At 43.2% G+C, this 72,089-nt stretch overlaps 2 protein-coding genes across 2 annotated transcripts; both read left to right on the top strand.

The window, feature by feature from the left end:
• The first annotated feature begins 10,003 nt into the window (after positions 1-10,003).
• On the top strand, positions 10,004-11,885 carry LOC130090017 (NLR family CARD domain-containing protein 3-like). Its single transcript, XM_056257684.1, has one exon. It carries the CDS (start codon positions 10,029-10,031, stop codon positions 11,883-11,885), a length of 1,857 nt encoding a protein of 618 aa, XP_056113659.1. The 5' UTR covers positions 10,004-10,028.
• A 6,586-nt stretch (positions 11,886-18,471) lies between these two features.
• LOC130090030 (NACHT, LRR and PYD domains-containing protein 13-like) lies at positions 18,472-51,301 on the top strand. Its single transcript, XM_056257697.1, has 8 exons — positions 18,472-18,638; positions 19,330-19,505; positions 24,641-24,875; positions 24,981-25,148; positions 34,024-34,197; positions 47,612-47,785; positions 47,868-47,914; positions 50,709-51,301. The coding sequence occupies exons 1-8, from the start codon at positions 18,472-18,474 to the stop codon at positions 51,299-51,301; spliced, it is 1,734 nt and encodes a 577-aa protein (XP_056113672.1).
• Positions 51,302-72,089: the final 20,788 nt, after the last annotated feature.

Raw genomic sequence — 72,089 nt, 5'->3', positions numbered from 1 at the left:
TTGCGTCGCGTGTGAAATGTCTTCATCCCAGGTACAGTGGCATATATTTCAGCATGTCATATGAATATAATTTCATGGGTTTTATTTTTTTTCTAACGACAAATGATCGCGATGCTCACGTTTACAAGCCAGCGTCATCATAGTAGCCTAGTCTATTGGTTACCGTTTTACTGGATCTATATGATACTTCAATGCAATGTTTGAGTGGTTGATAATAACCATATCGTCAATATTATAATATCAAGCTACCATAAATGAATCTGCAAATTTTACAAATCGATTTGCATTATAGCTTGAGGCAAGACAAATAAACAAATATCACAGACATGTTAGGTATCCTAAAATATGATTTTATTAATAATCTTCCTCCTTTCTTTGTACATGTTGAGTAGACTACACTTTTTAGGTCAAACATTTGCTATTTGCATTTCATCGATTGTAAAGTTCAAATCAGAACGAGAATACTAGCGATAGCTAACCATCAAAAACTAGAATATCGTTTACTAGCTACCAGATTGATAATTCGCTACTACTCTAGCGAATTAGAGAGGTTAGAGAGAGGCATTCTTTTTTCGATGGGGGGTTCGATGCTCCCTGCACACGCAAGGTCTCTCGCTCGCTTTCTCTCTCTGCCGTCCGCGCGCGTTGGAGCACAGTCTCTGTCTCGCGTGCGCGCTCGCTCTAGATTCCGGGAGATTTGAACTAATTTGCGGTATAACTTGTCGATCACGAGTGGCTCAACAGGTAGAGATCTATAGATAAACTCATCTTTCAGGGATTTGACCGACCGGGTTGACAATTTAGCGTGAGAAACCGGGGGTGTGCCGTACGTGTGAGCGTGTGAAACCAATTAAATGCGGGTGTCTCACGGCCAATGCGTGAGAGTTGGCAGCTCTGCAATGTTGATCCTCGTTCTGCCTTTAGAAAGTCCGATCACTTTCTCTTTTTCTCTGCCTTTTTCTCTGCCTTTTTCTCTGCCTTTAGAAAGTCCGATCACTTTCTCTTTTTCTCTTTTTGCTTTGCTCCGATAAAACCTTTGCTTTCTTGTTTTTCTGTGCTGCTTCGGCCATGACTATAACATTTGGCTCGCAAGTCCGATTTTAAGGAAGTGGGGGTGGTGGTGGAAGTGACGTATATGCCGTAAAGCAGTCGAATTTTGTAGTTCTCTTTGTTCGCCGGTTACTACCCGAAACCCGAAGTTTAAAAGTACGATTAAAAACGCTACAGACCCCGCCAGGCTATGGCAGACGTGTCATTCAAACTATTGTAAGTCGATGTACCATCACAAGAGAACAGGAATTTTGTAGTTCTCTTTGTTCGCATCTCTACTCTCTTTTGTGCATCTCTACTGGAAACCTAGGAATTAACAGCAGTCCCAGACGTAGTAGCCTACTGAAGGAAAATGAAATTGAGCGGAAGTGCGTAGGAGGGCGCAGCCAGGCTAATCCTCTCATACATGAGAGCTACTCTTTCTTAGCGTCTCAAAACTTAAAGTTGAGAGCATACACACACACACACACAAACACACACACACACACACACACACACATGCGTACATATATATATATATATAAAAAAAAATTTATTTCCAATAGTTATGTTAACAGCAGTTACAGTCGCTATATGGCTCCCTTCGCCAAGAGCCTTATAGAGAGATATGCAATCGTTCAAAAGTGCGTTCCAAAGGTACAAGTTACATAATGGCACGCACATTATGTCCAAAGTCCGTCCCCACTGTTTTTAGGGAGTAGGGCACAGGGATGCTCACTTCCGTGTGGACTTGGTCCCAACGAAAGCGACGACTCGATTCTGTAAATTCGCATTTCGAGGACTTCACGGTAAGTTCAATTATCAGCTTTTGATATCATGTCATATTGTTCAGTGTTTGCTATCATATTAAACAAACTAAGATTTAACAGTCATAAGTTGTGACGCATGTAAAATTACGTGACGACAAATTCTTCAGGAATATAACGTTAATGGAATCGAGCTCCAGATATTCTGCTTTTATTTAGGATTAATTTGTGGACAATCTGAGATATATAAAGTTAGAAATGAAAACATTCTGTAGGGCTCGATTCACAGAAGTTCAGGTTAGTGATGATAAGTTTCATTATGACATAGATGTAAGTTAAGTTATACAAACTCTATACACCCCTTTTGAAGTCGTTGGTTTGAGATAATTAATGAAGCTAAGATAAATAATACGATAAATCATGTCAGATAATTTTCCACATTTAATGTGATAATGCAAAAATAAAAAAAATAAAAGTTAAGCTAAGCTATTAAGTTTGTAGTCATTTTTTTCAGCCTCCGGAAGTATTATTTCCAGGCCAGAAGTAGGCCTATTTTTTTATCTGAGAAGCCGTGTTTATGGTATGATAGAATTATGATTGCTGGACTCAAAGAAATTGAATATATTATAAACTGATTAATATAACATTCAAAGTATGGACACTTTTGCCATTTACAAAAGAATAATGAATTAGTTATAATATGATTACAGTGAAATATGAGTCAATGTAATTATTTGTAGTAGTACTTGTTTGTTTAATACATTGAAACTCAAGCATTTGAACAGTTTAACTGGCTACATGTCTAATCTTTCAGGGTTTTTTCACTAATGCTTCAACAACTATAAATCAGTGCTGAAAATAATGGTCACACATGTGATGATCAGTTAGTTGATATGATCTCTGGCGCAGAGAAGCTGTCAGTGAGTCTCTTTACAGCAGCAGACACACATCAACAGGGAGAGATTCAGGCTTTTCTCCTGCTGTTGAAGTTCAGTGTTCAATCAGACACGAGCATTAGTGAGGTCAGACAGTGACGATGGGTAATGGAGTCTGAATCACTGATCCAGTTCATCTCAAAGCGCTTCAGATCGGCCTCTTCCACAGTCAGTAAAACATTACTTTATGAACATCATAAGAAAATGATCCTCCAGAAACGGAAGCAGCAAATTCTCCAGAATGTCACTGTCTGTGTAGCATTAAGATTTGTTTTGACTGGAATTACTGGAATAGTTTTGTATAATTTGATCTCTTTGTTTTCATATGCAGGTGTGAAGTCAGTTTCTCATGATGGAGAACAGAGAGAGCAGAGAGAGATCTTCATCTCCAGACCCCAGCTGTGTGTCTTTGAAGAGTGACGCATCCATGGGTCCTCCTCTTCATTTCAGTGATGAAACAGTGACCTCTGACCTCAGCTGTGTGTCTATGAAGAGTAACATATCCATGGGTCCTCCTCCTAAATTCGGAGATGAACCAGTGACTCCTGATCAACTGTGAGTATAAACATGAAGTTGGTGATTTAACTGCTCCAGTGAAACTAGGAGACTAATAACGTGAGACTCAAAAACACAGTGAATGCACACAGAGAGATGAGTTCAGTTTTTATTTCTGATTTCACCTTAAATCTGTGGACAAACATTCAGTGATGGAAAATTTACTTTGATCTCAATGTCCAGATTAGGGGTGAACATATCAGAAATCATTATGATGATTTGATGCTCAAGAAAACAGTTGTGTACAATTTTTTTTCAGGATTGTTTGATGAATAGAAAGTTCAAAAGAACAGCATTTATCTGAAATAGAAAGCTTTTGAAACATTATCACTACCATTCAAAAGTTTGGGGTCAGTAAGAGTTTTTGCTTCTTTTGGAAATAAAATTAGGGAAATTGATCATTTTATTCAGCAAGGTGTAATTGTGGATCTTGACAAGGTGTTTGAAAAGAGCATCTTTCGTCATGCAACTGTAATTACAGTTTGGTCTTATGAAACAAAGATCGAAGAGATTGAAAGGAGGAAACCAGGCATCGCTCATCACCTGGGGCCTCATTTATAAAACTTTGCGTAGGATTTGCGTCAGAAGTGGCGTACGGATGAAACATAGGACGTGCGTACGCACAGAAATATTCGGATTTATAAAACCGAGCGCACGCACATCCTGCGCATTTTTCCCTTAATAAATCACAATCAATTCTAAATGTAGCGCAGCTTTTGCGGCTTCATGTCACGCCCATAGTTGCCCATAAATAGTCCGTGAAACGCCCATAAGTTAATATTCATCGATTGCTAAATCATGGCAAACATAGAGAGGAAATCAAAGAAACGTAACTTCACTCAATGTGAAGTAGAAGTTATCATTGGCGAGGTGGAAAAGAGGAGAAAAATGTTGTTTGGAGGGCACAGTGTGGGCATTACTAATGCCAAAAAGGCACTTGAGTGGCAAAAGGTTGCAGACGTCGTAAATGCTGTAGCCTCACAACCTCGGACTGTGGCCGAAATAAAAAAGAAATGACAAGCTACAGATGTCGGTTATAAATCTACTTGGAAATGGGAAATAGTTCAGCGCAAATGTAATTTCTTGCAGCTTTCTGAATGATTGAGACATAGGTCTACGTCATACGTTATTTTATCAAAAATAAAACAAACTAAAGGCATATGCATGAAATACCTGCATGAATACCATGATTCCGTAGCTGATGAAGACATTTTTACTATGAAAACAACTTTCCCCAGTGGACAAATAATCCATCCATCCATCCATCCATCCATCCATCCATCTAATTGCATCTATATCTGCTCCGCCTGACGGACACATTGGCGAGAATATCAGTTTTGTACATTATTTCGTTCTGTTTACCATCTTATTTATGAGGATGAATTGTATAACATGCCAATATTATTGCAGAACATATTTCACTTTTCTTTTTGCAAATATGTGTTAATTTGCATTTCTGTTGTGAAGTCTTCGTGTTATTTATGAGAGGCAGTATTGCCATTACACAACGGTCTACAGTTTCACACACTTTCACGTGTTTCTTCCATCTGCCGACGCTGTCCCATTTCTCAGTTCACCCGTTTTTGTGCGTACGCCTGGGTCAGAGCTTGCGTGAAGGACCGCACATTTTCCCGTCAAGTTTGCTTTTTATAAATACCAATTATTGCGTAGAGAGCGGCGTACGCCTTCTTTTGTGCGTACGCAACGTTTATAAATGAGGCCCCTGGCCAATACCATCCCTACAGTGAAGCATGGCGGAGACTAGTCAGGATCGAGGGAAAGATGAATGCAGCAGTGTACAGAGACAACCTTGATAAAAACCTGGACCTCAGACTGGGACGACGGTTAGATGACTAAAGCCCCGTTCACACCGCCAGCGACAAAGCGACACGATCCCATTCATTTCAATGGAGCGCTGGTGACTTCCGGCGGCACGAGCTACAGTGACCGTTGGCGACAGAATGTGGGCGTGTCAAGAGATCAGAAATTCAGTAACAGCTCAGCGCTTCTGTGTTGTACGTCACACACACACACACACACACATGACCAGCGTCAGCCAATAGTGAGCCTGTGTGTGACGTACACCAGAAGCGCTGCGCTGTTACACTACGTGAACTATCTCGAGGCCCACGGAGAAGGAAATGAAGAGTTGAATAAAGTCGTTATTTTTGTTTGTTTTTTGCGCACAGAAAGTATTCTCGTCGCTTGATAAACTTAAGGTAGAGCCACTGTAGTCACTCGGACTATTTTAACGATGTCTTTCATAACTCTTGGGCCGGCCATTTTCAATCCCTTAAGAAGCCTATGGAGGAGTGATCCAGCTCTCAGATTTAATCAAAAATATCTTAATTTGTGTTCCGAAGATGAACGAAAGTCTGACGGGGTTGGAACAACATGAGGGAGAGTCATTACTGACAGAGTTTACATTTTGGGGTGAACTATCCCTTTAACATTGTGTGCCCAGTTTTTCTATAGGCTAATTTAGAAAGGCTATGCATGTCCAGGTTATGTGTCTTCTACTTAGTGTTATTTTAATTTGTTAGTAGGCCTAGATTTATGAACTGAAACATATCAGTGAAATAAATTAAACTAAATGATTGTAAAATTAAAACCTTGCCAGGACTTTATCAAGGATGTATGTCATTGTTTTAGCATTAAGAATTAAATAGGCGTACAGTAAGTTGTTAGCATTATTTTCTTTAATAAATGATGAAAACATTTCAACATAAATCATTGCAATTCAAAAATGTCACATCAATAAGGCGTTAAGCTTTGCGTAAGCATTAGGAGGTTAAGGTCATGAGACCGTGTTCAGACGACAGCTGTGTGGTCAACGCTTCAACATGTGCCTCGCGGTGCGTCGAGCATTCTGAGATCCAATTTCAGCTCTACTATCCTCATGATTTTGTTTGTAGTTTAAAAGGCTATTTTGTCATAAAATCTTCTGAAATGTTCATTTTCGGAACACTTTTTGGAGCTTCGTTATTCATTGTCTATTGTCTGTCATTTTTATTAATAGGCGTTTAGACGATAACATTGAAGCCATGCTTGTTGGTCATGTAACCCAGTGTTTCCCAACCTGTTTTCAGTCAAGGCACCTTTTGAATTTTTTTTTTTTTTCGTGGCACCCTACACTATGTTGTCACGACACTACTTTGATACTATACCTTGAAATGTATCGATTTTCAATATCACAGGGAAGAACCGCCATATATAGGCCTGGTCATATAGATATTTTTAATATTATATATTTTTTTTGTCCATCCATTTTAAGTCTAGGAAATCATTAATTTATTCTGAAGAGATCACTTTATATGACATATTTAAGTATTTTATTCATATATAAACTTTGCTCTATTACCATTGCAAATCTCACCTAAATGTTTGCTCACTCAGTGTATTTATGTTTTTATATTGGGATAATTTAATAATTTAATGTAATAATTTCAGTTAATATCCAAATTAATGTAGACACAACATAAAGACAGTATATTTAAAAAAAAAAAATTAATTGCATCTTTTTATGAATGAAGGCCAGTACACTGATACCAATACTGCTACTGATGTCTTCAATTATTTAATTTTTTATTTTTTTTAATAATTAATTATCGCCATTCAACACTACAGTATAATTGAAAGCTATCAATTTTAAAATGTATTAGGCTTTAAAAAATATAACAACTTTTAATTTAAGTGAACTTCAAACAATCTTCACACAAATAACTGTCACATTGACCTCTGCCCACCTGTCTACAGGTATAAAATACACAAAAAATTGAATAAAGTAATCAAACACTTTACAGTCTTCACTGCATAAATGAGAGTGACGCTTAGTCATAGCGGTTAATGGAGCGGCAATAATGCTGAAATTTCTTATAAACCTCCTGTAGAAGTTGGCAAAGCCCAAGAACCATTGAAGTTCCTTGACAGTTTGGGGTAAGGGCCAATCCAGAACCCCCTTAACCTTCTCTCATCCATGGCTACCCCCTCCTGGCTGATGATGTATCCCAGGAATGATGTGCTTGTTTGGTGAAACTCGCATTTCTCGGCTTTGGCGTAGAGTTGGTGTTGAATCAGACGATCCAAGACCAACCTGACCTGTTGGATGTGCTCCTCCATGGAGCTTGAGTAAATTAGAATGTCATCGATGTATACAATCACCCATTTATCCAGCATGTCCCGAAATACGTCGTTCATGAAAGCCTGGAACACTGAAGGACTGTTTAACGGGACAGAGGAAATATTCTTCCCCGAGGAGGAGAAGCGCCGGGAAGGAGGTCTATGGCACAGTCACTTGGGCGATGTTCCGGAAGTTGAGAGGCTTTCTTCTTACTGAAGGCTTCGATGAGATCTGCATAATCGGGTGGTATTTTTGGTTTTTCTTGGTCTGACATGGGTGTATCCGGACTGTGAGAGGAAACACGAGTGACTCAGGATCGACAGCGGTTTTGGCAGGTGGAGTCCCATTGAATGATCTGACCCTCCCTCCAGGAGATTTGCGGGTTGTGGTTGCTTAACCAGGGAAGACCTAGGATGACGGAGTGATGAGGGGATTGGATGACGTAGAATCTGATATTTTCCGAGTGTAGTGATCTGATGTGCAATTTGACTTCTTCAGTGATTCGGTGAATTTTTCCCTCTCCGAGGGGTCGACCATCTAGTGCCTCCACTGCCAAAGAAGAATGACAAGGATATAATTTGAGTTTGCCCTGCACAGCGAACTTGTGAGAAATTAAGTTCCCAGCAGCTCCTGAGTATCAGAGCGGTGGTACTGATACATTCATTATGAATAACTAGACAAACTGGTAGAGTGAAACTGGATGTAGTTGTGTTAGCTTTAGTACAGATACTCACTGATGGAGTGTTAGAAGAGGGACGAGTTGGGCAGGCGAACCTCAGGTGTCCGGACTGACTGCAATACATGCATAAACGGTTCTGAATCCTGCGTTCTCGTTCTTCGGGTGTGAGGTGTGTGAATCCGATTTGCATGGGCTCGTGCACGGTGGGCGTTTCCTGATGATAGTGCAGTGGGACTCGAGTTGAATGTCTGGAACGGATTAGGTTATCAACTTGGATGGCTAGATTGATGTATTCGTTCAGGTCTCTCCCCTCATCCCGGCAGGCTAACTCAGACTGGAGTTCGGCGGTTAATCCCTTCCTGAAAAGAGTTTAAGGTATCTTCTACCCAGTTGGTTTGAGCAGCGAGTGTACGGAAGGTGAGTGCATATTCAGCCGTCGTTCTTCTTCCCTGAGAGAGTTAACAGTTGTTCTCCAGCACTTCCTCCCTCAGTGTGATGTTCGAAAACGTGACGAAACTGCTGGAGGAATTCCCCGAAGGAGGAGAATGATGACCCGTCTGGTCTCCAGACCGCAGTAGCCCATTCCAATGCTCAACCCGTGAGCAGCGAGAAGACGAACGCTATCCGGCTCGCGTGAGTGGTATGGAGTGAGGGTTGCTGATCAACAAAAAGGGTGCATTGAAGCAGGAAGCCTTTGCATTTAGCTGTGTTACTATCAAATTTCTCCGGGAAAGCAAGCCGAGGATTGACTGAAGGGCTTGATGCTGATGGAGAAACATCTTGCGGTGGTGCGGTGGGAGCTGTGGAAGCGTTCCCAATCGCCGTACGCAGTTCTTGCAGACCCTGTACAAGTTTCTCAGTGAGAGGAGTCAGATGGCTCAGTTGATGATGATGCACATCAAGACGTGAGACTTGAGTCGTTAGTTCCGTGGATAACTGCATGACCGCTGCTGGATCGGGGAGTGGCGAAGTATTCTGTAATGATGTCGCAGACGCTGAGGGATCCATTTGGAGCTTTTATTAGAATGGTCAACGGGCAGGGTAAATCAACCGCAAACAGATCAACAGAGAGAACACAGAGCAGAACGAGGTCACAGGCAGAAGTCAGGGCAGGCAGTAAAAGGCAAAGTCCAATCAACAATCCGGGTCAGGGCAGGCAGAGAACGATCAGAGGTCGGGGTACACAGTCCTAGTTCAGTAATCAAAACGCTTGGAATTGAAAGCCGGGGCAATGCAATACTTCGCAGAGAAGTGGAGTGTGGAAGTGGCTTTTATGTGTGTGTGTGTGAATGAGGTGCAGGTGTGTGTGCAATCAGTGCAGTGCATGTGTGTAGCGCAATCAGTCCCAGGTAAGAGGCATGATTGGAAATTGAGTTCATGAAGGTGTTTAATATTCCGGAGACGGATCCCTCCGGTGGCGGAGAGGGAGCGGTACGGGAGCCTGCTCCGTTACACCCAGGGGTTTAAACTAAAATATATCTGTTCTATCTCCATGCAGCATATATTCTCTGGCTCTGTAACATTGCTACTGTGAGATTGTCCTGTTTTGTTGTTGCCGGTATGCCAGAGAATGAGCTCTTGAAAGCGTGCCGTGAGCATCAGCTCATTTGCATGTAAAGGGACACACACAAATGGTGTGTTTTTGCTCACCCCAAAAAATGGTAATTTTACCATGTTATAAAAACTTTAAATGCACACTCTGGGGACATCAGAGACTTGTTTTACAAGTAAAAAGGGTATGCTCTAAAAAGGTACTTATTTACTTTTTAGGTTTTTAAATTGAAACTGAAATCTTAGACAAATATATAGATAATGCAAGATTGACATCTGTATTGATTTACTATATAATTTAAAACAATATAATTTAAACATTTAAATCTTTTACTTTTCGAAAAAATTAGCTACTGTTCTTGTTTTATTTTTGTTGTTTCAGGAGAGTGGATATGGATGATCAGACTGGAGACCTGCAGCGGTATTCTCCTCAACCAATGAATGATAAACTACAGAGAATCAAAGACCGACACAAAACCAGCATGAAGAACAAGTATGAGAGATTATTTGAGGGAATGAAACTCCAAGAGAATGAAACCCTCCTGAACAGGATCTACACACAGCTCTACATCATAGAGGGAGAGAGTGAAGGAGTGAATGAAGAACATGAGGTTTTACAGATGGAGAAATCAGCCAGAACACAACACTCACAAAATGCTTCAATCTACTGCAATGATATCTTTAAAGCATCACCTGAACCTGGATGTAAGGAGAAAGACCGAATCAAGATTGTTCTTACTAAAGGCATCGCTGGAATCGGGAAAACCATCTCTGTGCAGAAGTTCATTCTGGACTGGGCCGAGGGAAAAGACAATCAGGATGTAGATTTCATGTTTGTGCTTCCATTTCGAGAGCTGAACTTGATCCGAGATCATCAGTACAGTCTTCACAGACTTCTGCTGGACTTTCATCCTGAACTTCAAGATCTGGACTCAAAGATGTATGAGGAGTGTAAAGTTGTGTTGATCTTTGATGGTCTGGATGAAAGCAGAATCACACTGATGCTTTCAGATTCTCAGGAAGATTCTGATGTGACTGAGACTTCATCAGTGGGTGTGTTGATGTCAAAGCTCATGAAAGGAGATCTGCTTCCCTCGGCTCTCATCTGGATCACCTCCAGACCAGCAGCAGCCAATCAGATCCCCTCCAAATACATCCACCGTCTGACAGAGATTCAGGGATTCAACGAGCCTCAGAAGGAGGAATATTTCAGGAAGAGAATCAGTGACGAGCATCAAGCCAGCAGAATCATCTCTCACATCAGAAGAGCAAGAAGCCTCCACATCATGTGCCACATACCCGTCTTCTGCTGGATCTCCTCCACTGTGCTCCAGAAGCTCCTGGAAGAAGATCTCAGTGCAGAAATCCCCCAAACTCTGACTGAAATGTACATCCGCTTCCTGCTGATTCAGATCAACATCAGGAATCAGAAGTATGAAGAGAGAGATCCAGAGAAACTCCTGCAGTCCAACAGAGAAGTGATTGTGAAACTTGCTGAAGTGGCTTTCCATCAGCTGATGAAGGGCAATGTGATGTTCTATGAGGAGGACCTGAGAGATAGCGGCATAGATGTCACTTACGCCTCAGTGCATTCTGGGATTTGCACTGAGATCTTTAAGGAGGAATTTGTGATTCATCAGAGGAAAGTCTACAGCTTCATTCATCTGAGTGTTCAGGAGTTTCTCGCTGCTTTCTATGTGTTTTATTGCTATTTAAAAAAAAACAATGAACCACTGGTTTTTTTTAGATTCAGAAGTGACAAATTGTATGCAGACTCTCTGTATCAGTTGCTAACATCAGCAGTAGATGAAGCCCTTGAGAGTAAGAATGGAAAGCTGGATCTGTTCCTGCGGTTTTTGCTGGGCGTCTCACTGGAGTCTAATCAGAGACTCTTAAAGGATCTACTGAAACACACAAAGAAAAGCACAGATGACATCAGTAGAACCACACAGTACATTCAACAGAAGATCAAAGATGGATATGGACTCTCCACTGAAAGGTCCATCAATCTGTTCCTCTGTTTGCTGGAAATGGATGATCAGACTCTGTCCAGAGAGATTCAGGAGTTTGTGAAATCAGACAAACACTCAGAGAAGAAACTCTCTCCGTCTCACTGCTCAACAATCTCCTACATGCTTCAGATCTCAGAGGAGGTGCTGGATGAGCTGAACCCCATGAAATACAACACGTCAGATGAGGGTAGAAGAAGACTGGTACCAGCTGCGATCAACTGCAGAAAAGCTCTGTGAGTGTGTAAATTATTTACGAATGAAGAATAATGTTTAATAATGAATCTAGGCTCCTTTCCTAAATTAGAGATTTTCTCCTAAATAACAAACTTAGGGTCTTAAAGGGGTCATGACATGTATTTGAGTCTCTCAGATTAATAATTTAAAACTTTTTTATATGTTTAGAAAAGCATTGCTACATTTTTCAATGTTTAAATATCTGAAGCACTGCAGTAGAGCTGTCCCCTAATAGTCAAGTAGGTATCGCTGCAGCCCGGAGACCTCCAACTGGGAGGGTTTCACCTCCAAGTGGGCTGGTCTTCAAAATTGAGTGGAGCTTATGCGGAAATCCCCAAGGTCTGCGAATAAAGTAGGAAGTAGCGACTTAAATAAAAAAACACCAATTAAATCATGTTTTTTTCATTGCACATTCAGTTTAATTTATTATAGCTTTGAAATTGAATGGCACTGGACATACACAATAATGACAAAGTTGCATTTTAACATGTTTTGGTATACTTTGCCATACGGTGATGTTGTATTACAACTATTACGTGTATAAAAACTGCAAATAGAATAGTCAAGCGTATGGCTGGATAATATTGAATATTACTTTTAAAATTCAACAGTATCAAGATAAAAATAAATTTAAAACGAGATATGGCTGACTTAAAGGGTTAGTTCACCCAAAAATGAAAATGATGTCATTAATGACTCACCCTCATGTCGTTCCAATCCCGTAAGACCTCCGTTCATCTTCGGAACACAGTTTAAGATATTTTAGATTTAGTCCGAGAGCTTTCTGTCCCTCCATTGAAAATGTATACACGGTATACTGTCCTTGTCCAGAAAGGAAATAAAGACATCATCAAAGTAGACCATGTGACATCAGTGGGTTAGTTAGAATGTTTTGAAGCATCGAAAATACATTTTGGTCCAAAAATAACAAAAACTATGACTTTATTAAACATTGTATTGTCTTCCGGTTCTGTCCGCAGTGACGCTAACCAGTAACCAGAGAACACGTCAGCAGCGTCTTACGTCACCTGCGTCACTGCGGACTCGTGAACGCAGAACCGGAAGAGAATACAATGTTTAATAAAGCCGTCGTTTTTGTTATTTTTGGACCAAAATGTATTTTCGATGCTTCAAAACATTCTAACTAACCCACTAATATCAAATAGACTACTTTGATGATGTACGTCTGTACTTCTGCCACTACAGTGATAGTTGACCAAACAAAAACAAAAAATTGTCTCTTCATTTACTTCACTCATGCTATCCCAGATGTGTATGACTTTATTTCACAAGTTAAAAAAATACAAAGATTTTAAGAAGTGTACTCTTAAAATAAGACTAAGGCTGCGTCCCAATACCTCCCCTTACCCTAGATTTCTGCCCTAACCCTTGTTTTTGCGCGTTCTCGTGTAGGGGTAGGGTGTCCCAATACTCCAAAGAGCAAGGGGGAGTGCTATTCTCCCCTTAAAATCAACCCTCAAAACATAGTGCGGTCCGATGCAGGCTTAAAACGAAGTGGAAGATGAAATTACCCAGGATACCTTGCGAACTCAGCGAGCCGGTCAAATTTTTCAACTAAGATGGCGGACACCGCTGGAAAGGAACAATTTTATTTTAAGTATATTTTCGCAAATACGCATGTTAAAATGTCGAAATATGTTGGAATATGTTAGTTTGATGCACATCCAATGGACTGTTGAGTTTTCAACACTAATGTTAGAAAATATTTCACGAAGCTATCTGACGATGTTCATATGATATCTGCCGAGTGCTTCAAAAGCAAATCAAATATACATCTGATCTGGGTAAGTTAGTTAATCTAATTTTATTTTCGATTTTGGCTTCCAAGGATTATAAAAAGAAGATATGTGAGGTAAAATTATTCAAAACTAGCCGCGTTCGTCTAGCGCATCCTCTTCCCTTCTCAGCGCGCTGTCATTTCTCTCTAAACCCAAACCTAACGTCAGAATCAGCACTGAGCACAATCGGTGATTGTTGTAAAGTGCAGTGTCTGCGGTTTCTAAATTGCGGGACGTTGGTGGTAAAAACAGCTACTAAAAGCACAATGATCCGCGCAAGAGACGTTGCCCCGGTTCCCATGGCGGCGCGCGCGCGTTCGGAAACGGATTGCAACTAACGTTAGACAAGCAAACTTTGGGTTTTGTGTGCGCTTCTAAACGATCAGATACAAACAAATAGATGGCAAAATTACCGGAAATGCGTCTTCTATATTCCACATGTCTTCTCTGTTGATTCATCAGATGTAGATAAACGAAAACAGCCCACACAACAGGCAACACAACAACTGGAACCGGCAATTTTATGAATGAAAATAGTAGTAGAAGTAGTAGACACTTTGACGCTGCGCGTGACGTATTGAGGATTGCCGCGCTAATTTGCATATAGTGGTGTCCCATTTCATAGGGAAAGATCTTCAACTCCACTTCCCTCGTTGAGGGGACTTTACTTTCGAGGGCACTCAAAACCAAGTGGAAGTTTTAAGGGGGGAGAAATGGGACAGGGCCTAAGAGAATTGTGACCTGAAATGTCGTTTACCTGAATGGTGACCATTTTCTTCTAGAAATCTGTGTTTGCATTCTGCAGAAGGGATAGAAAAAAAAAGAAAAAGGCCAAGCCCAAAATGGCAACGTTTATTTAAATATTATATTTTGGATGAACTATTCCTGTACTCAGTGTTTTTCTTTTTCCAACATGCAACACCCGAAGAAGAATAAACAAAGAAAATGATTGTTAGAAGTATTATTTGTGTTTTGGTAATTAAACCAAATGTTTAAACTAAATTACATTATGTGGAAATAAAACATGGATAACCATAATGAAGACATAATTGTTTTGCTACAATTAAGCATAATTCAGAGTTTTGTACTAAGGCATTTGAAAATTTACCAAAGCTATCTACAAAATGTTTAAGCAATGCTTTTGGAATACAAATATCGGTGCATTCCTAAATCATTAAACAAATAAACATAGCTATAATACATTACCTGCTTTGGGAGGATTGTGGAAACGAATTGCAAATAGAACTTGTAACACACTGCGGGTGTCCTGCTGAGAACACACTAACTGTTGTTACGAACCCCTGTTGTTAAAAATGCTCGTTGCGTAAGGGTTCAGCAACACAAAAGGAGATGCAAGGCAAAGAGCAGTTTAAAGCATTTATTATTAGACTAATGAATGACTGCACAAACTCACGTCTCTCAAGTTCTCTCTCTCCACAGGTAACACACATTTACTCTACACCAGTGGTTCTCAACCCTGTCCTGGTGTACCCCCAACACTACACGTTTTCCTTGTCTCCCTAATCAAACACACCTGATTCAACTCATCAGCTGCTCCTGCACACTCCACTTATATGCTCAGCACGAGCCATCAGAGCATTGAACCACAGGTGCGCAGGGGAGGAGCCTACACTCAGAAAGAAACACCAATTAGAAGACAAAACAAACATACACACAAAAATACACAGGCAACACCCATAAGGCTGAGGCCGTAACACTTCTCCCCCTAAAGGAAGAATCCGATTTTTTTTCTCTTTTCTTTCCTTCCTTAGAAGGGAAAAGAAAACTGATTCTGCATAAAATTACACAGAAAACTTAACCTAATCCGCGAGACAACGCATCAGCCACTACGTTGTCAGATCCTTTTTTATGACGGATCTCTAAATTATATGGCTGAACCATTAAGGCCCAACGCATCAATCGTTGGTTATGGTTGTACATTTTGCTCAGAAAAACCAGCGGATTGTGATCCGTATAAACAACGATAGGAGAAGAACTAGACCACACATAAACGTTAAAATGTTCTAAGGCTAACAACATAGCTAAAGTTTCTTTTTCAATCGTTGAATAATTCAACTGATGACGGTTAAACTTAGCTGAAAAGTACGATACTGGGTGGCCTATTTCATCAGCACCCTCCTGCAGCAAGACAGCTCCTACTCCATCCACACTAGCGTCGACCTCAAGCTGGAATGGACGAGTCACATCTGGAGCAGACAGCACAGGTGCACTGCAAAGCAGAGATTTTGCAGAACGAAATGCCTGCTGGCACTCATTAGTCCAATCAAAACAAACTTTAGGACTACACAACTTTGTTAAAGAGGTAACCATACTCGAGAAATTTTTACAAAAGCACCGGTAGTACCCAACCATCCCCAGGAATCTACGTAGTTCTCTCCTCGTAGTAGGTACTGGGTAACTGAGGACAGCAGCCACCTTTCCGTCCAATGGCCGTACCTGACCGTTTCCCACCTGCTTCCCTAAATAGGTGACAGAAGCCTTAACAAATTCACACTTTTTTAGGTTTAACGTTAAGGAAGCAGCTTCTAATCGGCGAAACACGTCATGTAAGGTCAACATGCGTTCAGCCCATGTAGACGAATAAATAACTACATCATCTAAGTAGATATTACAGTTAGGAACCTCGCCTAAGACTATGGACATTAAACGTTGAAACGTTGCTGGTGCGTTTTGCAGACCGAATGCCATACGTTTGTATTGCAGAAAAGCATCAAGGGTTACGAATGCGGAGATCTTAGAAGCGCACTCGGTTAAAGGCACCTGCCAATAACCTTTCAGAAGATCTAACTTAGTGATGTATTTCGCACCCCCAAGACTGTCAATGCAATCGTCCATCCGCGGTAACGGAAAAGCATCAGCCACAGTGACGGAATTTACCTTTCTAAAGTCAGTACAAAAACGTAAAGACCCATCAGCCTTTGGTACCAGATGGCACGGAGAGCTCCATGGACTATTACTCGGAACAGCGAAACCATTCTGCGATAAATACTTAACCTCACTTTTCATTGCTTCTCTCAGACTTATTGGGCCACGATAAGCATGTTGCTTGATTGGTAATGCACTACCGTCCTCCATGTCATGCTGGATGACATTAGTACCGGGAGGAACGTCATTGAACAAACTCGGAAAACTGTCTATCAGCTTCATTACGTCCTCTCGCTGTTCAGGCGATAGATAGGATAGTTGATCGGGAAGCGAAGATAAAACCTTAGAGTTTTCAAAACATCCTCCTCTTAAAGCTTCCATAGATACATTCAACCCATCGTCCGCAGTATCGGTAGGCAAAGCATAAGCTAGCAATGAAACACGCTCAGTTTTTAATTTAGTCACCGGTTCACAAACCAAATTCTCAGTGTTCTCTTTTGGTTCGACACGACAAAAATATGGTTTCAACATATTCACGCGACATAAACGAGTTTTTCGCCTCCGTTCTGGAGTGTGTAAGATATAATCAGTTTCATTCAACTTACTTTTTATCACGTAAGGACCGGAGAAACGCGCAGAGAGAGAAGATCCAAGAATAGGAAACAACACTAGAACTTTCTCGCCTGGCAGAAAATTACACACAACTGCTTTCCTATCGAAATGTTTTTTTAATTTTCTTTAGAAAGTGCTTCCTTCGCCACAGTACAAGCATTGTGCTTTCACGTGTACGTGATACAAAATCAAGGACGTTGGTCTTCGCAGACGAACCGTTACAGAGAAATTCCTCCTTTAACATTTTCAAAGGACCACGGACATTATGCCCGCACACAAGCTCTGACGGGCTAAACCCAAGCGAGTCCTGTCGCGCCTCACGCACCGCAAATAAAACTAATGGAACTCCATCGTCCCACTCATTCCCAGTCTCTACACAATACTTCCTCAGCACAGATTCTAATGTTTGGTGCCACCTCTCCAAAGCTCCTTGCGACTCAGGGTGATAGGCACTTGATACCACGTGAGACACCCCAAGAGCCTTTAACGAAGTACGGAAGACACGAGACACAAAATTTGAACCCTGATCGGTTTGGACAGTTTTCGGCAACCCAAAAGTTGTAAAAAAAAAAATTGTTAAAGCTTTAGTTACCGTCTTAGCCGTTATGTTCCGTAACGGGATGGCTTCTGGAAAATGTGTAGCCACGCACATGATTGTCAACAAATATTGACAACCAGACTTAGCCCGAGGAACTGGACCCACACAGTCAACTAGAACGCGCTCGAATGGTTCGCCAACTGCAGGAATAGGACAGAGAGGAGCAGGCGGTACAACCTGATTAGGTTTTCCACTGACCTGACAAATATGACATGTCTTACAGTATGTCACAACATCAGATTTTAACCCTGGCCAGAAAAAATGCTGGAGCACCCGGTTATAGGTCTTAGTTATCCCTAGGTGTCCAGACCAAGGATGGTCATGAGCCAGACTTAAAACATGTGTTCGAAATTTCTAAGGCACCACAATTTGATGCACCGCATTCCAATCTTCCCGCTGCTCAGGGTTTAACGATCTACTCCATTTACGCATGAGCAAATTATCGTTCCCGTAAAACTGGTGGTTACGCAGCGGCATTTTGTCATTTTCAACACTCGCACGACATTTTTCTAATGATAAATACTTTCGCTGAGCTTCGATCAGAATTCCGCGCAAGACGGACAAATCAGCGATAAGATCAAAGCCAACAGATTACCTTAAAGTCGTTTTAGACGAGTCTGGAGAATCGGGAAGAACATCAGTTTTCAATCTTTGAAAAGACAGAATCGCAAAGAGTATTACTTTCCTGACTGTCATGTTTCGCCTGTGCTCCCGTCACAACAGCACTAAACACATTCGGCAAATTTTTACCAAGTGCATCAGCCTGCGAATCATTACACGGGACATCAATGACCTGCACTACCGGCATTACCTTACCTCCAGCTATGTCATTTCCCATGATAAAATCCACACCTTTCACCGGTAAAGAGGGACGAACTGCAACCTCAAAGCACCCATATGCCAAATCAGAAGAAACGTATACACGATGAAGAGGAACGGGCACAAAACCCATTTCAATACCCTGCACAATCGCGCTGGTATTACACGCCGAGTCAGCACAAAACCCCAAAATATCTGATAATATAAAGGACTGAGACCCTCCGGTGTCACAGAGAATTCTTACAGGTTTTCGGCTTTCGACCTTCTCATTTAACGACACAAATCCATCGAACACGAAAGGCTGAAAACAGTTATCTGTGACGATCTGCGGCTGGAGTGCCCGCTTGAGCCTCTGGAGGGCACTCCTTCCTAGTTTATTGTTTCCTATGTTTGACCCTGGACTGATTATGGTTTATTTGTTGCACCTGTTTTAGATTGAGCGTCCCTGATTTAAGCCTGAGTTTTCCCTTTGTTCAGGGCTCAGTATTGTATGTATGTGTCTGACTGCATTACCTAGCCTTGTTCCAGTTTCCTAGTATTCCAGTGTTTCGATTTATCTGCCTGTTCCTGGTTTCCCGTTTGCCTTATCCCTGCATTGATTTGATGTTTGTTTGGACTGCTTACCTGGTCTTGAATCCCTGCCTGTTTCCCTGTACCTGTCTCTGGATTCTCCTCATAATAAAGCCTGCGTTTGGATCACCTCTGTCCTTGTGCAGTTTCATGACATCATCAGGTGTCGCTCCGCCGAGTTTGCGCTGCATGAAAGCCCAGTTGAACCAGCGCTTCGTAAAGGGTCCTACGAATCCATGCAACATGTGAATCCCGTCGTTCTAACACTTCACGTGAGCTCCGTTGTATTCCTGCCTCAAGAGTTTTCTACTGAGTCTGAGCGCGTGCCTACTGAGTCAAGTGAGTCTACTGAGTCAAGTGAGTCTACCGAGTCAGTCAAGTGAGTCTACCGAGTCAAGTGAGTCTACCGAGTCAAGTGAGTCTACCGAGTCTACTGACTCAAGCCCAGTGAAGCGCCGTCGCAGAAGGAAGAGAAGGAGGACTCGCTCGGCTCATCAGGCTCCAGTGAGCGTACCCAGACTTCTCGCCCTGCCGGCCCCGCCTCTGCGCCTCGCCCTGCCTGCGCCCTTTAAGCTCCGGGAGGCCTTTCCTGAACCCGTGGATTTCCCCAAGTATTTTTGGGGGGGGGGGGGGGGGGGCCAAGGGTCCGGTGAAGAGACCATGAAGACTGCGCCGCCATGGTCGTCTGCAGGGCTTCACCACCCTGGCCTTCGCATCATCCTGCTCCGCCCTGGCCTTCGCCTCAGTCTGCTCCGCCCTCGTCTCCGTCCGAGTCTGCTCTGTCCTGGTACCCTTCTAAGTGTACTCTGCCCTGGTCCTGTGTTATGTGTGCTCTGTTCTGTTCTCCTGTCACTTATGCTCCAGCCTGTCTTCCGGCCAAGCATCCCTGGCTACTTGCAGAGCGTGTCTTCCCGTGGTCTCGTGCCTGGCTCTGGTCTCCAGGCCCCCTGCTTCTCCACAGGCCTGGTCCTCCATACCATTCCCCGTCAACCTTCCTCCGGAGCTCTTAGGAGCGTCTGGAAGCCGCTCCTTAGAGGGGGGGTTATGTGACGATCTGCGGCTGGAGTGCCCGCTTGAGCCTCTGGAGGGCACTCCTTCCTAGTTAATTGTTTCCTATGTTTTACCCTGGACTGATTATGATTTATCTGTTGCACCTGTTTTAGATTGAGCGTCCCTGATTTAAGCCTGAGTTTTCCCTTTGTTCAGGGCTCAGTATTGTATGTATGTGTCTGACTGCATTACCTAGCCTTGTTCCAGTTTCCTAGTATTCCAGTGTTTCGATTTATCTGCCTGTTCCTGGTTTCCCGTTTGCCTTATCCCTGCATTGATTTGATGTTTGTTTGGACTGCTTACCTGGTCTTGAATCCCTGCCTGTTTCCCTGTACCTGTCTCTGGATTCTCCTCATAATAAAGCCTGCGTTTGGATCACCTCTGTCCTTGTGCAGTTTCATGACATCATCAGGTGTCACAAGAGAAATTAAGGATGGCGGGGACACAGTTTTCACTAACACCGAACCTCAAGGCTGAAAAGATGAGGAATCTTGTCGCTCTTGTTTACGTTTTAAGGTACGACACTCAGCCATAATATGTCCCATCTTATGACAGTAACCGCACTCTCGATTAGACTTCGGTCTGGTAGGAACCCATTTATTTCGCGAATCAGAAAGATTTTCATTTTCTTTTAATGAGGAACCCCCAGAGTCAGACGGACGCTTTAGAAACACAGTTTTATGCATTAATGCATACTTGTCAGCTAACACAGCAGCCTTTTGTACAGTGCTGACTTTCTGTTCGTTTAAATAGAACGCAGTACGTTCTGGAAAACAGTTCTTAAACTCTTCAATCAGCAAAAGTTCTCGCAAAGAAATTCTAAATTAACTGTGTAACTGCATTAAGACTAAATTAATAATGCAGAAGTCGCTAGGAAAATCTGTACTCTTATAACGCAATACTTTTTTGAGCACAAATTTTCAAACTGTATAGCAAACTCACCCCTTCCTTTCACCACTCAATATGACGCTATTTACGCTGAAAATCTTCTTTGTTTTTGGGAGCAAAACAAAATCTGCACTTTACCGCCACCAACTGTGAGCATGAACCAGATACAACACCCATTAAATTAACCAATCAAAGGCCTCTGGAGGTTTATCAAACCCATTTGGTGCTGACCCACCCATTTGGAGCTGGCTTCAAGTAGTCGACCAAATGTTAGTCGATGAGAAGAGGCTTGGTCAAACAAATTTTAATTGGTCTGTTAGTTGCAGAAAACCTTCACAGGAAGGAACTTATTTAATATTTTAAAAGCTCATTATTAGGGGTGAACGTTTTTGGAAAATAATCTAATTGTGTTTTTTTTTTACCAATATTGGTATTTAATATGTGATTATTATTTTTTTCACTTTATCTCTCGGGCGTAATTTCCTATGGGGACAGTGGGGACATGTCCCCCCCACTTTTCAAAATCCTGTTTGTGTCCCCCCCACTTTCAAATTCGTTTTGTTATGATTTTTAACTAAAATTAATTAAGTCATCTGTTGTTTCTGTCGTTTCATCGCCGACTGTGCCGCAACCGCGATACCTGCTCATTAGAACATTCAGTGAGCTATTTTCGCTATTTTTAGAGTGTGCACGTGACGTTCCTGGGCGCATCGACACAGGCTTGGCCCTGCTCCTCCGCGGTTGCGGCACAGTCAGCGATGAAACGCCAGAAACAACAACAGGTGACTTTAAGCTAGCGTCATATGATCCTGCTCTTATTCATGCAAATGCTTTTCAACCATTTATGCGCGACAAGACAAAAGAGAACGCGCTGCCATTGAATGTCCTCCTGATACACACACACACGACTGATACACACACCTGATTTCGTGTATGTGTGAACTCGTGAATTACTTAAAAAAAAAAGGTATAATTCAATATTTTAACTTATTGCAAAAGTGGAATAATGGATCAAAGCTTACTAATTAAGCAATTAAATAATTGACAATTAATGGTTAGATTAATTAATTATCAAAATAATCTTTTGTTGCAGCCCTACACAGCAGTACCTGAAAAAACAGCCAGGTTTGCAAGAGTAGATACAAGCAAGAGATTGTCATTGGTAACAGCACACCAGCTCCAGACAAACAATGACACTCAAAACTATCTCGTTACTATAGCCAACATTACAACTAGAGATGGGCACGAGTACTCGGACGTGACAGCGACGATCTATCAAGAAAACAATGATCGCCCTGATTTTGGAAATAGATTTGTCTATTTTGAATCTGATTGATTATTGCTGCATTTTGGTACATTCCAGACCAGCAAAATAAAGTGAAACTGAATTTGAAAGGCAGTGATGCCTGGAATTACTTTGATCATGAAATAGAGTTAACAAGATGTGCAGCGCCAATCTGTCATATTCTTAACATTAAAATAAGAACACGAGTACACGTGCACATTCGTGTCCTTTTTTGCAGATGTAAGTTGTAATAGGTATATATCTGATTAATCTATTATAGGATGCATTTGGTTGAGTTTGTTAACCCTCTAGCAAATCATTGCAGGGTGGTGTTTATTAACAGTTTCAGCCCAAATCCAATGCCCGATATTATTGACAGGACTGTCTCAAATAACCCAGTCAATAATATTGGGCATTGCATTTGCTATGTTTCTTTTTCAAAAACATTGATGCATTATAATTAGGGTTGGGTATCGGTTGGGTTTTATCCGATACCAGTACCTACTCGGTATTTTTTAAACGGTTCCGGTGCCTAAACGGTTCTTGAAACGGTACTTAAGAAAACGAAACCGCACACACTTTATCAAAAAATAATACCCTTTTATTTACAGGGCCAAACTGGACAGAATATTAACTTAAATCTTTAAACAATATAAATACAAATAATAATAAAACCAATACAAAATAAAAATTCACATTTACATAATATCAAATAAAACAATATTGTATCAAACAATGTAATAATACTGGAGATTAATAGAGATTACTAGCAGGCAGAGCTGCCAACTCTCACGCATTGACCGTGAGACTCACGCAATTGACCCTTTTCACACGCTCTCACGCATGCCACACATCCATTTTCTCACGCAGAGAAAAATCGCGGACAAAGAGGACACTGACACCGACAGAGAAGGTTACTTTTGATATGGAACAAATCCACAGCTGTCAGATTCTGTCAATATTTTTACGAGATTCACACAATAAATAACGTTTTGGCTCTTTGAAATGTGACAGGTCGTTGTAGCGCGTCAGTTCAAACGGCACGTCATACAGCAGCCTACAAATACAAATCCACTGCTTCTTAGTTACGCAGCGTTGAGTGAAGTGAACCTATGAAAGAGAACATCTCTGGTTACTGGTGTAACATATGTTCTCTCAATAGAGAACGAGACGCTGCCAAGCTCCTCGCGCTGCCGCCCAGCTTCCTTTTTCGGCAGAGAAATCTGAGGAGCAGATGGCGCGCGCGCGCCAACATAATATGACGACGTAAGTGCGTCAAGGCGTCGCCCGCGCCATCAGCCAATGAATTGGCTTGATTCTATATGGATTCAGACTATCGGCACACCCAGAGGGCGTTCTGACGCGTAATTTTACACGTGAAATGCAGCCAAACCTTGCGAGCAAGAGCGTGCATGCGAGACAGAAGAGACTGTGCGTGTGTGTGTGCGTGTGTGCCTAATTAAGTCAGGCACCGAAATCAGGCACCGAAATTGTCGTTCTTATTCGGTCTGGTTACTACCGTTTACGTCGGAACTGGCTCCTATTGGCACTGAGTTTCGGTACCCAACCCTAATTATAATCTAGCAGTGTTATTTTTTCTAGTCATATCTTAATGTTTGCATAGACATGTTTTCATGTCATATTTTTATTTGTCAACATTAATTTTCATAACAGTTTTAAAATATGTTCATTATGTTCATGACAGACACGCCCCATCCCACAAGTACGTTGAGGCCTAACAATGATAAAAATGAGAAATTGACAAAAATGCTCATGCCTAATTACAACAACAGTATATCTTCAATCTGCCAAACCAATGTCACTCACATATGGAGGAGATGCGTCTGTTTTCAAGCCTTCACACTTTGGTCTCTCCAGGGTTGGCAAGGTTTTATAATAATAATGCGGGGTTCTAAAGCTCTTATCTGATCGTAACCCTTCTTTTTCTAGTGATGTTCATTTGACCTATTGTCTTTTGTAATGTCTTTCAGTCATCTCTCTTTCTGCAGTCTTTCTTCAATTCTCCCTCTTGCTCACTCTCTCTCCTCCCCCATAATGATTGGATATGCCCCTTACTGCTGATTGGCTATAAGTGTGTTGTGGTGCTTGATCCAATCCACTTTTAATAGTGTTAATCAAAAATCACTTACTGCACCTTTAATGTACCTGAATGACATTCCTCACATTCAGAAAATAATCTTGGGATTCAGGCTGGAATGATAAAAATATTTTGTTCTAGTTTCCTAAAAAACAACTTCCTTTACATGCCTTTGTTATTTCAATACTGTTTTCATTTTAGGTTTTTTCTCTCTTTTTAGTCTTTCTAGCTGTAATCTCACTAGTCAGTGTTGTGAGAGTTTGTCATCAGCTTTACAATCCTCAAACTTGATAACACTGGACCTGAGTAACAATGACTTGCAGGATTCCGCGGTGAAACTTCTTTCTGATGGACTGAAGAGTCCTAACTGTCAACTGCAGATACTGAGGTATTAAGAACATATATGAAATCATTTTTCAGTCAAATGGTCATAATGTTGATGTGTGTTTGAAGATGATCTGACCTTTGAGGTGTGTCTTTCGCTCTCTTTTAGTCTTTCTGGCTGTAATCTCACTGGTCAGTGTTGTGAGAGTTTGTCATCAGCTTTACAATCCTCAAACTTGATAGCACTGGACCTGAGTAACAATGACTTGCAGGATTCCGCAGTGAAGCTTCTTTCTGATAGACTGAAGACTTCAAACTGTCTATTGAAGATACTGAGGTATTTAAGAACATACACTATATTGCCAAAATTATTGGGACACCCCTCCAAATCATTGAATTCAGGTGTTCCAATCACTTCCATGGCCACAGTTAGAACACTTCCATGGCCACAAGCACCTAGGCATGCAGGTGCCTCTACAAACATTTGTGAAGGAATGGGTCACTCTCAGGAGCTCAGTGAATTCAAGCGTGGAACGGTGATAGGTTTCCACCTGTGCAATAAGTCCATTCATGAAATTTCTTCACTACTAAATATTCCATAGTCAACTGTCAGTGGTATTATAAATGGTAAATGGTAAATGGACTGCATTTATATAGCGCTTTCACAGACCCAATGGCCACCAAAGCGCTTTACAATTTGCCTCACATTCACCCATTCACTCACTCATCCATACACCGACAAAGTGGAAGCTATTGTAAGAAGGTATATTTGGTGCAAAACAACTGAACACCTATGACAGTGAAATTTGTAGTTGTAGAGAATAGCCACACATGTGTATCAGTAAATTTGAAGTCACAGAGAGAAATCTTTTAAGAGTTGCAAACTTGTAGACTTTTTTTCTCTTCCACAAACACAACACAACAGTTACACCTTCTCTAATTCTTCATTGCAGTTGGATTGCAAATTAAGAAACTCATATGCTCACATTTTTGTGACAGCCCTGAGCGAGCTGTCATCATAGTCCGCCATTGTTGAAACGCTGGAGCAGAATGGCGTCTAAGCGATTGTGGTGTTCTGTTCTTGGGTGTAATAACGAACACAGCAGTCATTTTGATGTTCCTAAATCCGAACCGCTAAAGACACAGTGCCTGAGTTTTGTTTTCGAAGGGAATATTCCCCACGATCAACGTCAATGCTTTCATGTTTGCGCAAATCATTTCTCACCAGACTGCTTTATAAACGAGGGTCAGTATAAACCTGGCTTTGCTAAGAAGCTGCTTCTGAAAAAATAATCTGTAACAACTATTCGTGTTCCTGCTGCACCTCCAGAAGAAGTGAGTGTAAAGTTTTATTAACCTTTATATTAATCTTTGCAAATCGCTTGCACGCTTCACAATGAATGCGGCTAAGGATTTCACTCAGGGTATATTACGGCATGTTTTATATGTACGACGTTCTCAATATAATTCATAATTCCACGTTTATAATGAACAACGCGTTATGGTTATTGTGTTATTACAAACTGCGTACGTATACATCAGTAAACACATAGGGTTCATGTGGACACAAGCAATCTGTGTCTCTGTCTGTTATATTTACTGTTGTCTGTATTTCTATATATATTTGGGAAAGATGGCGAAAAAAATCTACAAACTGTGTGCTTCTCCTTGCCCGCGTTATTTAACGGGTGGGGATACACACAAGCTTTGTGTGATTTGTTTGGGAGTGGAGCATGTGGTTTCAGCCTTCAAGGGGGCTTTCGGAGGGGTTTATATGGGTCCGAGGGCCTTTTCTCCTTCCTTACCCGGAAGATCCAGTGCTCTCCCCCTGGTGTCGGAAGCCCGCTCTGCGGCTTCTTCCGCCCGGGGAGAGAGCCCACTAATGCTTCAGTGCTCTTCCTCTGAGGAGGTTGATGTACTAAGCATTGGAAGTGAAAGTACACACATGGGAGAAGGAGATTCGCCACCTCCTTCCCCCGCAAATGAGGAGGAGCTGGTGGAGGTGATCACTCACGCTGTGGAAAAATTACATATTGAATGGCCAGCCGAGAAAAGGGGCGCTCGTCTCAAAAGCAAATTAGACTAGCGCTTCCTTACATCTAGCACTTCACCTCCACCACGAGGCCTTCCCTTTTTCCCCAATCTTCACAGTGAGGTGTCTAGATCGTGGAATAAGCAATACTCGTCACGTCTTAGTTATCGCGAGTTATCTGTCGCCCGGTCCAGCATCATCTCTGAAGGCCTCGGCTTTGCCCACCAAGCCATTAAAAACAACATCCAATTTGGTGGGCAAAGCATATACGGCAGCAGGTCAAGCTGGAGCCTGCCTTCACACGATGGCAGTGCTTCAGGCTTATAAGGCTGAACTGCTGGGGGATATCGATAAGAGCGAGGGAGTGGGGCCCGATGAGGTTTGCGATGAGGTTCGCAAGAGCAATTGGGCGGTCTATGGCAGCCCTTGTAGCTACTGAGAGACACCTCTGGCTGAATCTTGCGGAGATCATGGAGAAGGACAGAGCTTTCCTCCTTGATGCTCCGGTTGAGCCTTCTGGTCTCTTCGGTGACGCAGTGAATTCTGTCGTTGATAGATTCCAGGAGGCCAAAAAACAGTCAGAGGCTTTTAAAAAGTTTCTCCCTCGCCGTATCATTCCCCCTGGGGCTGCTGGGCGTGAGCAGCCTTAGCCGTCTAGCTCCCCATATCGTGCGCAACAGAAAGAGAGTGTTTCGTCTCGTGCACCTCCACACAAACACTGGAAGCAGACGCAACACTCCCAGCCGAAGTCTTCTAAGTCGAAGCCAGATCTGAGGACCGTTCTTCAGGCTAAGAAGGCTTCGGCTCAAAAAAAGAGGTCCTGACGCCACTGGCATCAGACCTGTGAGGGCAGCCCCAACCGGAGTGGAGCGGTGTACACCTCATAATACGGTGCCCGTTCCATCTCGGTGTCCTCACGGGACCGTTCTGCCAACCCTGCCACCATTGGTACTTCGGGGTGCAGTGGTCTCCAGCAAGCCTTTGGTGCAGTGTCAACATGACATTGCGTTAGACTCGCACCCTCTGAGGGGAGTTCAAAAGCAGTCAGTTCAGATAGTTCCTGCCGGTATGTTTCAGGCTCCCGAACTGACTGCCTCTATAACACCAGAGGCCAGCCTCGAGAGGCTGGTTCTCTTAGTTGATTTTCTGGCAGCGTGGAAGCTACTGCCAAATATATCCCGTTGGGTCTTGCAGATTGTAGAGAGAGGATACAGAATCCAGTTCGGTTCTCGTCCTCCATGCTACAACGGGGTGTTGCTCACGTTAGTGCATCCTGAGCAGGCTCTGGTAATGGAGCAAGAGGTAAAGGCCCTGTTAGCGAATGAAGCTATAGAAAAGGTGTACTCACCCGACAGAGACTCGGGTTTTTACAGCCGTTATTTCATTGTTCCAAAAAAGGATGGAGGGTTGTGTCCCATTTTAGATCTTCGTCTGTTGAATTGTTTAGTACAGAAACTTAAGTTCAAGATGCTAACACTCAAACAGATCGTGACTCAAATCAGATCCGAGGACTGGTTTGTCACGATAGATCTGAAATACGCTTACTTCCATGTCTCCATCCTCCCTCAGCACAGGAGGTTCCTGAGGGTTTCTTTCATTCAGCCTAGTTTTATCACTCCGCACATTCACAAAGTGCGTAGATGCAGCTCTGGCCCCGCTCAGGCTGCAGGGCATACGCATTCTGAATTACATAGACGACTGGCTGATTCTAGCGGAATCAGAGCAGTTAGCGGTTCGGCACCGATGTGTCGTCCTCGCTCATATGCAAATGTTGGGGTTGAGGCTCAATGCCAAGAAGAGTGTGCTTTCTCCATTACAGAGAACCACTTTCCTTGGCGTAGTCTGGGATTCGATGCGAGCCGTTCTATCACCCGCTCGTTTAGCTGCTATCCTCAAAGCCACAAAAGAGCTAAAGCTAGGCCAGTCACGCACTGTGAATCAGTTCGAGAGACTGTTAGGCCTCATGGCAGCAACGTCCAATGTGGTACCCTTTGGCCTGCTGTACATGAGACCTTTGCAGTGGTGGCTCAGGACCAGAGGGTTCCCCCCCGAGGGGAAACCTACTTCGTATGATCAAGATCACGCGGCGGTGCCTCCGCGCCTTGGTTATATGGAGGAAACACTGGTTCTTAACCCAGGGTCTGGTGTTGGGAGCTCTTTGCCATCTAGTTGCTATCTCGACAGATGCTTCCCTCACCGGCTGGGGAGCGGTAATGGAAGGCCGCTCGGCTCAGGGTCTGTGGAGGAGTCATCATCTCTCTTGGCACCAGATCCTCCTATGGTCCCTGTGGAAGGTACTCTCCCTGAGGGCAGTGTATATTCCGGGGGACCAGAATATTGGAGCAGACGTCCTGTCGAGGCAGGAGCTGAGGCCAGGGGACTGGAGACTCCGCCCCGAGGCGGTGGAGAAAATTTGGGAGTTTTACGGCCAAGCAGAGGTGGATCTGTTTGCGTCTCAGCATACGACGCACTGTCCACTTTGGTTCTCCCTTACTCACCCAGCCCCCTGGGGCTGGATGCTATGGTGCAGACGTTGCAGAGGCTATGTCTGTACGCATTTCCCCCTGTTGCTCTGCTCCCAGGAGTTCTGGAGCGAGTCCGCCAGTACGGAATAAGCCTACTGCTAGTAGCACCACGCTGGCCGATTCGAATCTGGTTTGCGAACCTGATTCATCTCCTAGATGGTCCTCCCTTGGAGATCCCGATCAGGAGAAACCTTCTGTCTCAGGCCGGGTGTACAATATTTCACCCCCGACCAGATATTTGAAATCAGTGGGTTTGGTCTCTCAGCCGAGGTTGTTGAGACCATTCTAAGTTCCAGAGCTCCCGCTACGAGGAAACTTTATGCACTTAAATGGATTTTTTTTTCTTCGTGGTGTCACCAGCATCAGTGGGATCCAATTAACTGTTCAGTAAAAACAGTACTCGAGTTCCTGCAAGAGTGCTTTACGTCAGGTCTATGTCTTTCCGCGCTCAAGGTCTACGTGGCGGCCATTGCGGCTTTTCACGCCCTGGTGGGTGGTACATCGTTGGGTCGAGACCCCCTGATCACACGTTTCCTTCGTGGCACATTGAGGCTGAGGCCTGCAACTCGCACTAGGGTGGCAGCTTGGGACCTTGCAATAGTTCTAGAAGGCCTGTCTAGGGCTCCATTCGAGCCCTTAGAGTCGGTTTCAGAAAAATTTCTTACTCTTAAGACCATCTTTCTGCTAGCTATTTCGTCCCTCAAAAGAGTTGGAGACCTTCAGGCCCTTTCGGTTTCCCCCACTTGCCTTGAGTTTGCACCGGGGATGGTCAAGGCATTTTTATATCCAAAACAGGGATACGTCCCTAAGGTGCCGACCATGATTCCAAGGCCTATTGTCCTCCTCCTTTTAACTCTTCGGACCAGGAAAAGCTGAACTTTTTGTGTCCAGTGCAAGCACTAGACACTTATGTTCATCGGACTTCTCCGTGGAGAAAATCCGACCAGCTATTTGTTTTCTTTGGATCACCCAAGAAAGGTCTTCCTGCTTCTAAGTAGACGGCCAGTAAGTGGATAGTCGAGGCTATTTCACTTGCTTACGAGTACTCTGACCAGCCGTGTCCTTTGGCGGTCAGAGCTCACTCTACGAGGAGTATGGCGGCCTCTAGTCTCAGCCTCAGACGTCACGCCCACGGAACGTTGGCTAAACGTCTGATGCATATGGTACACTTAACTGGAAACACTTCAGGAATGTCGAAGTCGTCATCTGATTGGTTAAATTTTATCGGATTTATCGGACGTACTGTAGGGGCAGAACAATTTTCCGAAAGGATTAATAAATAAATCTAATCTAATCTAATTGATCTGAAAAACAGTAATATTGTGAAATATTTTTATCAACTGTTTTCTATTTCAATATAAAAAGTAAAGTGCCTCTAATTGAAGCCCAATTAAGAACATACATGTTTATGGAACTTTATGACTTTTAAAACATGTTGAATGAGTGTTTGTTGTGCAGCAGAATAGATCATGCATTTCAATATCAATGATCATCATTGTGTACCAGGAACACAGTGCAACACATGGTCAAAAAAAGAACATGACAAAGAGAAACATCAGTGTAGGGTGAAAAATGTTTATTAGGCCACTGATATGGTTGTGGAGTTATTTCCCAGAGATTATTGCCAGAGATGACACAGTTTTAAAGCTTCATAAGGTAAAGGATCAGAAAAGCTTAGCAATAAATCAATTAAATCGTAATAGTTCATGTATTTATTCTATATCTGCTCTTCTGTTGGAAATAAGTGTTGCTGTAATCATTCAGATGTTCTGGAATTTTTGGTTTTACAGTAAAATTTTAACCTTAAACTGTGTGATATTTTTTTGTAAATGTATATTTTGTTTGTAAAAAATGTTAATATTTTTTATTGCAGTGACATTCAACAAATTATAACAAAAGACAGTTTTAAAGCATTGCAATGTACAAAGGAAAAGCACAACAAAATTAACGAGTTGAAGTTTTTATTGATTTGCACGTTTTGTGCATTCGTCATGATTGCAGGCATTCACTTCGTGTAGGCCTATATAAACCACAGCGTTAACGCGTCTCAATGTGTTGCTTCACATATTTGCGTTTGAATAGCGCGTGCTCTCCGTGGGCGTGTCACATTACCAGATATAATCAGCTGAGAGAACGATAATGAGACGGGCTGACACGTCTCTCTTTTTATATAGATGACATAAACGGAGAATAATAATTTTAGTTTTGAATCGGATCATTTAAAAGTACAAACTCAAATGATTTAAAAGATATATTGCTTATGGCTGGGTGAATAGTATTAGCTGAGTTGTGTTGAAGATTAGAGATGTGCTCCAGAAAAAAAGTTCACGGTGACCGAGAGGCAGAACGCACACCCTGTTTATTTCTTTATTTTACAAAAGCACAATATTTTATTTCGATTGTATGTGGGCACATAAAAAAGTAGACATTTAACAGATTATTTTCTCATATTTCTTAACTCTATATGAACAGAAATGATGGTAGTACTTTAAGTCTATTTTTCTGCTATGTGAAAAAAAAACGAGCAAAACGCGCCGGCGCGTTTCTGGTCCCCAGAGGGTTAATATTATTAATATCATCATTATTGTTGATTTTATATGATGCTGAAATAAACTCCTCTCAACAGGCAAATATGAAATGTATGCATGTACGTCCCAAAAGGCAACTTTAGGTTAGTATATGGTCAGAAAAGGAAGTCAGAAAAATCCCATTCTGAAAACAAATATGCAACTGTAAGGGTTTCAAATTGATTGTCATGTCTATTTATTACATTCCCAATGTCAAATACTTGAGTCTTGAAATAGAAATTAGTGCAAGTAAACATCTTACACACACACTATCAATAAAACAGTGTGCATCTGAACAGCACAAATCAAGTACACTGGCTCTTGTAGCATCAACAAATCAAGGTTTTAAAATGTCAAATATTAGAAATATAAGAAAAGTGCAGTAACTGTAAACATCTTATGCCCTTGCACACTGAGTCCGAAATTTTCGTATTCGTGATTCGGTGGTTCTGAATTGTCAAAACACCTCTTAAACTGCTTGCTACGGATGCGAAAAACGCAGAAAATCGAACTCAGTGGCAGTGTGCAAGCGTGATTGACATAACGTGAGGTCGTATTTATTTTTAACGTATTCGAATTTCGGACTCAGTGTGCAAGGGCCTTAACACACACACACACACACTCTATCAATAAAACGGCTTCCGTTGTCTTTCTGCCCCCTGGCTAAAAAATCCTTGTGCTCTTTAACGTGGTGCTTTTTTAAATGTTTGATTGCGTTCGTTGTGTTGACCGACGCGAGGGAGCTTCCGCCTCTCTGAATTACGGCTTTGCAAACATTGCATTTTGCTGTCTTGCTCCGGTGTTTCCAGTGTGACACATTTCCACACAGCGGACATAATGCTGCTCAATGCTTTCCTGCTAGCTGGCTGCAAACTGCGGAATGGATTTCCTGAGCGGAGGCGTGTGTCTAATTGAGCCGCGCCTCCATTCAAGAAATTCATTCCACAGTTTGCAGCCAGCTAGCAGACTAGCCGGCGGGAATCACTTTTGGAGTCATTTCACCAGACAACGTTAAAGCGCAGACATGGCTCATGGATATCGGATATCTCCGCAGGTTGGATCGGGAAAATCCGATACGTGAATTACGCTGGTATCGGTCCCGATACAGGATCGGATCGGCCCCATCCCTAATAAAAACATTACGAACTTTGCGAAACGATACACAATTCTAGTTTAAGTTTGCGCTGAAACTATATTTACCTTCTTGGAAATAATCCATTAAACCTGCTGAGAAATGAGGAGCGAACTAAAATGAGCAGTTCCACGCGCATGCTCGGGAAACTCATGAATATTCATGTAGGCCCACTGCCTCTACAGATGCACAACTCACTTTTGCTCCACATTTGCAAAAGGGAGAGCGCACGAAACTTGTCACCTGAAAGCGAAAAACAGTGTTTGGGATTCAAGCAGCAGATTCAAGCAGCTGTAGTTATGTACTTGTGTTTGTGCTAAAAAAAATGTACAAGATATTTGTGAGAAAATATTCTACAAGTGTGCAATTCAAATTCTGATTTGCGGATGAGCAAAATTTCTCTGTGACTTCACATTTTATGATGCGGGTGTGTAAATGCATTTTGCACCATATTCACTGCAGCAACTGTGGCAAAAATGTGAGCATACGAGTTTCTTAATTTGTGATTTGTAGAATAGGATTTGTCCACCTGCAATGAAGAATTAGAGAAGGTGTAACTGTTGTGTTGTGTTTGTGGAAGAGAAAAAAAGTCTACAAGTTTGCAACTCTTAAAAGATTTCTCTCTGTGACTTCAAATTTACTGATACACATGTGTGGCTATTCTCTACAACTACAAATTTCACTGTCACAGGCGTTCAGTTGTTTTGCACAAAATATACCTTCATACAATTGGGAACAACAGCAACTCAGCCACAAAGTGGTAGGCCACATAAAATCACAGAGTGGGATCATTCAGTGGAGGGGGGATTTGGGTGTGGGGTTGTTTTTCAGGGGTTGGGCTTGGCCCCTAAGTTCCAGTGAAAGGGGATTAAGAATGACTTTTACCAATATAGTGTATATAATGTAATTCACAGTCAGATGATCTGACTGTTGATGTATTTTCTGCTCTCTTTTAGTCTTGCTGGCTGTAATCTTACTGTTCAGTGTTGTGAGAATTTGTCATCAGCTCTTCAATCCTCAAACTTTTCCCTGAGAGAGCTGGACCTGAGTAAGAATGACCTGCAGGATTCAGGGGTGAAGCTGCTCTCTGATAGACTGAAGTATCCAACCTGTCAGCTGCAGAAACTGAGGTAATTTAGGGAGATTTTAACTGGACTTTGTGTGTTGAAAATAAAAGCATACAAATACAGAGCGAATGTTTACTTTCACTATAAAGCTCATTACTTAGATCAAATTCACATTTCATTTTATTTGTCCTGTGTAACACTGAATGTATGACACACAAACAGCAATCTAAAATATTGAAATTAATGTGTTTATGCATTTATTATTTTAAATGGAAATATTTATTTCATAAGACATAACATTTTCATTCAGTTCTGTGTGATTTTCCAGACACTGAACTGATTTGAGGTCACACTCACTGGGGGTGTGGGATATTGACAAAAATTATAGTAGTTAACATTTGAACAAGTGGATCAAAAAAGTTCTTCAAAGTTGTCCTAAGAAAAGGATGGGTATTGTTCAAAATTCATGTATAACTTTGATGAAAGGTTTTGATGCACTTTAAATGTTGACTACTGTATTTTCTGGCATTTTGTTGAGGAATGAGAAATATATTATATTTTGTTTGTGTTTATATTTGATATTTAGTGTGTTTTTGGGCTGGTACCTTGGCTGGTTTAGGCCTGTCATGGAGAACTGACTTTCAAATATTTTCATTTTCTTCATTTTCAGTGCAATGGTTACTTTTTCATTAAAGGGATAGTTCACCCAAAAACGAAACCCCGTTTTAGTTCACCCAAAAACATGCTGTACCAACCCCGTAAGACCTTCGTTCATCTTCGGAAGACAAATTAAGATATTTTTGATTAAATCTGAGAGGTGGATCACTCCTCCATAGGCTTCCAAAGGGAGTGAAACTTGACGGCCCAGAAAGTCATTGAAGAAAATATTTAAATATTTCATGTGCTTACAGTGGCTCCACTATAAGTTTATCAAGAGACGAGAATACTTTTTGTGCGGAAAAAACAACAAAAATAACGACTTTATTCGACTATTCCATTGCTTCCTTGTGGGCCTGAGACGAGAGTTCAAGAGATTTCCAGGACGCATGCCCGAGAACTGACGTTCTTCTTCTAAAGTATTCTCGTCGCTTGATAAACTTATAGTGGAGCCACTGTAGGCACATGAAATATTTAAACATTTTCTTCAATGACTTTCTGAGCCGTCAAGTTTCACTCCCTTTGGAAGCCTATGAAGGAGTGATCCACCTCTCAGATTTAATAAAAAATATCTTAATTTGTGTTCCGAAGATGAACAAAGGTCTTACGGGGTTGGTACAGCATGAGGGTGAGTAATTAATCACTTCATTTTCATTTTTGGGTGAACTATCCCTTTAAGGGACAATATTCGCCCCCTTAAATAGATTACCAGGTTGAAAAACTCAATCGGTACATGGTTCACGATACAATATATCACGATTTATGGCAATATGATACATATTGGGATATATTGCATTACTTTTTTTTAATCAAAAATATTTTTTAAAAATTGTTCTGAGAATACAACTTGCTGTGTACAACCTGGGGTATTCTGGTATATGTATCGCATATTGATAACTCAGCAGACAAATAAAAACTGATCAATGAACACACTGAAATTTATGAATTGCATATTGTGACACTGAACACTTTTAACTAAAAATGTAGATGCCACAAATCATATAAAAATGAAGTAACAAAATGTATAAAACTGAAATAGTATGTTGTAAATAGATTAATTAAAATATACAACAAAATATCTGAGTTCCCTTTCGAGGGAACTCACACTGCGTCGTTGAAAACGACTCTTTGGGGACGCTCCCTTAGCGTGCGCCTCTTAAGTATGAATGAAACTAATCCAATCCTGATTGGTGTTGCGTCATGACGTAACATGTGACGGGCCGGCACATAAAAGTGAAGCCGGCATACACACACACTAGCTTTCGCTCTTCAGCAAGCGCTCTCTGTGAAACTGTCTGTCTTATTTGGTGTTGTTTTGTCTGTGCAAAGCTCTATATTATGGCGAGTGAACAATACACTAAGTGTGTGCACCCCTGCCCTAGATATCTCACGAGTGGGGACACGCATCAGTTGTGTGTGTATTGTTTGTGTGTGTATTGGCGCAGCACGCACAGACAGCTCTCGAGAGGGCTGCCTGTGAACACTGTGAAGCATTTCCTATTAGAGTGTTGCGCTCCCGCTTGGCTATATTATTTTCTGATGATGGCCAGGCTCGCGATCCCCGCGTTTCGGGTCCCGCGTCCGTTGAGGCGGCGCGGCGGCTTAGATCGTGGGTATCGCAGATGGATCTCGCAGATGAGAACGAGACTGCTGAGGCACTTTTTCGTTCATCATCCGCAGATTCTATGACACTCGTTCACGACGCAGAAGCCCGCGATGCGGCTTCTTCTGCCCGTGACGAGTGCCCGGTGCTCGAGCTATCTGTTTCTGAGGAAGTAGATGTGCTCAGCATAGGGAACGAGCAACATGAGTCACACTCGCCGGCTCATGTTTCTGCTCATGTGGCCAGACTTAAAAATAAATATATATATATATATATATATATATATATATATATATATATATATATATATATATATATATATATATATATATATATATATATGTATATCAGCTGGCCACAAAATAAGCAGCTAGCTTATTTACAAAATAAGCAAGCTAGACGCGAGATTCCTGCATTACCGTTTACAACCTCAGCGCCAGGGCTTTCCGTTTTTTCACAGATCTTCTTAAAGAGATCTCTAGATCCTGGGAAAAATCCCACTCTTTACGTATCTCATCACATTCATTATATGATTATTCGAATGTGGTGGGTGTGAGAGAGGCGGGTTATGGCAAGATGCCGCAGATGGAGGAAGCTTTAGCGAGCTATCTTTCTCTTGATGCGGCATCTTCGCTTAAAGCCTGCACTGGTTGGCCGGGCTTATATGGCGGCTGGTCAGGCTGGTGCATGCCTGCAGTCTATGACGATTTTGCAGGCGTACTAGGCCGATCTTCTTAAAGATCTAAATGAGGGAGAGGGACCAACTCCTGCTGACTTCGCGGAGTTGAGAAGAGCCACAGATTTGTCTCTCCGGGCCACTAAGGAGACGGCACGTGCCATTGGCCGCTCTATGTCAACTATGGTGGCTACGGAGAGACATCTGTGTCTAAATTTGTCCGGTATAAAGAGAAAGACAAATATTTTCGGTTGGACTCTCCGCTATCATCTTCTGGCCTGTTCTCCGACGCTGTCACTACAGTTGTCGACAGGTTTCAGGAAGGGGAAAAAACAGTCAGCGGCGTTCCAACAGTATCTCCCTCGCCGCTCTAAATTTGGATCTAGGAGGGCTGGTCCAAGTGGCCAGCCTCAGCCGTCAACCAGCTCCTCCCATCGGCAAGAGCAAAAAGAGAGCGTTGCCTCTAGAGCCCCTCCTGCGGGAGCCTGGCAACAGAAGAAGCGTTCTCAACCGAAGTCCTCCAGCCAGAAGGGTGACCTGAGGGCCATCCTTTAGGCAAAGAGGGCTTCGGGAAAGAGGTCCTAAATGTAATGTAGGACCTCTGAGGGCTCTCAAGCTCCATGTTGCACTTAAGCTACACAAAACAGCCCAGTGTGCGTGCGGGTGGAGGAGAAGCTGCGCGTGACGTGCTTGATCAAGGGTCGGGCTCGGACTCGGGTAGAGCAGTGGTTCCCAAACCTGTCCTGGCAACCCACCAACACTGCACGTTTTCTTTGTCTCCCTAATCAAACACACCTGATTCAACTCATCAGCTCATGAGCTAATGAGTTGAATCAGGTGTGTTTGATTAGGGAGACAAAGAAAACGTGCAGTGTTGGTGGGTCGCCAGGACAGGTTTGGGAACCACTGGGGTAGAGAATCTAAGCTCTAGAATCCGTTCCGTATAATAAAGGTTACGCGCAGATGCCTTCGTTCCCTATTAATATGGAAGAAACCTTGGTTCTTGTCCCAAGGGCCAGTGTTAGGGGCATCATGTCGCCGGAAAACCGTTTCGACAGACGCTTCCCTTACTGGCTGGGACGCGGTCATGGACGGCCGCTTTGCCAGGGGTCTGTGGCAGGACCATCATCATTCTTGGCATATAAATTGCCTAGAGATGTTGGCTGTGTTCAGGGCTCTGAGGAGCTTCCTCCCAGACATCAAGGGTTACCACATCTTGATATGTTCGGACAATACATCAGTGGTAGCTTATCTGAACCGACAAGGGGGACTCAGATCGCGCCCTCTATCCAGATTGGGGCATCATATTATTTTATGGTCCTAAGTGAAAATATTATCTATAAGAGCAATATATGTCCCGGGGGTTCAGAATCAGGGAGCAGACATCCTGTCGAGGCAGGGGCTGAGGCCCGGGGAATGAAGACTCCATCCAGAGGTGGTGGAGTTGATATGGCAGAGGTTTGGACCAATGGAAGTGGATCTGTTCGTGTCTCGAGGGACGTCCCACTGTCCACTTTGGTTCTCCCTCACTCATCCAGCCCCGCTGGGTTGGATGCCATGGTACAGGCTTGGCCGAGACTTCACTTGTACGCGTTTCCCCCGATCGCTCTGCTCCCGGGAGTCCTGGAGAGGATCCGTCAGGAGGGCATCAGTCTTCTTCTGGTAGCCCTGTTTTGGCCGGCCCGAGTATGGTTTTCGGACTTAATTTCACTCCTGAGAGCTCCGCCATGGCAGATTCCTCTGAGGAGGGATCTGTTGTCTCAGACGGAGGGCACTATATTCCATCCTCGTCCGGAGCTGTGGAAATTGTGGGTCTGGCCTCTGAGGGGGCTCAGTACCTAGATGCTGGTCTATCATCTGGGGTGGTCGAAACCATACTTATCTCTAGGGTTCCGTCTACTAGGAGATTATATGGCCTCAAGTAGAATGTTTTTGCACTTGGTGTAAAGAACTTGAGTTAGGCCCAGTTAACTGCCCAATGGCTTCAGTTCTGGAGTTTCTTCAAAATCGTTTCTCTGCGAATCTCTCCCCATCCACACGTAGGGTGTACGTGGCTGCCATTGCGGCGTTCCATGCACCACTAAATGTTGGGCCTTTGGGGTGGCACCAACTGGTCATACTATTTCTCCATGGTATTTGGAGGATGAGACCGACAGTCAGGTCCAGGGTTCCTTCCTGGGACCTGGCGGTGGTTCTCGAAGGGCTATCCCTGGCTCCCTTCAAATACCTCCAGTCGGCTTCGCCTAGGACCTCACGTTCAAGATAGCCTTTCTCTTAGCTATTTCTTTAAAGAGACTGGGAGATCTCCAAGCCCTGGCATTATCGCCAGCTTGCTTGGGGTGTGTCCCCGGCGGAGTTAAGGCCATCCTGCATCCGAGACCCAGCTATGTGCCTTAAGTTCAATTTAACATGGCTAGGTCCATGGTCCTGCAAGTATTTCATCCTCCACCTCATGTGTCTGCAGAAAAAGAGGGGTTCCTTGCTCTGCCTGTTAGAGTTCCGAGTATTTACATTGAGAGGTCCTCTTCTTGGAGGAGGTCGGACCTACTGTAGTGTGTTTTGGGTCACCTATTTGGGGCTCCTGGCTATACAAACCATAAGTAGGCCTACAAGGTGCGCAATTTGCCTTCACCTTTGGCCGTAAGGGCTCTTTCTACTAGAGGCATGGCGTCCTCTAGGGCCCTCCTCTCGGGAGTGCCCCTCCAGGAGATCTGTGAGGCAGCCGGTTGGGCTACCCCGCACACTTTTATCAGGTTTTATAGTCATAACCTGAGACGTTACTTTTTCACATAAGTAACGCAAGTTACTTTGCTTCCCCATTTTAGATTCAATATTCCTCAAAATGAATAAAATTATTGAAATGCAGAATCAAAATACTATGCAAACCTCCAATAACTAAATATGTTAAATAAAGCATAAATTTTTATGCATTTAATATCACTTTATTGACCAATGTACTTGCTTCTGACCTTTGATGATTTAGTTAAACCATGTTTTTATTGGTAAAGTAAGTGTTAAACTTTTTTATAACTTCCGTTATCCAGAATAAAAGCAGCATCTGAAAGGTTTGTTTGAGCAGCACCCTCTACTGAACTTTTTTGTTATAAAAAAACAACCCCAGCCCAGGTGAAAAAAGAGGAATGCAAAAGTAACGTCTCGGTTACGGATGTAACCCTCGTTCCCTGAGTAGGGAACGGAGACGTTACGTCGGATGATGGAGAATGGGGGTTTCGCCAGAAAGTCTATCATCTTCGAGTATTAAAAAACGAGCCTATGGCAATGAAATGCCATGGGTCTGCGGAATTTGCATAATGTATCTCCGCCCCACCGCGTGGGTATTTAAGGAGAGACACCTGCAACAGCAGATCATGTCTTCGCTGAGGAGCCGAGACTGAACTCAGGCGTCTACCCAGCGGTACAGCGGAAGTGGCAGGGAGACGTAACGTCTCCGTTCCATACTCAGGGAACGAGGGTTACATCCGTAACCGAGACGTTCCCTTTCGTAGTCACTCCGAGTTACGTCGGATGACGGAGAATGGGGGTCCACGTGTAATCACGCCACCTTCACAGCTGTCTTCCAGTGCCCTGCGAAGTCTGACCTCCCTGTCGTGATATAGGCACGGACGAAGGAGTCCTACTTAACACAGGAATACCAAGGTACACTGGGAAGCATATCTCAGGGGAGATATGCCACAGCATGCCTACCCATAGGGAGGACTTAAGAATACACATATGGCCGAGGGGGCTACATATGGAGGAACACTGGAGTGACCAGCCCGTGGGGTGGCAACTTTCAACTCCAGGAGTGGCAAGGTGGCTTGCCGAGGGAAAGACACATGCTCAAAGAGGCTTACAGTGGAAATACACATGTGGGGGTTACTCAGAGGAGGAACCATGCACACGGAGGCACCTAGCCGACGCACAGGCAATAGACACTGGCGCCAGCGTCAACAGTGCTGGAGGAACTCAGGGCTTCAGAGAGTAAGGCTACCTGAGGAAATATCGCACGTATCCAGTCCGTGGATTGGAATGGCGAGCAAGCGAGACACCTAACGGCTCCCATGTTAGCTTGAAAAAGACAGTACATGGGCGGAGACTGGCTCCACTCGGAGATTGTAAAATCTGGCGAATGTGTTGGGTGTCGCCCAGCCTGCAGCTCTGCAGATGTCTGTTAACGAGGCGCCACGCGCTAAAGCCCAAGAGGACGCCACACTCCGGGTGGAGTGGGCGGTCACACCAAGGGGGCACGGTCGACCTTGCTGCTGGTATGCCAAAGCAATGGCGTCCACTATCCAGTGGGATAACCTTTGCTTGGAGAGAGCCTTTCCCTTCAGCTTCCCACCATAACAGACAAAGAGCTGGTCTGAGGTCCTGAAACACTGCGTCCTGTCTACGTAAGCACGGAGGGCGCGTACTGGACAGAGAAGTGTCAAGGCTGGGTCTGCCTCCTCCAGGGGCAGCGCTTGCAGGTTCACCACCTGGTCCCGGAAGGGAGTGGTGGGAACCTTGGGCACATATTCAGGCCGGGGTCTCAGGATCACGTGAGAGCAGGCCGGCCCGAATTCCAGGCACGCTTCGTCAACGGAGAGTGCGTGCAGATCCCCCAACCTCTTGATGGAGGCCAGTGCAACCAGGAGCGCTGTCTTCATTGACAGGAACTTAATCTCCACTGATTGCAGAGGCTCAAAGGGAGCCCTCTGCAGGGCATATAAGACCACTGAGAGGTCCCAAGAGGGTACGAGAGGAGGGCGAGGAGGATTCAGTCTCCTCGCTCCTCTCAGGAACCTGATGATCAGGTCGTGCTTTCCCAGAGACTTACCTTCAACTGCATCGTGATAAGCGGCGATAGCGGCCACATACACCTTCAGGGTGGAGAAAGACAGCCTTCACTCCAGCCCGTCTTGCAGAAAGGAAAGCACGACACCAATCGAGCATCTCCTGGGGTCTTCTCGCCGAGAAGAGCACCAGTTGACGAAGAGGTTCCACTTCAACACGTAGACGTGTCTCGTGGACAACGCTCTAGCGGAAGTGATGGTAGCCGCCACCGCAGGTGGCAGGGTACTCAAACCTGCCTCGTCCCGTCCAGGAGCCACACGTGGAGTCTCCAAAGATCGGGACGAGGGTGCCCGGTCTCTGAGAAAGGAGGTCCTTCCTCAGAGGAATTGGCCAAGGAGGTGCTGTCGCGAGGAGTATCAGTTCGGAGAACCAGGTCTTGGTGGGCCAGTATGGGGCGACCAATATGACCTGCTCCTCGTCCTCCTTGATCTTGCACAGAGTCCGTGCGAGAAGGCTCACTGGGGGAAACGCATATTTGCGTAGGCCCTGCGGCCAGCTGTGCGCCAGTGCATCCGTGCCGAGCGTGCCCTCGGTCAGGGAGTAATACAGGGCGCAATGGGATGAGTCGTGGGAGGCAAACAGATATATCTGTGCGTCCCCGAACTGGTCCCATATCAGCTGGACCGACTGGGGATGGAGTCGCCATTCGCCAGAGGTTGGCCGGAGCCGTGACAGCTCGTCGGCTGCAAGGTTCCGCTCTCCTGGAATCTAAATAGCATGAAGGGACCTCAGGTGCTTCTGACTCCATAAGAGGAGGTGGCGTGCGAGTTGCGACATACGGCGAGAGCGTAGACCACCCTGATGGTTGATGTACGCTACTGTCGCGGTATTGTCCGGACGGACAAGTACGTGTTGTCCCTGGAGCAGCGCGTGGAAGCGGTGCAGGGCAAGGCGTACTGCCAGCAACTCGAGGCAATTGACATGCATGAGGCGCTGGGGTCCTGTCCAGGAGCCCGCGGCTGCATGTCCATTGCACATGGCGCCCCAGCCCGTGGCAGAGGCATCTGTGGAGACAACAACATGCCTGGAAACTCGTTCTAGGGGAACTCCGGCCCGTAGAAAGCTGAGGTTCCGCCACGGGGTGAAGGACTGACGGCAGGTCGGAGTTATTGGAACTCTGAGTGTACCGCGATGCCATGCCCACCTCGGGACCCGATCGCGAAGCCACAGCTGAAGCGGTCTCATATGAAGCAATCCGAGTGGCGTTGCCGCGGCTGCGGATGCCATATGCCCCAGGAGCCTCTGAAAAAGTTTCAGTGGGACCGCACTCTTGCCCTCGAACTGTCGCAGACAAGTCAGCAGTGAGTGTGCACGCTCGCTCGCTCGTAAGCTGCGCGGACATGGCGACCGAGTCTATCTCCATACCGAGAAAAGAGATCCTCTGCACGGGGCAAACTTTGCTCTTCTCCCAGTTGACCCGAAGGCCCAGACGGGCTAGGTGCCGGAGCACTAGGTCTCTGTGTTCACAAACCTGGACTTGAGAGTGAGCTAATATTAGCCAGTCGTCGAGGTAATTCAGGATGCGAACCCCGTGTTCGCGCAGGGGAACAAGGGCTGCCTCGACGACCTTCGTAAAGATGCGAGGAGACAGAGCCAACCCGAATGGGAGAACTGCGTACTGGTATGCCTGCCCCTCGAAAGCAAACCGAAGAAACGGTCTGTGTCGAGGTAAAATGGAGACATGAAAGTAGGCGTCCTTCAGGTCTATCGCTGCAAACCAATCCTGTGGCCGCACGCATTCGAAAATGCGTCTGGTCGTGAGCATCCTGAACGGCAGCCTGTGAAGGGAGCGGCTCAAGACGCGCAGATCCAGGATTGGCCGTAACCCACCGGTCTTCTTGGGGACAATGAAGTACGGGCTGTAAAACCCTGACCTCATTTCGACTGGAGGGACAGTCTCGATTGCACCCTTCGCCAGCAGGGTGGCAACCTCCGCTCTCATGATCGGGGCATTGCCACCGACCAAAGTAAACGGACTCCCCTGAAGCGGGGAGGAGACCGTGCGAATTGGATCGCATAGCCGAGCCTGATAGTTCGGGCGACCCAGCGGGACAGGTAGGGAAGCTCTAACCAAGCTCCCAAGAACTGAACCAGCGGAAACATCCGAACGACAGACGTCCCCCCGGAGGGGCAGCGAAGCGGAGTGACCGGCCCAGGCGTGGGTGGCATAGTGGCCCGGTGCGGGGGCACGGTCATGCTCCGCGTCCTGACAGAGGAGACCAGGGAAGGACCAGCATTCCACGGGGGTCTGCTCTGCCAGGGGTCTGGCGACAGAGGGGGACGAGAGTGGTGTGGTCCGGAGACGGCACACACTGTCATCCGCACCCTCAGAGACAAAGGGGGACGAGAGCAGCAAGGCCCGGGAGCGCCACGCACTGTCGTCCGGCCCTCTGAGGGCTCAGAGATGGGATGCAGCTCTTTGGTTTAGAAAAGATTCTCCCCCAGCCCTCCACCGGGGGAAGGAGTGGCCCTGCAACCACTCCCTGAAGAACTGCAACCCACATCTGAGCTGCCCGTAACGGGAGCGCCGCAAGCCTGGCCTTGGCGGGGCTGCGGGACCGGTACAGGCAGGGGCGCCTTCCTGCGACCACCTCCACGGCGCGGCCCGGTGCTGCTGGGGGCCGGGCGGGAGGGGGCGGAAATCGCAGGAGGGCGCATTCGGCAGCAAGCGGACTGAGGCGTCTGAGCCGGCAGCTGGAGGCAGCAAAGCCGCGGGGTCAGACAAAATAGCCACAGTCCACTTCTGGGCGGCCGAGAACTGTTGGGCAGAGTCCTCGACCGCGCCGCCGAAGAGGCCAGCCTGGGATATGGGGGAGTTGAGGAAACGAAATCACTCAGCCTCGCGCACATCAACCAGGTTAGCCAGAGGTGTCTGACCACCTATGTGGACATCACCTGACTCAGGGAGCGTGCGGTCACCTACGTCGCTCGGAGAGCAAGGTCGGTGACGGCAGGCAGCTCAAGGATGAGCCCTGAATCAGCCCTACCCTCGTGCATGTCATTGAACACCCAGGAGGATGGCAATAACACGCAGTGAGGTGGCAGCCTGCCCCGCAGCTCTATAGGTCCCCGCCACTGGAGTAGACAAGAACCTACAGGCATTGGAGGGGTGCTTAAGAGTCGCCACGCCAGGTGGAGGCGCTGTGGGGATACATAAGTGTTGCCACAGAACACTCCACAGGGGGAACCCCAGTGCACCCTAGGCCGCGGCCTCTACAAGGGCAGAGAAGGCGGAAGAGGCCACTGAGCAGTCGCGAAAAGTCAAGGAGACTTCCACGATCTCATGATCTCTTCATGCACGTCCGGGTAGAATGGATTTGGGTTCGCCACCCCCAAAAACCAATCAACAGCCTTAAGTGCTCGGGACATGGCAGAAGGTTCCACACAAGCCCGATACTCGCGGCAGCCCGGGAAGCATAGCTGTGCACTCTGGATCAAACTCGTTATGCTAGCACATCCGAGGATGGCAGCACAGACGAGCCATCATCTCTAGAGGACTCCAGCTCACCTTGTGATGCGGTGATACATGATTTCATCAGCCGGGGGACCGAATGAGACCGCAGGCCCGCGGGCGGGCCGGCGAACTCACCTGGGACCACGCAGGTTGCAATGTGAAAGACGGGGTGTGGACCGAGGAATTTTTCGTCGGTTTAGTTCCAAACCTGCCGTCTTAGGTCACCCTGGCCACCAGCCGAAGTATTATATCACGTGGAGAAAAATAGATCGGGGTGTGGATGAGGGGACTCTCACTCATTGAGCTCATCGAGTCTCGACCGTTACATTGCGATGGTCACGTTCCCAGTGAGAGAACGTGACACACCCACGAGCGCTGTCTGAGCGCGATCAAAGCCCAAACACTCAAAACAGCGCTCGCGCCCATCAGCTGAATCTATCAGAACACCACACTCAGAAAAACACGGGCAGATCGTCTTTAGAAAGACGCGTCTTTAAAAAGACGTGCCGCGTGCAGCTCTTTAGTGAGAGGAAAAACTCCGCGGATGTTGAAGCGACCAGGGAGAACACACAGACTGGCAGACCACTGCTCAGCTCGCAGGCAATGTGAAACTCGCTGGATACCGCCGTCACACCAACACCGGAGAGTTCACTCGTCTCGAAGAGATGTAGTCACTGAGAAAACTCAGGATTTGGCTTGTGGAGTGAAGAGATGCTCTTGGCTCCGAAGCGAAAACATGATCTGCTGTTGCAGGTGTCTCTCCTTAAATACCCACGCGGTGGGGCGGAGATACATTATGCAAATTCCGCAGACCCATGGCATTTCATTGCCATAGGCTCGTTTTTTAATACTCGAAGATGATAGGCTTTCTGGCGAAACCCCCATTCTCCGTCATCCGACGTAACTCGGAGTGACTACGAAAGGGAACGTCTCGGTTACGGATGTAACCCTCGTTCCCTGAGTAGGGAACGGAGACGTTACGTCTCCCTGCCACTTCCGCTGTACCGCTGGGTAGACGCCTGAGTTCAGTCTCGGCTCCTCAGCGAAGACATGATCTGCTGTTGCAGGTGTCTCTCCTTAAATACCCACGCGGTGGGGCGGAGATACATTATGCAAATTCCGCAGACCCATGGCATTTCATTGCCATAGGCTCGTTTTTTAATACTCGAAGATGATAGGCTTTCTGGCGAAACCCCCATTCTCCGTCATCCGACGTAACTCGGAGTGACTACGAAAGGGAACGTAACGCATTACTTTTCTAAGTAACGCAATGAGTTACTTTTTAAGGGAGTAACACAATATTGTAATGCATTTCTTTTCAAAGTAACTTTCCCCAACACTGGCATTAAGTAAACATGTATAAAATTAAAATTGTGTGCTCTACTATGCTGTAAACAATAACATACTGTAGTCATATAATTTTTTTTTAAATGTCTTACGTCTAAAGTTTTGATAACTCATAACTCATCTACAAGTTGGGATCACATAGTGCATCTGCATAGTGTTCACCATATGCCTGAAGCCAGGGTTTTCAACCACACTATATGGCCACAAATGCACCACCAACTCCATTATCTTCTTTGCAACAGCTGAGGAAACCAGTGTAGTTTGCCTTCGATCAACAGGTTTTGGCTGAGGTTGCAGTGCCGCATTTTCATCTGCATGTTGTCTTAAAGGAACACTCCGACTTTTTGGGACTTCAGCCTATTCACCTTATCCCCCAGAGTTAGATAAGTCCATACATACCTTTTTCATCTCTGTGCGTGCTATAAGTCTGTTTGACGCACCCACCGCTAGCCTAGCTTAGCACAAAGACTGGATGTAAATGGTTGCAGCTAGCATACTAATCCAAATAAGTGACAAAATAACGCAAACATTTTCCTATTTACATGTTGTGATTTGTATAGTCACAGAGTGTACAAAAAACAAAGTCACATGAGACACAGACATATTTTAACCGTATAAATACTGGGAACTTTATTCTCTGAAGGCAAAGCACTGCTACTTGGGCGGAGTGATAACCGCAGCACCTGAGACGCGCTCTGTGACTATACAAATCACAACATGTAAATAGGAAAATGTTCCACTGTGTTTTGATGTGGTTAATAGATAAATATGAAAAATGTTTTTTTGAGTGAAACATAAAGAGAAATTTTGTATAAATTAATACTATAAATGATACTCTCACAACTGTTGAGTGTTTTTTTGTTTTGTTTTTGTAGACGATGAGGCTTTTTTTATCCATTTGTAGGTTGTCTGGCTGTATGGTGACAGAGGAAGGCTGTGGTTTTGTGTCTTCAGCTCTGAGTTCAAACCCCTCACACCTGAGAGAGCTGGATCTGAGCTATAATCACCCAGGAGATTCAGGAGTCAAGCTGCTCTATGACAAACTGAAGGATCCAAACTGCTCACTGCAGAAACTCAAGTGTGTCAAACACTGATACTGACATATTAAATGTGTGTGTGCATGATGCATGTCTACATTAATGTGTGTTTGCTCTTTATAGTGTGGATCATGGAGGAGAGATCAGGATCACAGCAGGACCACAAAAGTGTAGGTCTACAAACACACACACACACACACACGCACACACACACACACACACACACACTCATCTAGTGACTTTTATTTGTTATAGATCAGTGTTTCTCAACCCTTAAGGCCCCCTTCTCCAAATCAATACTGCAAGACCTTTTCAACCATAAAAAGATGCTTGACATTTCCTATACTTCTGCAGCAAAGAGAAAGGTGGTTTTTTAAACCCTTTTATTAACAAAAACTTTTCTTTGATGGTGTTATAACACTTCTACTAAAAAACATTCCATTAAATGTTTTTTAATGAAATAAATGTATGATCAATTTAAACTTTCAGTATTATTTTTGCAAACGTACTTGGCAAATTAAAGCTCTACTTTAAAACTTCTTAAAATAACTCACTCTTTACCTTCTTTAGATCTTAAATGTACTTACTCTTAAATAAGCTCAAGTTAACCTGCCATGCCAAACAGGACCACAGGGAGAAACCAAAAGACCCTCAACCCGCCGCTCTGAATGTGTCTAAAATGATCGTCTGAAGGCGGGTTGAAACAGTTACCCTGTCAGAACAAATGTTCATGTCTGTATATACATAAACACCATTGACCCTCACAAACTCCACTAAAACTTTACAAGCGGTTAGCTTTATCCAACTGAAAGATGTTCCCGGTTCATTTAGTTAATTTTAAATTTAATGCATTAACCCTCTGGGGTCCAAGGTGTTTTTGGGGTCCTTGAGATGTTTTGACATACTCTGACATTTGTGCTTTTTTCAGTTGCTTATAAACATATTACTGGCAAAGGTGTAATTACACTCTATTTAGCACAAACAGGGCTACCATAATGTGTTATCAACATGTTTGTACATTTTTGTATTTTTGAGAGAATATTGTTTATGCGTGGTTATTGAAAAAACTAAAACTTAAAGTTTCTGAAATAAGGCCACAAAACACATACTAAATATGTGTCCACAAGACTTTTGACTAATGGATGTTGTCGCCTAGAGTTTTTTCTTCAAAATGATCTGAAAATCATCCTGCCTTATCATTCACATAAAACAATAGATTGGTTTAAATTTAAAAATGACACTTTTTGTTTGGAAAGGCAATATGCGCAGGGGTGTGACCTGCTGTGATTCACACCTGAGAAGACAATGGGCCCGCATAATGAGCGCATAATGGGGCAGCATACTAATGACGCTTTCATTCAGGTGTGTCACTGAGCCACAAGAATGCAATGACAATATATATATATATATATATATATATATATATATATATATATATATATATATATATATATATATATATATATGCCTATATAATACAAAATTGGTTCACAGTTCCAATTATTTATTTATTTTTCAAATTGTGCTTGCAAATTGTATAATATCAAATGTAAAAATTTCTAGTAATTGTGCAGTTAATTATCATACTGTTTTTACAGAAAGTTTGGGAATGTATCTCAAATGTGTCACTAATAAAACACAATACAAATAATTTAAAGAGGAGGCTTATATTGAGCTTTTAAGATTTACCTAAGATTTATTTATATGTAGCCTACATATATTTTTGCTATTTTAATAAAAAGGTTACAATTACAACAACAATTAAAATTTTAACTATATTTCAAATGTAATCTTTCTTTGTATATACTAAAGTATACATTTTATCATACATATTTCACAGTTGCGGATTAATTAGTTTGAATATAGCCTACAATCGAACAAACACTATAATAACATCTTAGCAAACAAGCTTATTTGATGTGGCAGTATTTTACAGTAAAAACGACATCTTGTCTTTCATATGTAACATCGTTTTTATGATTAGGACATATAAATGTTAATTTGCAGTTTAATACGTTGCTTATACAAAAATATTTTATTTCAACATATTTCAGTCGATTTTTACTCATCTCAGTATTGGAATATAGTTAGGTAAAAGCTGTTCATTCATTCACACACAAAAACGCGATTCAAACAGTCTTTTTGTTTACAGACACTATTCCATTTCGCGATTAGAACAAAGCACTTGAAAATAAAGAATGTACCTATTCCTCGGCTGGATCCGTTGCTCCTCCAAATGAAACTACCTGTACGTCTGAGGTAATTTTTTCCAGGATAATTATTAAGATAGTACTATTATTCCTCACAGCGTCGTAAATCTGAGTCTCTTTCGGTGGGTTATCCAGCTGATGTGGGCGTGGATCGCCTCAGAGCGTTTGTGTTTGAATAGAGCGCACGCTCCGTGGGCGTGGTCAAATTAACTTTAATGAGCTGAGACGAGAACGACTATCATCTCTCTCTTTTCGTACAGATTACATAAAATGAGAAAATTTGTTTTTTATATAAATTACTTCATTTAAAAGAAGATAATTCAGGCTTCATGCCTGTGTGCCTGTATAACTGTTTGACTGAGTATTTGCAGAGTTACAGTTCATTTTTCGGACGCGTTTCAGAATGGACTTCACTGACAGAGAGAACGCAGAACGCGCATCATGTTTATTTTTCTTTATTAGGCGAAAAGCACAACACTTTGTTTTTATTATGAGGTTCCACAAAAAAAATACAAACTTAACAGGATCGAATGATGTACAACACTTTTATGTAAGATCAAAATCAACAGAGTAATTTGAGTCTCTTTTGCACTGATAAGGAAAAAAGTGAGCTGGTATCGCCGGCGAGACCGCCGACCCCAGAGGGTTAATAATAAAATGAATTATTGGAATATATTTTAATTACTTTTAAGTAATTTCACGGCCCCCCGGTTGAGAACTACTGTTATAGATGTTTCTCTCTTCATGTGTTCAGATGCCTGTGATCTCACACTGGATCCAAACACAGCTCACACTCGTCTCCTTCTGTCTGAGGAGAACAGGAAGGTGAAGCTTGTGGAAGAGGATCAGTCGTATCCTGATCATCCAGAGAGATTTGATGAGTATCTTCAGGTTCTGTGTGGAAAGAGTCTGACTGGACGCTGTTACTGGGAGGCTGAATGGATTGGACTTGCTGAAATATCAGTGACATATAAAGGAATTAGCAGGAAAGGACGGAGTGATGACTGTGTGTTTGGATTCAATGACAAATCCTGGAGTTTGTTCTGCTATAATGACAGATTCTCTGTCCGTCACAATAATAACTCCACTGTTATATCTGTCGTCCGTTCATCTAATAGAGTAGGAGTGTATGTGGACTTTTCGGCCGGCACTCTGTCTTTCTACAGCGTCTCTGACACACACACACTCACACACCTACACACACTCAACACTACATTCACTGAACCCCTCTATGCTGGATTTAGGCTTTATTCTGATTCCTCAGTGTCTCTGTGTCAGATTAAACAAGACACACATCCACACACACTTGTAAATCTTCTTTCTAACTTCCACATGCACACAGTGTAGGGGTGTCGCAATATACCGGTGTTGACGATAATCGTGATATTCAAAGCATGAAATATTGACATCATGTTAATTTAGAGTGTGGCAATATACCGGTATTGACGATAACCACGATGTTTAAAATGAATAGGACTGTTATGATAACATGACACGTAAATACTCCAGCGCGAGTACATGGTTGACCTCTCAGGTGGCTGTATTGCACCCGCTGACACCTATCAAAGAAGAAGACGCAGCCCCCAGCAACGGCTCTTGTTCAAAATCCTGCAACGACACAAAGCGCCATTTACATAGTTCTATATTAAATTTACATTATATATGTCTCAAATCATCGTAAATGACTTCACCCTGTGCTGCAAAATACATTTAGTTTTACATTAATTTACAGGAATCAGCTGCTTGAATGAAAATTGCTGATATTCTCAATTCATTCAGTTAATGGATGCTCTGAGGTAAAGTGTTCAGATCACAGACTCAGCAACTATTGTATCCAATTGTACAGTACAATAACATAGTACAGACATTATCTTAATTTCATAATCTCCTCAAACATAAGAATACTGCTGGCCATAAAGTGAGAAAGTGCGCGTCCGGTGTGCGATACCTCGACTTGTCCTACACGCGACGCTGCAGAATGTGTGTCCATCACCCTGCAGAGTACACCATTTTACAGAGAATACATTGCGATTATTTTACTAGTCATGGAATGGGAAATGTGGCATTAACCTGTTAACATGGGGTTTTTGTGTTCATACATTTAATAAAGGGTGATTATTAAGAACCCCGTTTTCTTTACTAATTTTTTGTAGCCTATTTGTATTTGCACTTGATTTTTTTTTTATTCAAATCTGCTATCTGCATGCCTTTATTGGCGCCAATAGGTTTAAGAGCTTTTCAGTTCTTCAGAAAACATTCAGACAGTTTTTCGCTTCAGTTTGAAACCATATACCCCCCCCCCCCCCCACACACACCCCTCCCTTATAGATGCTATAGATAACTCAATATATCGATATCGTGAATTCTCTTGGCCACAATAAGCATAGTGTGAAAAATCTAACATCGTGACAGCCCTAGTGTCATCAAATCTCACATAATTACATTTGTATTAATTCCTTTTTAATAAAAATTTTTCATGTAAATTTAGAAATAGTTATAAATTTAGATTGGAAACGCATAATCTTCTGAATCTTTAGTAAGGTTGTAATTAGAGGTTGACCGGTATGGGTTTTTCTCTGGCTGATGCCGATATTTAGAAATCAGGGCAGCCGATGGCAGAAATATGATGCCGATTTTCTTTTTTCCTACCTTCTTCTCATAAAATCTAACAGTTAAAGTTATAAGAAGTGATACAGAAAGGCTACATGTTCTCATATCCATTTATTTAGTTCTAATGTCACAAGTAATAATGTCAAGGTTTACTGCTTTACATCATTCTTTTGTAGTGTGGTTTTGGTGAAGTGTTTATGTGTGTACCTTACTACTTCTCACCGCTGGTTACTGATGGTTTAGAACAATTATTTCAAGTGGCCCCCTGTCATTTCAAAGAATTGTACAACGGCGAGCACACCAAATATAAATGCCTCGTCTGTTTGGGGAGGTGCGCACACAGGCAAAAGTATAAACAAGGCTTTAAGAGTGCATTGTCCACGAGCAATGACATCGTGGAGGCTTTGTCGGACCCACAGACACATTTAATAAGGAAAGTTAACATGCATCTTTTAGCCAGAAGTTTTGTCTGAATTGCATGTTTCAGCTTTCACATGCAAATAACTTGTTGCACTTATGATAAGCATGGTCGGCATCAATTCTAGTTGACTAAAACTAAATTACGCTTTCAAAACGGTCTGTTTTCCCCTGCTATCATTAGCTGAAGCTGTGTGTAAACAAAGAAATGGCTGCCAAGTGTGAGTTGCTCCGTCTCACACGCAGCCTCAGAGGGAGAAAAATAATGCGGTACAGAAACCAATAAGAATTAATAACGTCAGAGGCTAAGAGTTTATCTATACAACGCAGGCTATTAACATTATAATAATTTAGCCGCTGGGCTCATTGTCATGTTTTGGTACCCGTGCCTACCTGTAGCCTAAACTACGACTGGTTTAAGGCTCTTTGAAGGCAGAGGGAGACATCACAGGGTTATGCCGGTGGAATGGCAATCTGCTTGACGCAAGAGGCAGCGTCACGTATTCCACAACAACGCTTAGCTGCTCGCAGATGCGCCTGGCTATTAATCGGCCTAATTTGCAGCACAATCTGCCGATGCCAGTTAATTAAAAAAAAAAAAATCGGTCAAAAAAATCGGTCTAGTTTTTTGTATATGTATATTTTGTATATTTTTGTAAATAATGTATATTTTAGAAGATTGCTTTAATATGTATATTGTAAACTAGTCTTCAAATTGAATTAAAGTACATTTGTGATTGATTTAATCATAAAGCAGTTTATGAATGATTGATGTGAACTGATGACTGTATGAATAAACATGAATGTAATGAGAGATCCGCAGAATGAAACAGTGGCTGAATCACGTCTCCTGATAGAGTGCTTTATTTTTCCACATGCTGTCTGCGCTGATTTACTAAATTAATTCTGCAGATCAGGTGATGGTTCAAACACTCACAATATCGCTGCTGAACACAATTGATCACGGTGAAATTCCATAATGAGCCTTTAATATACATAGGCCTGATAAATAGCCTATTCCACACTCAAGTGCATGCATAAAGCTTGTAAAAGTAATGATTATGAATATGTTGGAAAAAATAGCAAGGAGACATTTTAATTATTTATGAATAAACTTGTTTTCTGAGTCATTGCAAAGATGAAGTTAATGACGCTGTAGTATAGTGGCGTACCTACAGAGAAATGAGAAATGCATATTTAATACTGATAACATAATCAGAGAGTATTTGTTAACAATTTAGTTTAGTTTCGTTTACTTATTTATATAGCACCTAACAGGCTTCCTGTCACGGTGTGGGTTTTGTGTCTTGTCCCTTGTTCTTGTCTGTCATGTGATTCCCTGTTTGTCATGTGATCCTGCCATGTGTCTTGTCCCATGTTCAGCTGTTCCCCATTATGTTGATTAGTCTTCCCAGGTGTTTCAGTTTAACCACGCCCCCTTGTTATCTCGTTTAGCTTGTTTGTCCTTGTATTTAAGCCCTGTGTTTCACTTCAGTCCTTGTGAGTTCTTATGTTGTTGTGACGTTGTAATGTTTGCCTGTAGCTGTCTCCTTGTTCCTGTTCTGAGTTTCCTGTTCTGAGTTTTCCCTGGATTACCTTTTGTTTAATTAAATGTGTGCTTGAAATTGGATTCACTCTTCGTCTCTGCTTCAACGTGACACTTCCATTGTAGTTCCAAAGTGTTGTACATTGCAATAAAAAGCAACAGAACAAAAAGACAAAATATAAAAACATCCATGTACTAATGTACTAAAATGCCAAAGTGTAAATGCTGCCATTATATTGTTGATATAATTTATATATTATTTTTTTATTACCTCACTGAATGGAAGAGCTTTGGAATGGGCTACGGCTCTCTTGGAGAATTGTTCACCATTCACTTCTAACTCTGAGCAATGCCTAGCAGAGATGAGGAGGGTATTCATCCAGGAGGAGGAGTGGGGAAATGACCAACGATTACTTCAACTCACTCAAGAAACGCACAGTGTAGCAGAATTGGCTATTGAGTTCCGTACTCTGGCAGCGGAGAGTGACTGGAATGAACAAGCAGCATTTCATCATTTCATTCAGCTAAAAGATGAATTGATCTTCCGAGATCCTGCGCCTAACTTAGATTCTCTCATTGATGTCGCCATCCGAGTGGATAACCAAATTAGGGATATAATAGGAGGTCTGAAAATCAACAAAACCGAGTCACAGCGCAAAGCAACGTCAGTCCAGTTCAACCTGCTTTCTAAACTCTTTGCACAGAGGAACCCATGCAGCTTGGGTAGAATCGCTTATCACAATCTGAACGGCACAGACGTATGCGGGAGCGGCGCTGTCTATACTGTAGAGAACTAGGGCATTTTCGAACTCATTACCCTAAACTTGTGGGAAAAGAGATTTCTCGTCCAGAGAGAGGGGGGCTGAGACGAGAGAAATAATTGATCCCCGATCTTCAGCTGGATTTTCGACGGTGATGCATTTCCCCTGGGGCAATGGTTGGCACAAAGGTTCTGCATTTGTCGACTCGGGCGCTGCTGGCAATTTCATGGACAGTTCTCTGGCTAAGAGCTGGAAGATTCCACTCATAACTCTCCAGGATAAGTTCACGATAACATCCTTAGACAACAGACCTCTGGGGTCCGGCCAGGTAACACATCGTAACATTCCCATTTCATTTGAAATAGACTCTCATCAAGAAGCACTGTCTTTTCTTATTATTGACACACCCGAGTTCCCAGTTATCATTGGTTAACCTTGGCTAGTTTCTCACAATCCTCAGATTGACTGGCCAAGTAGCAGTTTCACCAGATGGGGATGTGCTGTCCAACGGCTGGACTTCTTTAATTTCCAGATTCTTTTTTGGGGCCTAAACGACAACTCTGGATCCAGCATGAGTCAAACACGGCAAGAACCAAGGTACTAGTCATTCCTCAAGTTAAACTTACACCCCCTGCTCTGGATGCTCCTTCTCCTGACCTATCTCGAGTTCCCCAGGTATATGTCGATCTCCAGGATGTGTTTAGTAAGTCCCAGGCTGATACTCTTCCTCCTCATCGACCCTATGATTGTGCCATTGAATTTTTGCCAGGATCTTGCCCTCCAAGAGGTGGACTTTTCTCGTTGTCAGCTCCAGAGAGGTCGGCAATGGATGAGTACATTCAGAAGGCACTAGAGAATGGATTAATTCGGCCTTCCACGTCACCACCAGGGGCTGGCTTCTTTTTCGTGGGTAAGAAGGATGGAGGTCTTCGCCCATGCATTGACTATCGTGGCCTAAACAACATCACAGTAAAGAACCGATATCCACTGCCACTTATGGCCACAGCCTTCAAACTCCTCCAGGGCGCTACCATCTTCACTAAGTTGGACCTCCGGAACGTGTACCATCTGGTGAGAATTCGGGAGGGGGATGAATGGAAGACGGCTTTCAACACTCCTACTGGATATTAGGAGTATCAGGTGATGCCCTTCGGGCTAGCAAATGCCCCGGCCGTCACAGGAAGAGGAGGACAGGTCGGAACCCATCATACCAAGGTCCAGAGTAGTGATGCATGGGTCGACTTTTTTCCAACCCGTGGGTCCAGCTTTTATTAAATTATTTGGCCCGCCCCAGCCCGCCCCGCACCACTGTATCTATTTTTACATCCCGCCCCGCACCGCACCCACACCGCACCCGCGACCATTAAATAGACATACTAGGCATGTAATGTAAAACAGCCTTTATTTCAGCCTTAAAGTGCTTGGAAACATCGCCCTGTAAACTGGCAACAACAAACGATTATGAATATGAACCATAAATCAGGTCATATTAATTAGATAATGATAAACATTGTGTGTGATTATCCCGGCGGTTGGGACATTCCACAAGATGCGTGTCATCACAGAAAACTTTTCATCACTGGATCGTTTTTTTTCGTTTATTTGAAGTGTGGTTTATGTCAGCTGAATGTGCGGAAGGCTTTTCAGAGAAGATAAGGCAACGTATTTTAGCACAATTCACACCCAGCGGTAATTCAGGAAAAACAAATCTCCAAATGCTCCACATGAAACTTTAGTCTCCCGACCTTACCATCGTGTTGTTTATTTTGATTAATTTGTGCGAGGGAGAGAGAGCAAGACAGGGCTTAGTTTTGAGACGGTGAAGCCTACTTTCGCTCCGAAGAGAGAGAGAGTGCGCGCGCGCGCGACCGGGGCTCTCTCTCTCTCTCTCTTCTCGTTCGGTTTAACATGCGCCCTGTCACAAGCGCAGCGGTTCATCTACATTACCAGAGAGACAATTTTACTCACCGATCAAATAAGAATTTGGCATTACAAAAATTCGCTTTGGACGCCGTGCTATGGTGCTTGATAAAGGACAAAAGGGACAGTTGTGAGTTCACGGTCTGTAGCCTACATACTATGGCTGACTCAGAGCAGGAGCATCGATAAGAGGACTCGTTAACGTCGAGGGCATACAATATCGATAGATCGTAAAACTTAGAACCGGTTCTCAATTCCCATCCCTACTCTTGACATGCAGGAAGTGCCAGTTTTGTGGCTCTCGTGTTTGTATATTTTTTCACACGAGTTGCAGTTCACGTAGCCGATACTGCTGTTGTCTCCTGCTGCAACTATATCTGAGAACCGGTCCCAAACATTACATTTAGCAGCCTGACCTTTTTTTCTTTTAATTATGTAAATTCTCAACCTCAATTTCTCCCGCACCTCGTCTTCCATCTTCACTTTTATTTCTCAGTTTTTGTTGTCGTGGCTGGCGGCGGGAGCTGCTTGGCGCGCCGCTTTCGTGATGTGTCACGTAACGCCAAAGGTTTGGGGACATCACGCAAGTTATGTTGCTATGGCCTTCGTATTGTAACCTTATCAAAGAACCTAATAAAATATGAAAATAGATATTCCCAAATATTTAATATAGGCTGTAAATTGCACTCAACATACATGGATTTAAAAAAAAAAAAATGTAATGACCCGCCCCGCAAATAAAGTGACAATATCTTTCCCCGCCCGAACCCGACCCGCAGGTTACCCGTAGGGCTGGTCCGAATACCATTTTTTGAGCGTCGAAGCTTCGGTAGTAATGAATCTCTATATGTCTGTCTGTCCGTTTGCATTTTGATTATTTCGAGAACCGTTCATCCAAACGACTTCACAACGGAGTGCAGTGTCGTATTTGGTGCAATATAGATAGACAGGCGAGATGCGACATGTTCAGAATTAATAAACTTAGGGATCTAATAAACTACAGAACAGCGGGAGCGGGATGCGCGCGCCTCACGCGAGCAGAGCTTATATGCTCCGAAACCGGACACTGCACTAGTGATATAAAACACACACACAGGTCTGTTAACTTAAGCAATATTTTTAATAAGGTAGTCTAATATTTTTCTCACTAACAAATTACTGACAAAGTAGGGTAGATTTAAATAAAGAAGTGGCGCGCCTCACGCGAGCAGAGCTTATATGCTCCGAGAATGGACACTGCACTAGTGATATAAAACACACACACACACAGCTCTGTTAACTTAAGCAATATTTTTAATAAGCGAGTCTAATATTTTTCTCACTAACAAATTACTGACAAAGTAGGGTAGATTTAAATAAAGAAGTGGCGCGCCTCACGCGAGCAGGGCTTTATGCTCCGAGAATGGACACTGCACTAGTGATATAAAACACACACACACACACACACACAGGTCTGTTAACTTAAGCAATATTTTTAATAAGATAGTGTAATACTTACGAAATTTAAAAAAATAAAAACGAAATTTAAATAAATAAAAAATTCAAACGAAATTTAAATAAATAAAAACGAAATTTAAATAAATAAAAACGAAATTTAAATATAGAAAAACGAAATTTAAATAAATAAAAAATTTAAACGAAATTTAAATATAGAAAAACGAAATTTAACTAAATAAAAAATTAAACGAAATTTAAATATAGAAAAACGAAATTTAAAAAAAAAAAAAATTTAAACGAAATTTAAATAAATTAAAACGATATTTAAATATAGAAAAACGAAATTTAAATAAAGAAAAACGAAATTGTGACGTGAAGTCCCAGTAAAAGTCTCCTATATTTCGCAGTAGATTATTTTAGATTGATAATAACGGGTAAAAGGGATAATAAATTTAGTTTCTATTATTCTATTTTCCACAATGTCAAAGCAACGCAGCTTAACCCAAAATACAAGCTCAGGCATGCACTTCTGTCAATACAAACTCCGCTGTTCTGCGCTCTAGTCAGAGAATAGTCGGAGCCAGAGAACACTTTTAGTAGTCCAGGAAGAAGCAAATATATTTATTAAGTAGCTATAATGAAGTTATATGTTAAGTATTATATTTCACCAGATTTTATAGTGTAAAACATATTCAAGCGCAAATGAGAACTGTTTCGAGGGGGATGCCAGGTGTGCAAAAAAAACCAGAATTTTCGTATGTCACATTTTCAAATCGAATACCAAACCACCGAATGAATATTCGAATATTCGGGTCCAGCCCTAGTTACCCGCTGGGTCCGCGGGTTATGAGACGACCCGCACATCACTAGTCCAGAGTGCTGGCAGGCATCCAGTGGGACTTGGAGACGGCAGTACGGAAGGCTCAACATCACCAACCTGACCCAGTTAATGGCCCATCGAGTCTCCTCTTTGTGCCAAACACCGTAAGGTCCAAAGTATTGCAGTGGGGTCACGCCGCACCTTCATCTGGTCATCCGGGAGTCCTTAGAACCCAGAGGCGGATCCAATCTGGTGGCCCAACATGGGAACTGATGTGTTAGATTTGTTGCCGTATGTTCCACTTGCGCCCAGACTAAGAAACCTAGAACCCTCCCTCAAGGTAAACTACATCCCCTCCCTATCCTGAGTCGACCCTGGTCCCACATATCCATGGATTTTGTTAATGGCCTACCCAATTCTCAAGGTAACACCGTGGTTCTTGTAGTAGTTGACAGATTTTCTAAGGCATGTCATCTCATTCCCACCTCTAAAATTCCTACAGCAGGCCAGACGGCAGAACTTCTCATGCAACATGTCTTAAGAATTCATGGTTTTCCTCAGGATATGGTGTCTGATCGGGGTTCCCGGTTTACCTCAAGATTCTGGAAGGCTTTTGGACATCTAATCGGTTCCACCATCAGCTTGTCCTCAGGGTTCCATCCCCAATCCAATGGCCAGACAGAGAGAGTGAACCAGAAGATTGAGAAGACCCTAAGGTGTCTTGTCTCGAACAACCCGAGTACATGGAATTACAAGTTGGTCTGGGCGGAATTTGCCCATAACACTCTCTATCACTCATCATTGGGTATGTCTCCATTTGAATGCCAGTATGGGTTTCCCCCCTCTCTGTTTTCTGAACAGGAGCTCCAAGCACAGGTAACGGCAGCGGCCCAGTTAGTCCAGAGGTGCCGAAGGGTCTGGCGGAGAGCTCGGGCAGCCCTGTTAAAGTCGTCCCAGAAACAAACAGAAACAGGCCAATCGAAGTCGGTGGATAGGTCATTCATTCTGTCCTGGACAGAGAGTGTGGCTTTCGACTAAGAATCTTCCATTGCTCCTCGAGTCACGGAAACTAGGTCCTAGATACATTGGACCTTTCAAGATTCTCAAGAAAATAAACCCGGTCTCTTACCAACTTCTATTGCCCAGATCCATGCGCGTACACCACACATTCCATGTTTCATGGCTAAAACCTGTCATCTACTCTCATTTGTCTCCTGTAGGTAAACTACCTCCAGTTCCTCGGATGGTGGAGGGGCAACTGGTTTACTCCGTGCAGAGATTATTGAACATGCGCCAAGTACGGGGAGGGGTCCAATATTTGGTTGACTGGCAAGGCTATGGTCCAGATGAGCGTCGTGGGTACCAGCTAGAGACATACTGGACCCAGATCTCATCAGGGACTTCCACAGACTAAAAGGAACGTCAGGAGCCGTTCATCAAGAGAGGGCTCCTGTAAGACTTGCAATACGTCCTCCAACCACTAGGGGTCACACTCCTGCCATGACCAGCGGTATCTCTCCCAGTCACTAGGGGCTGCAGGAGGTCTTTTGCCTGCAATCCTCCTCCCAGTTGCCAGGGGGAAACCATTGGCAAGAACTCTCAGTTGTACTTGGCAATCATTGTTGATGATACTCACCTGTGTAGGGCCCTATTTAAGTTTGCCTTTTGTCATTGTTTTTTGTTCAGTCTTCAGCCTACCTACCTGTGTATCCCGTGAGTTTATTGTGAGCCATTGTGCTTGTTTTGTTTTCCTTTTTGTGACAGTTGGAAGCTTTGCTTCTAGTTTATATGTTTGTACTTTGTTTTTTGATCTTTCTAAAAGTAAAATCTATTTGAAGTTTATTCTGCTCGTCTCCTTGAGATCTTTGTTACTCTGATTAGCTCACTCAGGAAGAGCACCAGCTCTGTGTCCAGGAGACCGGGGTTCCCGCTGAAGACAACATTCCAGGTCTTAGTCTATAGTCCCTGCTTCTATATCATAATAGTGTGTATAGTAAATGTTTTGACTTATTTTCTCAAGTAATTTAATTAAAGCTTCTATTTAAAGACACAATAAAAGCTTTTTATATTTTAAATTTAAAGTGTTTTTGTAAATAATAATAGAAGGTTATTTGCCATTTGATATCAAAGTCTTCTGGTGTTTTAAAGGGTAATATTCAAGCTGATAGAAGCTGTTTTGCACATTTTAATTTCCAGTGCAATATTGTTACTGTAAAGCATCACATTTGCTTTGTTTAAGTTTTAGAGTATTTACATTCAACTGACATTTACATTTGACTAAGTGTTGAAGGTTGATTTAGATGTTTTGTTACCTATGCATATGCAAAATGTCAGAGCCAAGTGAGCCCACAATGAAGTGTATTAGAACTTCCTGTTATCGTATCGGCAGATACTAAAAATGGCAAGGTCGAAGAGTCGCAGTTTCTGTTGAGTTCCAGGCTGTTCGTCTTCCACCCAAAAACAGCCCTACCTTTCGTTTCATTCTTTTCTTGTGGATCCAAACCTGAAACCCAAATGGATACAGGCTATCCGAAGAGAGGAAGGGAACAGTTTGATATAAAAAGAGATAGCACCTATGTCTGCAGCCGGCACTTCGCTCCGCAGGATTACATTGGTGGCTGCGTCGTTCGTCGCCTGAAGAGTGGTGTTGTCCCGAGCCTATTTCCTTGGAACAATTTTACTGCTCCTTTGAGAAGGGAGTCAGTATATGACAGAACCATCAAACGTCAGTCTAGAATCCTGCTATGCTGTGAAGATAGCACCATGGTGGCTAAGGCAGTAAGGATGGATCACGACTACGTGACACACCCACCTGCAGGTAAGATTGTTCATAATGTGTTTAGTAAGTTAACGCTAGTCAACTATGTGTACCGTTAATGGATAAATGCATTTCTAACTGAACAACTTAACCCTTGTGCATCAATTAAAAAAAAGTTACACAGGTACATAGAGGACAAAAATGTCCGTATCAAAAAACTGTCATAAAATGTTTAAACTTGGGAGCACAGACTTAAGTTTGGTCTTATTTTAAAGAAGACCCTTTGCAGATTATTGCTTACAATTAATTAAAATGAATAAGTAAATCCAAAAAAAAGTTTTATAGGTTTAAGTTTATGAACATTATTTTATATAAATATATATTTTATAAAACAAGTTGAACTCTAAAACGTCTACAAAATCAAAGCCATAAATCTAAAGTTGTGTTCCAAATTTGAGGTTGATATCTTTGATAGCGGTAATTATTTTGTTTGGGCGCAGTAACAGATTTTCCCCATTGGATGCCAGCAAAACTCCACTGGTGCACACAGTGATTTGATTTGTTATTTGCTGTTGAGTTTCTCTCTCTCAACATTACGAACACACACATGCGCGCACACACACATATTTTTTTTTTTAACTAACGTTAGCCTACATCTGTAACATAGTCTCATGCTGTCTAGCTGTACGGGGCTCTGAATGACATTCTTTTTGCAGTGATGTCATTTAAGAGTTGACATGATTACTGTTCTGTGTTGTGTTGAAAGGTACCATAAATATGTTAAGACTGGTTTTAACATATTTTTTTTTTTAACTAACGTTAGCCTACATCTGTAACATAGTCTCATGCTGTCTAGCTGTACGGGGCTCTGAATGACATTCTTTTTGCAGTGATGTCATTTAAGAGTTGACATGATTACTGTTCTGTGTTGTGTTGAAAGGTACCATAAATATGTTAAGACTGGTTTTTAATTTCTTTATCTTTACAGGTGCTCTGGATGAGGCTTTGGATTACATCCATGACTTAGAAGCCATGTTGCACAACACTGACCTACCACCCCCTACTCCAGGGGTCTCAAACTCGCGGCCCGCGGGCCATTTGCGGCCCGCGGGGTGATATTTTGTGGCCCCCTACTTGACATTAAAGTTTAATGTTAGTGCGGCCCGTCGTTGCGTGTGCCGCGTAAAAAAAAAAAAAAAAAAAAAATGTATCCCTTATGAGCTACCATAGATAGTCTCGTGACAGCTTACGGAGGGTTTGTTGTCAATAGTTGTCATAGACAACCGCGAAGTACAAACATACTGCGCCTGGAAAAAATGAGCGCGTCGCTTCAATTATGAGCGCGCTTGCCACGCGCCTACATTTGAAATTACGAACTTGAGCGCGCAAAATATGTGAGCGCGATATGTGAACGGCCCCTTGGCGAGCTGCCACCAATCAGGCCACGAGCTACTGGCAGCTCGCGACCGACGTGTTGGAGAGAGACACTGCTCTAAAACAATGTGAGAATGATCACTTTGAGCTTGTAATATGTGTCCAACAGGTTGATAAGAAGGTTTGCTTTGATTTGTGCAGTCAGTAATTTGAGACACTATACAAAGAATTCAATAAGACGGGCAGACATGACTGCAAATATTTGTATTTCAAAAGCAATAATTGTTTTTCTAAGTATAATAAAAGGAAATGTGCCTTCCAAAAAAAACATTCAATATCATTAAAGTGTTGTATAAAGAAAATAAAAAGGACATAAGCAAATATAAATATCACAAATATGTGTTATAGACAAAGAAAGTTTGTAAAATGAACTTCAACTGTCAGAAGGACAGCTCATGAAGAACCAATCATGTACAGAAAGGAATGTTCAAATTCAGAGGAACAGTTCAGAAGAAACGTTAATAAATATTGAGAAGATTGGATCAGTTGTGCTCCTTTTTTGGAATACTTGAATACTATTTTTTTGTGGAATACTTGATGCGGCCCAGCCTGACCCCGACTCTACCTCCAGCGGCCCCCAGTTAATTTGAGTTTGAGACCCCTGCCCTACTCTCTTCAGCCGATACTGTTTATCGGACGACCAAATTCGTTTCTGCACCAAATTGCCATCCGAGAGCGTTTTTACTATTTTTTTGGGAGTCGATTGCACTATCTGCTCTTAGACTGGTGTACTGGACCAAAGCAAAGAGGGCAGGTGAGGAAGGCTGCCAAGATCCCAGCCCACCACACATCATGCCATTAATAGATGAGTTCTTGACATACTCCATGTGGGTTGCTGTTGGCATGAAGGAGCAGCTCATTGCTGACATGTTCAATGTGAGCATTGCCAGGGTCAGCAGGGTTACAATCACCTGGGCCAATTATCTTTTTATGATGCTGAGCTCACTTCCCATCTGGATAAGCAGGGAAAAGGTTAAGTCCACTATGCCCCTTAAATTCCAGAGGTACTGTCCTAACGTCAGAGTGATACTGGACTGCACAGAAATTGCCCTGGAGACAGCCTCATCCCTGACCTTACAGTCGGAAACATTTTTTGGCTTCAAAAACAGGACGACATTGAAAGGCCTGATTGGAGTTGCTCCCAATGGTTCGGTGACATTCGTCTCACCCCTGTACACTAGGTGCATCTCGGATAAGGAGATCACCAGGATCAGTGGAGTCCTTCCCTTGCTGGAGCCAGGAGACGACATCATGGCGGACAAAGGGTTCCTCATTCAAGACCTCCTTGCTGACGTTGGAGCTAAGCTCATCATTCCACCTTTTAAGCGTTCAGCTCAATTCAGCAAAGAGGAAACGGATAAAACCCAAGCCATTGCCCGCCTCAGAATTATAGTGGAGAGAGTGATCGGTAGGGTAAAGTCTTTTCACATCTGGGACTCTCCTGTGCCGCTCACACTGATTGGCAGTGTGAATCAGATCTGGCTTAACTGTTGTGTTTTAGCAAATTATCAAGGACCTTTTTGTTTTGAAGAGTGAATGAATTCATGTTTTGTATGTAAATAATGTATAATGTGTAAATAATTTAGTGTTCCCACATATTCTTAAACTTTAAATTAAATAGAATTTTTATATTAATATTGTTCTGTTGAAATGTGACTGATTTCACTAAAACATTAGATGAACGATTAAAACAATTTTGGTCAAAATGATGCATCCTTTAATTTTTTGGTATGTATGTGTAACATCAACTGATTAAAACCAACTTATTCAATAAATAACACAAACATTTACAATAAAAAAATAACATTACAGTTCATCAACAGTAAGACAGCAGGCAAAACTGATTGGTAAAGACAAGATTACTGGAATTCAAGGTATGCATTCATGTATGTGCCATAATAATATACATCTAATTTCTCTTTCATTTCCGCTATGAATGAGTCATCACGCCAAATACTTTGATAAGGTATCTGTAACAAAGTCACACCATGTCAGTCCTGTGATTGCCAGTTGGCCCTGAACCTGCCAGTAGTATTTATGTGAACGCTTCAGACTGTGGCCTTCCTGCACCTTGAGGTGAGCAACCTGAGATGGATCATTTTTTGTGCTGCTCTTCACCTCAACCAGGCCAAAAGGAGGCGACTCTGAAGGGTCAACCACCCGACCGTCTGGACTGGCCCCGAGATGTGGTGCATTAGGGTGAATGACGAAACCTGCAGGTAGCACATTAACCCGGATCAGTTCAGCATAGTTTGCCAGCACTTCAGGCTCCACCAGCAGACCACGCTTCATTGCAGCTGTTTGCTTTGTGGAGCCTCTGATCATCTGAATAGCTGCAGACTCTTGCTCTTCACGACACGCCTTACTACAACAAGCATCCCAAAAACGACTGGCAGTCAGCCTTGGTCACCGTAGCTGTGTCCACGCAGGACATTTGGACTGCTGCTGAGTTTCTTTTGCTATCTCGCTGGACAGCATCGGTGACGCTTCAAGAGACTGGAGATGCATTAACTGATGTAATGTACCGAAATGCAACCTGGGAAAAGTGTGCTGCATCAGAGGAAGGGACGGAAATTCTGGAGCCATGTGGTGTAGGATGAGGTCACTGGACTTCTTGGGTGGACAGTGATAGGACATGGGGGATCCACGAGGGACAGACCCAAATTTAGATGGCGTCAACTCCCATCCAATACAACAGCTATGAGAGGCTGAGGCTGCACCTGGCTTAATTTGCTTCCAGATGCCATCATATATGGATCTGCCAGTGGTCCTAGACAAAAGAGCAAAGAGATACACAAGATTATTGGTCACACAAAAGAATAGTTAGACATGAGTGCTTAACTTCATTTACATTTTATTTATTGTATCTGCGGTAACCATTATGATGTTAGTCATAACATAAAAAAACGTAACTTACTCTAACAAAGCAACAATCAAACAGTTAACAAATTAATCGCCTGTATATGCCTTGTACAATGTGGACCTCAGACCGTTCTGACCCACTATTTTGGGGTTCAGGTTCAGGATGGATTCCCTTAAAAAAAGTAAAAGACAAAAAGCAGTTACAGTCTGTAGTAGGGCTGCACGATATTGAAGAAAAATGCATTATGCGATAACTCATTAAATAATGCGATATTCGATATGCGATACGATGATGCTTAAAGTGTGTAAAATAAACTTAAATTATCTTTAAAATTATATAACCTACATACGTGTTTCACATTCTTTTGTGGTAAGAAAACATCCCTACAGCTTCTGCAAGTGAAAAGCAGTGTTTTACTATCGCATAAGAAGTAAGTGTTATTTTAACATCAGTGTAAACAACTGGGTTTAGGGTTTCAGGAAGGCCTACATTAGGTTTATTTAACAAAAGAAACTGAATAATCAAATGTAAAAATAAAACCCTGATAGTTTTCACTGTATGAATTAAATTTACAGTCTACTGATTCCAATTAAAGCTACAAAAGTTATTCAGCCAAGAGCAGTGTGATTTTCTCTTTGTCTTTTGTTCATGACCCCAGTTATTGCAAGCCGGTGCGATATGCATACGCGATATATACATTTGCGATATTTTAATAATTTTGATATATTGTGCAGCCCTAGTCTGTAGTCACTACTAGGGGTGGTTTTATAATAATTTACAGTTGTTTAGATACGCATCGGTTCTTAAATCATAATGACATGTTTATCACAAACCCACCTGTGTTCTGTGCCATCTTTCCAAGCCACTTGTGCAGGAAAGAGGGGGGAGGGGGGGGGGGGGGGGTGGAATAGCACAGTTATTAACAGCTGTGAATAATGTGCGGTCTGGTACAGGATGGCAACTATGTGATTGCAGAATCCTTTACCAGCCGCACAACTGCAGGTGAACGCTATCAGGTTGGCACTTTCTGCCTCCAGTGATATCTAGACACAATAACAAATTAAATAGGTTACACTGAAGTCATACATGTGTCACGCTGTGACAATTTCATCTTTTGTCTCCGTGCAAGGCGGAACTAATGTTCGCCGCGATTGCCTATCGCCGGACTCATAACAATGGAACACCGGGTTAGTTCCGGGTTAGCGGAAAAGTCCCGCGAATGGGGTAATTAATCGGGATCGCCGACAGCTGCGCGAAAAAGGAGTGAAGCTCCGCGATTGGGACACGTTGCCCTTAGGGGAGGATAAGAGGAGAGAGTACAGACTGGAGGGTGGTGTTGTTTTGGGGACTGTGATCTCGGAGGAAGCGTGAGCATTGGAGAAGAAGAGATGGGGCCGGCAAACGGGCGCGGCACTGTGAGTTTGGGAGAAAGAGCACGCCGACTCAACGGGAAGGAGGGAATCGTTGGACATTGAGATCGTTTACGAGAGACTGTGAGTAGTCCAATCAATCTCCATCTTCCTCTCTCGTGTCTACGGGACTCCTTGATGTGAATGCCAGGTCAGAAAATGGGTGACGGCCCTCTATATGTGTATTTCCCACGGAGTGCTGAGATGAAGTGATGTGATGCACTGTTTTGATGTGTGAAGTGTGAACTTAAACCCGCTGGATGTCCATTCCTTACCTGAGTTTTCTATCACGTTCTGAAGATACAAGAAGAGGCTAACACTGTTGTACTCCACAGACAATTGAGTGTATTATCTGACAGTGCCTATTGTGAAGAGGAACACGTGGGTGAATGCTCGACTGACTGCTTTGCAGTGAAGTCCCCCAGCCGTGAGTTCTCTGTCTGTCGTCTGTGGAAAGAAGAGGATTACGTGCTTGTATATTCACCTGTCTGTTCGCAGCGAAACCCTCCTGCTGCAAGCTCTGCGTCTGCCGGCCCCACGAGAGGAATATGTGCCTGTATACTCACCCGTCTGCTTTGCAGAGAAGCTCTCCAGCCGTAAGTCCCCTGTCTGTCACCTGTGAAGAAGAGGATTACGTGCCCGTATGCTCACCTGTCTGCTTTGCAGAGAAGCTCTCCAGCCGTAAGTCCTCTGTCTGTCACCTGTGAAGAAGAGTACGTGCCCGTATGCTCACCTGTCTGCTTTGCAGAGAAGCTCTCCAGCCGTAAGTCCTCTGTCTGTCGCCTGTGAAGAAGAGTACGTGCCCATATGCTCACCTGTCTGCTTTGCAGTGAAGCTCGCCAGCCTGAAGTTCTCCAGCCTGAGGCCTCCAGCCATAAGCTCTCCGTCTGTCACCGTGAAGAAGAGGTGGACATACCCGAAACGCGCACCTGGATTGTCCTCGGACGGAACGACCCTGTGCAGAAGACTCAACCTTTAAATCTTTTATCCTATTTTATATTTAATAAATTATTATTCCTTTGAAGTCTTGTTGTCTGTCCTTCTTGCCTGGCCTCTGTCCGACTCCCCAAGGGTGGTACTGGTCCTGAGGGGTGGGTGCAGCCCGATTGGTCCGCCCCGACCTGTGACACATGCGCTGTTACATCAATGTTCATAATAACATGATACTATAACTTTCAGTAAAGAAATAGTAAGTGAAGAAAGTGCCACAACCGCAGCAAGAAGAGTAAACACACCAGAACGGGCAACTTATAGAACTTTTGCCAAACGGCATTCTGTCTATAGTCAAACCTCCAGTTTGTGAGGCTCCTCGCTCTTCCTCATTGACCTGAAGCATCTACCTCTCACTATAACCTGTCCCTGGAGTATATCTGATACTATAACCGCATGCAACAAGAAAATATTACGTGTTATCTCACATAGAAATACACAACTTTACTTCGTAACGTTAAGTCACAACACAATGTCAGTAACATTTACCTAGTAACATTATAGCTTCACCAAATTACTGGTTGTTATGTTATCTCATACCCTCTCACTTAAACATACACACGACATATTCACTGCGATGTGTTATACCTTATATTACAAATTCACAACACCTAAGATTTACCATTACTTACTTTACAGTTAACGTTAACAGAGTTAAAACCGGTGATATGGTTGAAGCTAGCTATAGCAATTTCTTGATTTCTTACCTTGGTAATTGTGGATAAACTCTTCGTGGAAGAATTTATATCCCTTCTCCAGTTTGTTCCCTTTAGTGGACGAATGTATCTCCACACTCTTCACCACATCGGCGCTGGTGATCTTCGGAAGACAAGGCAGGCTAGTCGAAAACACTCTAACGGTAGCTGCCATTTCTCCGTCAACAAAACTTACACCGGAACTGGGTTTACGCTTCCTTGACGTATTTCCGTTTTTTTGCGTAAATGGTCTGTTGTCGAGATAATTCAGCACGCCCACTCCCCGGAGTCTCAGGGGAGAAAGCGCCGTGTCCATGCACTTCGTAAATGTACGGGGTGCTAGGGACAGAACGAACGGTAGAACTGTGTATTGATAAGCTTGCCCCTCGAAGGTGAATCTCAAGAATGGCCTGTGATGGGGGGCTATCTGGATGTGAAAGTATGCGTCTTATAGATCCACAGTGAAAAACCAACTTGTGCGAGGATTTGTCTGATAGTCAACATTCTGAACGGCCGTCTCATGAGAGCTTTGTTCAGATGCCTTAAGTCTAATATGGGTCTGATGCCGCCGTCTTTCTTCGGTACTAGAAAATAACGGCTGTATAACCCTGAGTGTTTTAGCGCGGAGGGAACCAATTCTATCGCCCCTTTTGCTAACAGATTTAGAAACTCGGAGCAAAGCACGTGACACACGCTGCTTCTCACCAAAGTCTCGAGAACCGCCTGAAACTTTGGGGGTCTTCGAGCGAACTGGAGCGAGTAGCCTCGCTTTTTTGTGTTTATAACCCAACTCAATACACCGGAAATGGCTTGCCAGTCCAGAGCCTTTGTGGCTAGGGTTTGACAGAAATGGGCCACCCAGAGCCGTATAGAGAGAGAGTTGCGACAACTCTATTGACTCCAATGGAAAGTTTTTTTTACAGCAATGGCGGCTCGCGGAGCCTCTCAATAGTTCCCGGAAGCAGCAGCAGCGCGGTAGAGTTACAGCAGAACAGACCGTTTGTGATGCACTTTTAAAAGGTAAGATATTAAAAGAATAAGATTGTATATTATCAGTACATCTGAATCAAAGTAACTTATGTATTAAAGCATGCTAGTTGATTATTGCTCTCTAAATTTGTAGTTTTAGGGGACGTTATCAGGTAAAATAAAGGTCATTGGATAAAGTTAGTACTGCATAACAAACCACGAACAGCATATTAATGGTTAAACCCGTTCTATTAATGCATGTTTATCTTTTGTTGTGTAATAAGAGGGAAAGAATTCTAAACAGTGTTAAATATAACATTGGGGAGTGTGAAAGTGATACGTGTAAGTGATAAAATGAGAATATCGGTTTCATTCCATATTAAATGTGCAATAAAGGAAAAATAATCCTTATTTTAGATTTCATATTTGAGTAAGCAAAAACGTATGGTTGGAGTTTTTTAGGCATTGTGTTTCTGTTGACTATTACCTGTCTATATTATGTTTCAGCGCAGCTGATTTGTATTGATGGGAAAGGGAGATGGAAGTTTATAAGTAAGATTAAAAACCATGCTTAAAACGGCAGCAAGCCGTGTTCTAGATCAAATCACACTAGGCTAAATGAGGTATTATAAATACCATAACTGTATTATATACTACTATAAATAATTTGTCCCGTTTGTCTCCTTTATCTCTTTCAACACAAGAAGCACAAAGGGGTTCTAGTGGATCCTGAAGACTCCTGTACTAATGCTGTTCCCTCACCTTCAGTCTCAGCTTCTTGGATTTTGCAAGACTTTACTTGCTCCTTATTTTTAATAAACATTAAACTTCCCAGTGTTGGTCTTTGTGAAAAAGTGCAGATACACCTAAGTATGATTAGCACAACATGTTTAGTTCTGTTTAGATTGCTCTGCTGACTTGAGCATATTTCTGGTCTCCGTGTCGGACACTACAAGAACAACAGAGGAAAGGGCAGACGACATGCTTGACATGCAGTTTATTAGACATTTATAAATCCCTTTGTGCTAAATCAGTGCTAAAGTCTGTATGTATGCATGTATGCATGTATAGGTCATTGACAAAAATCTTTTCGAAATTGATGTAATGTATATTTTTGTGTCATGAACAATGTATTTACCGTAATTCCTCAAATAAAGGCCGGGGCCTTTATTTACCTGAACTGCAGATGGTAGCCGGCTTTTATTTGAAGCAGGCTTTTATTAGAGGCAGGCCTTTATTTCTAATTCGCGATCCCCGCCCGCCCGCCAGCCAAGTTTCCATGGTGACGCGACATGCTTGGCACGTGTTCACCACAGCCAAAATAGCGCTGTATGACAGATGTAGCGCTTTTATTTCTAAAAAATTAACAAACTTGCTTACCATGTCATCAACTATCTTCTATTCTGACTCTCAAATCCGTGTAAGTGAGTTTGTTTTGTCGTTTAAAACCCTTTATAAATGATCTTGATCTGTAACGTGAGATGGGCACCGCAGTTCGGAGATTCC

This window comes from Rhinichthys klamathensis, unplaced genomic scaffold (genome assembly GCF_029890125.1).
Source record: "Rhinichthys klamathensis goyatoka isolate OS25496 unplaced genomic scaffold, OSU_Roscu_1.1 h1tg000141l_1, whole genome shotgun sequence".
In the NCBI taxonomy this organism is placed as follows: domain Eukaryota; kingdom Metazoa; phylum Chordata; class Actinopteri; order Cypriniformes; family Leuciscidae; genus Rhinichthys; species Rhinichthys klamathensis.
This window is presented reverse-complemented; position numbering and strand designations above follow the sequence as displayed.

Coding starts and splice junctions, on each gene's coding strand:
- LOC130090017 (XM_056257684.1), top strand. CDS start 10,029: ATGGATGATCAGACTGGAGACCTGCAGCGGTATTCTCCTCAACCAATG.
- LOC130090030 (XM_056257697.1), top strand. CDS start 18,472: ATGTTTCGCCTGTGCTCCCGTCACAACAGCACTAAACACATTCGGCAA. Junction 18,639..19,329: donor AAAATCCACACCTTTCACCG/GTAAAGAGGGAC, acceptor TGACATCATCAG/GTGTCGCTCCGCCGAGTTTG. Junction 19,506..24,640: donor GCGCGTGCCTACTGAGTCAA/GTGAGTCTACTG, acceptor TTTCCTAAAAAA/CAACTTCCTTTACATGCCTT.